The sequence below is a fragment of the Ochotona curzoniae genome, unplaced genomic scaffold, assembly GCF_017591425.1.
Source record: "Ochotona curzoniae isolate NIBS_2020 unplaced genomic scaffold, NIBS_Ocur_1.0 patch286, whole genome shotgun sequence".
Classification (NCBI taxonomy): domain Eukaryota; kingdom Metazoa; phylum Chordata; class Mammalia; order Lagomorpha; family Ochotonidae; genus Ochotona; species Ochotona curzoniae.
The window spans coordinates 1-61,732 of NW_024466846.1; the positions used below are offsets into that span (position 1 = coordinate 1).

The 61,732-nt window shown below is 46.9% G+C and overlaps 3 protein-coding genes and 1 long non-coding RNA gene across 9 annotated transcripts; 1 reads left to right on the forward strand and 3 right to left on the reverse strand.

Annotated features, from left to right (window-relative positions):
* Positions 1-16: 16 nt before the first annotated feature.
* Positions 17-5,545, reverse strand: LOC121167009. Its single transcript, XR_005885526.1, has 2 exons — positions 5,458-5,545; positions 17-997 (listed from the first exon to the last, which is right to left on the reverse strand). It is a non-coding gene; the product is annotated as an uncharacterized LOC121167009 (long non-coding RNA).
* Positions 5,546-9,984: 4,439 nt separating this feature from the next.
* Positions 9,985-27,663, reverse strand: LOC121167012 (zinc finger protein 84). Of its 3 annotated transcripts, XM_040996362.1 has the most exons (5): positions 27,585-27,663; positions 20,352-20,493; positions 14,919-15,045; positions 14,239-14,334; positions 9,985-13,177 (listed from the first exon to the last, which is right to left on the reverse strand). In XM_040996362.1, exons 2-5 carry the CDS (start codon positions 20,364-20,366, stop codon positions 11,202-11,204), a joined length of 2,214 nt encoding a protein of 737 aa, XP_040852296.1. In that variant the 5' UTR covers positions 20,367-20,493; positions 27,585-27,663; the 3' UTR covers positions 9,985-11,201. The 3 variants fall into 3 exon arrangements, with proteins under 3 accessions (XP_040852296.1, XP_040852295.1, XP_040852297.1); XM_040996361.1 differs by lacking the exon at positions 27,585-27,663 and having other exon boundaries at positions 20,352-20,801; XM_040996363.1 differs by lacking the exons at positions 20,352-20,493; positions 27,585-27,663 and having other exon boundaries at positions 14,919-15,434.
* Positions 27,664-29,037: 1,374 nt separating this feature from the next.
* Positions 29,038-45,030, reverse strand: LOC121167011 (zinc finger protein 26). 4 transcript variants are annotated; one of them, XM_040996360.1, is made up of 4 exons: positions 44,927-45,030; positions 35,117-35,243; positions 34,453-34,545; positions 29,038-31,501 (listed from the first exon to the last, which is right to left on the reverse strand). In XM_040996360.1, the coding sequence occupies exons 2-4, from the start codon at positions 35,214-35,216 to the stop codon at positions 30,159-30,161; spliced, it is 1,536 nt and encodes a 511-aa protein (XP_040852294.1). In that variant the 5' UTR covers positions 35,217-35,243; positions 44,927-45,030; the 3' UTR covers positions 29,038-30,158. The 4 variants fall into 4 exon arrangements, with proteins under 4 accessions (XP_040852294.1, XP_040852292.1, XP_040852293.1 ...); XM_040996358.1 differs by having other exon boundaries at positions 44,854-45,030; XM_040996359.1 differs by having other exon boundaries at positions 44,850-45,030.
* A 176-nt stretch (positions 45,031-45,206) lies between these two features.
* LOC121167010 (E3 ubiquitin-protein ligase CHFR-like) lies at positions 45,207-60,707 on the forward strand. Its single transcript, XM_040996355.1, has 10 exons — positions 45,207-45,297; positions 45,482-45,625; positions 47,651-47,750; positions 49,589-49,698; positions 50,600-50,659; positions 50,772-50,981; positions 54,902-55,072; positions 59,445-59,604; positions 60,263-60,417; positions 60,526-60,707. The coding sequence occupies exons 2-10, from the start codon at positions 45,493-45,495 to the stop codon at positions 60,690-60,692; spliced, it is 1,266 nt and encodes a 421-aa protein (XP_040852289.1). The 5' UTR covers positions 45,207-45,297; positions 45,482-45,492; the 3' UTR covers positions 60,693-60,707.
* The last annotated feature ends 1,025 nt before the right edge of the window (positions 60,708-61,732 follow it).

Here is a 61,732-nt window from a genome sequence, read left to right on the forward strand (position 1 = left end):
AGAAGACAGCAAAATCTGGTTGAAAGTCGTATGGATAAGCACTGCATATGTAGAAAAGTATGTCTCATGTAAAGACTGAGGGAACCTTCAAAGGTACAGGGAGAACAAGGTATGAGAGCCAGGAGGACAGCAGGCAACAGAAGGCAGGAGCACAGTGACATTGAGCCCCCAGAGGTTAGGATGCTGAGACAGGATAACCTTCCAGGTAACCTCAGTTCACTTAATGGTAACAGAAAAATGTAACTCTATACAGGAAAGTATTTCATATTTCAGATCTCTACCTAATGACGTCCAGCGTTCTTTCTTCCTGTGTTGACCACAGTGACATAATCAACCTTGACCTTTAGGGAACAGTGCCCTTTCCTGGGTCACAACGCAGAGCTCAGAGTCCATCTTCCTATTTGGGTTGCTGCTGTGTAGGAAACAAAACAAGAAAAGGCATTTCTGATGCTATCAAACCCAATAATCGTCCCAGGGGGACAAGGCACATTGAAGAAAGACAAGGACCAATCTGTGAGACACAAGAGCAAAGGCACTTAGGGTACAGGCGCTTGGCCTCATGCTTGAGACCACTGGAACCTCTTCATCCCACACCAGGGAGCCTGGCTCAAGTCCCAGCTATGCTCCCAAATTCCAGTTCCCTGTCAATGTGTACCCTGGGTGGCTGCAGATGATAGCTTAAATAACTGGGTTCCAACCACGTATGGGGGAGACTAAAGTTGAGTTCTCAGTTACTGACTTTGGGAATGTAGCAGTGGATGGGAGATGCCCCCACCTTCTCCCCACTCACCCCCACTTCCCACTCTAGGTCTCAAAGTAAACTAGGAAAAAAAAAGACATCCAAGTAGCAAACCAGGGTGACTGTCTCATGGAAATGCAAACAACACAAGGCCTAATTCAGGGCATCGGAAAGCACAACAAAAGCCATCCACGTCAAGACCTTTACCTGGCAAAGAGGGGATTTTTCTCCCATTATTTAAGCCTTCAAATCGAAAACCTAAAGGAGATAAACAGTAACTCAACATTGTGAATGAGAAGTCACATTTAGAGAGTGCACTGTCCCACTCGTAAGGCATTACTTTATCATCATTCTGTAATTCTACTGAGGTGAAAAAACACAAACACAAAGAGAGACCATCTTTACTTTGGTGAACTTTGGGTACGGAGAGACATACTGGCTTTCTATTTTTGTCATCAACACACATTTACCGCATGATAGCTCTGGAATTCCCAAGTACAACATGGGTCTCAGAGGACTAAAATCCAGGTATTGGCAGGGCTGCCTCTTTCTCCCCGAGTATCACCTTATGCTAAACCTAGTAGATAGGGCCTGGCACAATAGTGTAGTAGTTAAAGTCCTAGCCTTGAATGCGCCAGGATCCCATATGGGTGCCAGTTCTAATCCCGGTGTCCCACTTCCCATCCAGCTCCCTGCCTGTGGCCTGGGAATGTAGTCGAGGACAGTCCAAAGCGTTGGGACCCTGTACCCACGAGGGAGACCTGGAAGAGGCTCCTGGCTCCTGGCTTTGGATTGGCTCAGCACCAGCTGTTGTGGCCACTTGGGGAGTGAACCATCGGACGGAAGATCTTCCTCTGTCTCTCCTCCTCTCTGTAAATCTGCCTTTCCAATAAAAATGAATAAATCTTTAAAAAAAAAAAAAAACAACTTGGAGATAGTCCAAGGCAATTTCGTCCTACCTTAAAGTCCTCGGTAGAAGCATATCTGCAAATTCTGTCTTGCAAGAGAAGGTATGATAGTCACTGGTCCTGGGGATAATCTGTCTATTCCAAGGCACAGATGAGCTGAAAGCTTCCAGCTTCAGCAGGAAGGCACAGGCCTGATCATGCTAAGTATACAGGCTTCATGGCTTTCTGGATCCTAACAGCTTTTCAACTGAATTCCCACTGCCCTTGTTTCATCTCCTCTAAGACTTACTATTATCCCCCTTGGTCATGGTCCTTTGTGTTGTTCTTGCACCAATCAGTAGCTCTTTGCCAGGCCCTCTGTTCTGGCCCTTGAACATTTTCCTGACACTATCAGTAACTATTTGTCTCCTTTATAAGAAAACAAACCATTTGGGAATTAGGACCGATCTCTCCATCCTAGAATGATGCTAATCTGGTACTTGCTATTTCATATTCATTGGGATATCTGGCAACTGTCAATATTTACCTAACACCCACAATATTAACTTCTCTGCTTTCCAAGGAATCTGTTTCAACCAGTACTAAGGGTCAGGACCCACAACTGGACAAGACCTAGCCAAAGGATGTGTTTCTCTCAGACACATGGAACACTTTTTTTTTTTTTTTCTGACAGAAAAGTTTATTTTTGAAGGGACCAGGTGAGCAGGGAAGGGAGAGAGAAGTAGAAAGCACCTCCAGAAAGCCAGGAGGTGGGGTGCCTCTGGAAAGAGGAGGGAGAGACAGACACATGGAACACTTAATTTTTAATCAAAGAAAATGGGATCTCTTTAAATTCTAAGTTTAGCAGTTTTGCATCTGTAAAGAAAGGGCAAAAAAAAAAAATCAGTAAAAAGGATCCAGCAGCCAGGAAGTTAAAATTTTGGGGCCAGCAGAGATGGTCAAGACATATTTCAAGCTATGAAAGCCAAGAATGGTGTACTTCTGGGCCTGGCGCAATGGCCTAGTGGCTAAAGTTCTCGCCCTGAATGCGCCAGGATCACATATGGGCACCGGTTCTAATCCTGGTGGCTCCACTTCCCATCCAGCTCCCTGCTTGTGGCCTGGCAGGGCAGTCAAGGACAGCCCAAATCTTTGGGAACCTGCACCTGTGTGGGAACCCCGGAGGAGCTCCTTGCTCCTTGCTTCTGGCTCCGGATCGGCGTAGCTCTAGCCACTGTGGTACTTGGGGAGTGAATCATCAGACAGGAGGTCTTCCTCTCTGTCTCTCTTCCTCTCTGTATATCTGACTTTCCAATATTTTTTTTTTTTTAAAAGAATGATGTACTTCTTGGAGATAGTGTCATGGCATACCAGGCTAAGCCTCCATTTGTGGTGGCAGCATTGCATATGGGTGCCAGTTCAAGTACCCGATGCTCCCCTTCGGATCTGGATTCCTGCTTATGGCCTGGGAAAGCAGAGGAAGATGATCCAAGAGCTTCAGCCTCTGCTCCCATGTGGATCTTCAGCTGAACCCAAATGTGGCCATTTGGAGAGTAAACCAGGGGATGGAAGAAATCTGACCCTCTTTTTCTCTCTGAATCTGCCTTTCAATTAAAAGTAAATAATTCTTTGAAGAATGGTCCACTTCTCAGAACTTACCAAATTCATAGTTAAAATGCATGCATTTCACACAAATTTTACATCAAAGAAAAACCTAATTTTAGATAATATTTACACATTTTGAAGTTTTTAGGGAAAATGTATAGATGTTCACAATTTATTTGAAAAGTAATGGATGCAGATAGATAGATTATAATTAAGCATAGTGAAATATCAACAGTAGAGTCCAGATCAGAGGTTCATAAATATTCACCACATAGTTCTAATTTACCTACATACTCAAACTTCATGATAAAATGCTGTGTAAGACAAGGAAGAACACAGGTATTACGTGGGAAAAGGCAAAAATCATGTTTTTGGATGTTAGTCTTGAGTCAGAGAAACATATTTAGCGCAACGGAAATCCCTACCACACTAAGTACAAATCTAATGTCACAGAAGACTAAAGTGCTAGAAAGAGTACTGCAGCTGAAAGTAAAATACTGTAAGCAGTACAGCAATATTAACCAGTGTTCTTACAAAAAAACAAAGCTTTGGTGCTTAACTTGCTACTTGAAGAAAACCAAGGGAAGTCATCATTTCACGAGTTTGCCTTTAACAGAAACTTTCTCCCTCAACTCTGAACAAATGAATGATACTTTCAAATAACATGAAAGTTCCTAAGGGAAACAACAAGGAAAAAAAAAACAGGTTTGGATGTAGGCATCCGTTCTAGTAGATGAAACACCCACATGCCACACTGGAATAGAGTTCAGTTCAGCTCCACCGAGAGGTCCCGACATGCAGCACTGGCAGCTCTAGTAGTCAGGTTTCTGCCTCACACACACACCCTGCCTTTCTCATTCACACACACACACCCTAAGTCCCTTTCTCTCATACACACATACCTTGCCTTTCTCACACACTGTCTCCTTTTCTCTCTCTCACACACACACATACCCTAAATCCCTCGCTCTGATAAATCCCTTTTTCTTACACAAACCTTGTCTCCCTTTCTCTCACACACACACCCTGCCTCCGTCTCTCACACAGACACACACACACCCTGCCTTTCTCTCACTCTCACACAGACACACACACACCCTGCCTCTCTCTCACACACACACACATACACACACCCTGCCTCTCACTCTCACACAGACACACACACACCCTGCCTCCATCTCACACACACAGACACACACACACCCTGCCTCCCTCTCATACACACAGACACACACACACCCTGCCTCCCTCTCACACACACACACACACACACACACCCTGCCCTTCTCTCACTCTCACACACACACACACACACACCCTGCCTCCCTCTCATACACACAGACACACACCCTGCCTTTCTCTCACTCTCACACACACACACACACCCTGCCTCTCTCTCACTCTCACACACACACACACACACCCTGCCTCCCTCTCATACACACAGACACACACCCTGCCTTTCTCTCACTCTCACACACACACACACCCCCTACCTCCCTCTCACACACACAGACCCACACACACCCTGCCTCCCTCTCACACACACACACACACCCTGCCTCCCTCTCACACACACACACCCTGCCTCCCTCTTTCACACACACACACACCCTGCCTCCCTCTCACACACACACACACACACCCTGCCTTTCTCTCACTCTCTCTCACACACACACACCCCTTGCCTTTCTAACATGCACCCTGCCTCTCTCACAAACATAACACAACCTGCCAGCATTTTCAGATTAATCCAACAGAAATCCAGACGCGTTGGCACAGTGGCACAGCACATTAAACCGTGGCTGTTCCACCTGGGACCCAGCTCCCGCCTCAAGCCCTAGGAAAGCAGGGGCCGCACCGGGGCCCCGCGCCAAGCCGGCGGACGCCTCTCGCGGGGCGCCAACCGCTCAGTCCCTCAGTCAACAACCGCCAACAAGGTCCGCGATGGCGACGCGGCCAGCGGCCTTTCGGGAAGCCGTCACGGGGCAGCAGCCCGCCACGCGCGTCCTCTGCCCGGGTTTCCCTCAGTGGCGAGGCGCCCTCCCACTCGCCCTGACAGCCGCGGCCAGAGGGAAGGCAAAGCGACGCCGGACGCCGCGCCCCGACCCGCGCGGAAGGCGGACTGCGCCGCGGCCGATGCCACGGGCTCCCGAGGGGGTCACCGTCCTGGCCGGAGGACTGACACGGATCTCGCCGCGATGCACCGACACTCGCAGGACCCACCAGAAGGTTCGGTAGGCGAAGCGATCCCGGTTCGCGATCAGCCGGCCGGGACTCACCGCCCGCGGCCGAGCCCCACGCCCTGCGCCGGCGCTGCTCTGACGTCACGCGCGTCGCCGCCACTGCTGCGGCTCCACGCAGGAGCTGCGGCGTCCGAAGGCGCGTCTGCCGAAGGCCTCCTGGGAAGTGTAGTGCGGGCGCCCGGGGGACGCGCCAGGGACGCCCGGAAAGCAGCTCGGGGGTGCCCAGGGGGTTATTCCTATCTAAATTCATTGGTTCCTTGGGATTCGCTGCTGAGTCTCCTTGCAGTACCCCGCCCACCTGTTGTGGACGGCCTCAGGCCGGTTTCCTCTCATCTTTTAACAGCTCGTTCCCCTCCTGCCTTCCGGGATGTCCTAATGATGTAGACTGGTGGATAGTCACCCTTCTAGGGTGTAAATTGCTGAGTATTTCTCAGGCTTGCACCATCCTGGCTTGCAGGACCACCCTAACTTTCACCTATTTACTCTTCTGTGTTAACATCTCCCACTTCTTGGAAACCACAACTCCTTTTTTAGTGAATTGCAACTGTTTTGCTTTCTGTAAAAGTTTATATATGACAAAAAATTATTTTGTTCTCACATCTGTACCTTGTATAACAGCCCTAAGAAATTTTTTCCCATTATAATTTCTCATTTTTAAAAAATTTGTTGATGTTTACATAGGTAATTAGAGTGGGAGGAGTCTAGGATTAGGAAAAAGTGGGTGAGACCAGTGTTTCCAAATTTTTTCTTCTTCCTGTATCTGAGGGGGCGGGGGAAGAGAAGAAGAGAAGCCACATCCAGTATCCCAACCACATCAATACCCAGGGTCCTCGATGTGGAGCATGCTCTGAGGGTTCTGCTCAAGTGGTTTCAAAGCTGAGATGGTGTCAATCTCACAGCTCCAAGGATGAGAAAATCCTTCCAAGGTCCATTGGCTGACATTATCCATCTTAAGAGTCTTCATTCACCCACATATTTGCTGCAAATACTTGGCGTGGGTAGTTCACTATTTGTTCTGCCCTCCTTCCTTTGCTATGGTACCAGATGTCCTCTGTAGGCTCCAACAGACTGCCATATCCTCCATGTGCATCTGGGCATATCATCCACTGCTCCGTCTAAGCCACTGAGGAGGCCCAGTTCTGGCACATGCATTTCACAGTCAGTCCACTGATTCTGCAGTTCTCCTCATGGTTGGAGTTCTGAGTCCAGTGGTTCCATTGGAGATATGCCCAAAGAAACCTCATCTGAAGTGATCTCAGACCTGACTCCTGTGTGTGCTTGCCAGTACAGGGTCCAGCTCAGTCTCATCCACATCAACCTATGCACACATTGGTAGTTGCAATTACTGGGTCAGTTCTGTATCTAGCCCTGTCTTTTTCTTTTCTTTTCTTTTTTTAAGATTGGAAAGTCAGATTTACAGAGATGGAAAGACAGAAAGTAAGATTCTCCAGCTGTTGGCTCACTCCCAAGTGGCCACAACTGAGCTGATCTGACAGCAGGAGCCAAGAACCTCCTCCAGGTCTCCCATGTGGGTGCAAGGTCCCAAGGCCTTGGGCCCTCCTTGACTGCTTTCCTGAGCTACAAAGCAGGGAGCTGGATGGAAAGTGGAGCAGCTGGAACACTTCCCTTCCAGTTCCCTGCTTGTGGCCTGGGAAAGCAGCAGAGATGGCCCAAATTCTTGGGACCCTGCACCTGTCTGGGAGATCTGGCAGAAGCTCCTAGCTCCTGATCAGCTCAGCTCCAGTCATTGCAGTCCCTTGGGGAGTAAACCAGCAAATGAAAGATCTTTCTCTGTCTCTTCTCTCTGTATATGTGCCTTTCAAGAAAAACAAAACAAAAACTGTAAATAGATTTGCTCACCTTCCAGATCAAAGCAAATTTTCTCTGATGATGTCACTTTTGCCAGCTCTGCAGCTGATAATGCTAGAACAATATTTTTTTAAAAAAGATTTATTCATTTTTATTGGAAAGGCAGATGTACAGAGAGGAGGAGAGACAGAGAGGAAGATCTTCCATCTGATGGTTCACTCCCCATGTGGCTGCAATGGCTGGTGCTGAGCCAATCCAAAGCCAGGAACCAGGAGCTCTTCCAGGTCTCCCACATGGATGCAGGCTCCGAAGGCTTTGGGCTGTCCTTGACTGCATTCCCAGGCCACAGGCAGGGAGCTGGATGGGAAGCAGGTCCACTGGGATTAGAACTGGCACCCATATGGGATCCCAGCGTGTTCAAAGTGAGGACGTTAACCACTACTCTATGGTGCTGGGCCCAGAACAGTTTTTTGGTTTTTTTTTTTTTTAAGATTTATTTATTTGGGCCCAATGGCATGGCCTAGCGGCTAAAGTCCTCTCCTTGAACACACCAAGATCCCATATGGGTGCCAGTTCTAGTCCCAGCTGCTCCACTTCCCATCCATCTCCCTGCTTGTGGCCTGGGAAAGCAGTTGAGGATGGCCCAAAGCTTTGGGACCCTGCACCCATGTGGGAGACTCAGAAGAGGTTCCTGGTTCCCGGCTTCGGATTGGCGCAGTACCATCCATTGCGGCTCACTTGGGGAGAATCATCAGACAGAAGACCTTCCTCTCTGTATATCTAACTTTGTAATAAAATAAATCTTAAAAAATTTATTTATTTTTGGACCAGCATGGTGGCCTAGTGGCTAAATCCTTGCCTTAAATGCTCCTAGATCCTATATGGGCACCACTTCTAATCCCAGGATAGGAGGCAGGCCTGGTGGGGGTTATTGTGGGTCGCTCAGACTAGGCTGAAGCTCCCACTGGTTTATATGAGGGCTGAGAGTGTGCTGGGCAGAATCAGATTGGACTGCAACACCCATTAGTTCCAGTGGAAGGCAGGGCTAGAAACAGAACCGATCCAGCAATTACAACCACAAGCTGATTGGGCGATAGAGTATACCCGGCCCTGTACTTGCAAGTACACACAAGAACCTGGTCTGGGTTCCTCAAAGTTTCTTTAGGGATCCCCTCAATTGAACTGCTGCACTCAAATCCCTAACCAAGAAAAGACAGGACAGAACAAATCAACCAACAAACCCAGCCAAATGCTGGCAGTGAAAAACAGGGCAAATGGAGAATCTAAGATGAACTATGTCAAAAAGTGGATTCTGTAGTGATTTCTTCATGCTTGGAAAGGCAAGATGGGCAGCAACTGATAACTGTTGAACTATCAAAACCACTTGAGCAAGACCCTCGGAGCATGCCCCACATTGGGGACCTGGGATGGGTGGGAGACTAGGTGGGGCTTCTCCCTTTACCTCCCCCTTTACCCCAGATATAGAAAAAAAAATGTGGAAATGATAGTCTTACCCACTTTCCTGTAGCCCTTGAAACTTTGTGCCCTAATTAACTATGTAAAGATTGTAAAAAAAAAAAAAATCAATCTCTGGAGCTAGGAAAGGAACAAAATGGAAAAATCACACTGCAGAACATCTTGGGAGCTAGTGTTTTGGCAGAGCTAAAGCTGCCACCTGTAAAACCAGCATCCCATATGGACCCAGTTTGAGTCCTGGTTGCTTAACTTGTGATTCAGCTCCCTGATATTATGCCTGGGAAAGCAGCAAAATATAGCCCAAGTACTTGGGCCATGCACACACAGGGGAAGCCAGGAAAAAGTTCCTGTCTATGATTTGGCCTACTCTCAGCAATTGAGACCATCTGAGGAGTTAATCAGGGCATAGAATATCCTGCTGCTTCTCTTTCAAATAAATTTTCAAAACAAAACAAAACACCTCCCTATTGCTATTCATTCACTTAAAAAGCATATCTAAAAGAATCCAGTAAAATTACTTTGATACTAGAAATGGAGGCAGCCCATGAATCTGAGTATGAAAAAAGAACATTATATGATCAGATGGTCTCAAAATCACCATGAGCAAATACAGTTTTTTTTTTCTTTCTTGGCTACTGAAATGGCTGGCATAGAGAATTACTTTCATTGAAAGTCCCAATTCTTCAACAATGTCAGAAAACTGATAAAAACACTGCTAGAATGAATGGTGCAGCACATCATGACGACACAATCTGTGCAAAAAAAGAAGTCTTGTGTTTGGAATCAAGCTGTTGGACTTTTCTGAATTCAATTACTATACACATTACTTTTTTTCAGCCACCAATACAAAATTGTAAATTAGCCAAGTCAAACTGAATACATCCTAACAGTAAGATGATGGACTCTCTGACAATGTCCATGCCTACATTGTCGGGAAACACTTCAATAACAGCATGATGGACTTGTGACTGTTCATGAAGGACATCCATTGTAAAACTAGAGGGGAAATCAATGGGGCGGGGGAGGGACCTTGGGGAAGGGCATGGGCAACCCCAGAGCCTATGGAATTATATCATAAAACATAATATTCTTAAATGTAAATAAAATAAATTAGCCAAATCAGTTCATGCATGATTAAAGAAAAGCATACTTATATAATGCTGATTTACTAGTGGGAAGTTCTTTATATGAATAATACAACTGTTCAAAGAAAACACAAATATTTCAAGTAATAATGTCTTATTTAATATTTGTTCAGTATCACAGAAATTTCCAAGGCAAAATACACTTCCATGAATGTGTAAAGGGTATTTCCTCACCACAAAATCCTTTATATTTTATATCTTCTAAGCAATGATTATTAATGCAGCTTATCCATCTAACTTTCAAGATAGTGTATGAAACACCAAAAGTAACAGCAGCACAAAACACTCATATATCATAACATAAGTTGTACTTGGGCTACACGGCATTTAAGACAAATACACTTGGTTAACTGACGCTTCTCACTGAAGAAAACAGTCATTCACAGCACTACTACCATTCACTGAGTGCTGAGTGATTAAGTGGAGGTACTTTTCTTTTGATCACGCAGTATTATATACATTACTACTGCTATTCTGTGGTTCCTGTGCTTAGTGAAGCTACTACTAACAGCAGGTCTCTTATATGTGACAGCAAATTAGAAAAAAGTATGGTACTGTTACTTAACCCACTCATTCAGCAATAGCCAACTTGTATCAATTCCTCATTTTTATAGTAACAACACAGAAAAACTGGTATTATGACAGACATCAGAGGCACTGTAAAATGTATGTAGTTCATGCTCCCAAGTAAACTGGCAACTGTGATACCAAAAGGTTAAATGTGTGACAAAGGAAAACAGCCATAATGCAATTAAGTTTCTCAGATGATTCGGTGATTAAATCAGTCACATAGTTTTAACATTTCATATTTCAAAAGGAGTATCTGTCAAACAGAAGTGGCTATTTTTGGTCCCATCTATGAAAGTATATATCTTCCCTCTGAAGCATTATTTCTAGGGACACAGGTTTCTAGTGTCTTCAAGGTTTGTAACTTGAACCATCCAAAATAAAATGCAATTGGATTACTGGCTAATGTTTGTCCTATATTTAGTATTTCTTTACATGCAATTAACTGTCACTTCTTGATAAAAATACAGCCTCCCTTGCTGGATCTATAGAACTTTCCCTCGCCCCTTGTGGTAATATTTATAATAATTAGTGAAACATGACCTCTGGGAAGGTCTCAGATAAGAAGTATGAGGATTACTTCACTTTGATGTAATTTCCTCCTCTGTAAGGCTCGAGTAGGGTGTGAAAGGCTGAGATCCACTGCATGCTCAGCTCACTCCAGTCTGCACTGATGCTGAAAGCATGCCCTGCACAACCTCCTGCATGACCTCCATGAACTGCATCCCTAGGATTTCTTCCCTGTGTGAGTTCTCTGATGATTAATGAGCTGTGATTTCTGTGAGAAGGCTTTCCCACATTCATTGCATCGAAACGGCTTCTCCCCAGTATGAATTCTCTGATGATTGACAAGCTGTGATTTCTGAGAGAAGGCCTTCCGACACTCACTGCATCCGTAAGGTCTCTCACCTGTATGTGTCCTCTGATGAGGTATAAGATGCGACTTCCGAGAGAAGGCTTTACCACATTCACTGCATTCGAAGGGCTTCTCCCCTGTATGTATTCGCTGGTGATTAATGAGACTTGACTTTTCCCTAAAGGCTTTTCTACATTCATTACATTCAAATGGCTTTTCTCCCGTATGAGTTCTCTGATGTCTAATTAGCTCTGACTTCTCAAAAAAAGCTTTCCCACAAAAACATTCATAGGGTTTCTGCCCAGTGTGGATTCTCTGGTGAGTGTTCAATTGCGACTTCTGGGAGAAGGCCTTTTCACAGTCCCTGCATTCATAGGGCTTTTCTCCTGTGTGAGTTCGCTGATGTGTCGCAAGGCTTGATTTCTCACCAAAGGCTTTCCCACACTCAGTGCACTCGTAGGGTTTCTCCCCTGTGTGTGTCCGCTGATGTGATATGAGATGCGACTTCTGACAAAAAGCTCTCCCACACACACTGCACACATAGGGTTTTTCTCCTGTATGAATTCTCTGATGGTTAGTGAGACTTAGCTTTTCACTGAAAGCTTTCCCACATTCGCTGCATTCATAGGGCTTTTCTCCTGTATGAGTTCTCTGGTGCCTAACAAGCTGAGATTTCCTACTGAAAGCTTTCCCACATTTGCTGCATACATATGGCTTTTCCCCTGTGTGTGTCATCTGATGTGATATGAGATGGGACTTCTGAGAGAAGGCTTTCCCACACTGGATGCACCCATGCGGTTTCTCTCCTGTATGAGTTCTCTGATGATTAATGAGACTTGACCGCTCCCTAAATGCTTTCCTACATTCACTGCATTCGTAAGGTTTCTCTCCAGTATGGATAGTCTGATGCCTAATAAGCTCTGACTTCTCAAAGAAAGCTTTTCTGCAATCACTACATCCATAGGGCTTTGTTCCTGTGTGAGTCCTGTGATGTGTAACAAGTTGTGACTTCCTACTAAAGGCTTTCCCGCAATCCCTGCATTCAAAAGGTTTCTCTCCTGTGTGAATTCTCTGATGGTTAATCAGATTTGACTTTTCACTGAAGGCTCTCCCACATTCATTGCATCCATAGGGCTTTTCTCCTGTGTGTGTCCTCCAATGGGATATGAGATGAGACTTCCGGGAGAATGCTTTTCCACACTCTCCACATTCATAGGGTTTCTCGCCTGTATGTGTCCTCTGATGGGATGTGAGCTGGGACTTCTGAGAGAAGGCTTTCCCACACTGGCTACAATCATATGGTTTCTCTCCTGTATGAGTTCTGTGATGTGTCACAAACTGTGACTTCTGGAGAAAGGTTTTGCCACAGTTACCACAGCCATAGGCTATTTCTCTGACATGTCTGTTCTGATGTCTAATGAGACTTGATTTCTTACTAAAGCGTTTCCTACACTGACTGCATTCGTAGAGTTTCTCCCCTAATCGAGTTCTGTGATATATGACAATCTGGGACTTTTTGCAGCTTTCATGATTACATTTAGCAAATTCACAGTGTTTAAACCATCTATCAGCTTCCTCAGGCTTGCTAGGTCGAAACAATTTATCAAACACAGTAAAATCATCTGACTCTATTCTCCCATAATCTGGTTCTGGTATCAGCAAATCTAAATGATGCTTTAAAATCAATCCACTTAAGTCACTCTCACTGTTTGATTTCCTTAAAGTAACAGGGTTCATGCCCAAATTTCTTCCAAAAGCATCACATTCATAATCTTTTCTCATATTTTTAAGTTTGTCTTGGTTATCCTGGTGACACATCATGCGATGATCCACTTGCCAGACTTTTTCTAGAAGAGAAACAAAAACCTGGTTGGTTGTGTTTTGGGGAGGGGAGGGAGGGCTAAAATGCTATATAGTGAGGGAATGACTGTTTTCTAAGGCTTAGTTTCCTAGTACAAAGTAAGTACAAAAAAATAACATTTATCTTCTAGCTCCAAGAAAAGAAAAGAAATTCTGAAAACTGGAAAATGGTTGTAATAGGTCATCTTTGGCTACTGACAAATATATTTACCAAACAGAATGTAAAAGGTACACAAAGAAAAATGAGCAACAAAGAAACAAGGCTGGAAGAATCACTCATTAAATGATCTGAGAGGGCCCGGCGCGATGGCGCAAGTGGTTAAGGTCCTCGCCTTGCATGCCCGGGATCCCATATGGGCGCTGGTTCTATCCCGGCAGCCCCGCTTCCCTTCCAGCTCCCTGCCTGTGGCCCGGGAAAGCAGTCGAGGACGGTCCAAAGCTTTGGGACCCTGCACCCGCGTGGGAGACCCAGAAGAGGCTCCTGGCTTCAGATCGGCATAGCATCAGCTGTTGCGCTCACTTGGGGAGTGAATCATCAGACAGAAAATCTTCCTCTCTGTCTCTCCTCTCTGTATATCCGCCTTTCCAATAAAAATAAAATAAATCTTTAAAAAAAATACATAAATGAGCTGAGAAACAGGATCACTTGATACTTGACCCTGCTCCAACTTAAAGATGACATCAGGTTAGACCAGGTCCACCTAAACTAGTAAAATCCAAGTTTTCAGCGTACTAGCAGTGGCATCTCTGACTATGCAGGAAGGAGCAACAGAGCAGATCAAACAAGTCAGGACAAAGAAAACCAAACACCCAAGTCTCAGATGTGAAACATAGGGAACAATGTCAGGACTCACATAAGACAGACATATTTGGTTTTACGCTAACAAAACATCTAAATGTGACTTACTTGAGTAGCTAAAATCAACTGTTCTGAATTACCACTAAAGGCTTGAGGATTTTTAAGAAATCTCGCAGACTTTTTAAGACATACCACATCACTGATCAACAGAGGCTCAACTTCCTCCATACCTAGTTGTTACGCGCTTACCTGTATTATCTGAACAGGGAACTTCTCTATCTCCTATCCAAGGCTCTTCTCCCTGCTCCAACTTGAAGATAATATCTGGTTTCACAACCTTATACCCTGTTCAGGGAAAATCACAAAGGTTCAACTGCTGAAGCTTTAGGGCTTCTGAAGCATAAGTAAGTTCATACCACAGTCAGCCTTCAATTCGCAAGGTCAAGGTCTCTCACGACTATACTGCAGAGAACAGTCTCTATGTAGGACTGCTACAATTTGCTACAATTCAAGCCCAAGCCTTGAGCCACATCGGAGTTAAAATCGTGGTTTTCCATGTAGCTATCAGTCCTGGGAAACTTACTTAACCACTCCTGGCTTCTATTTTCTCATAATATACTTTCTACACAGGATTGTACTGAAGACTATAGGAATCAATATCTGTGCAAAGCAATCAATACAGCTGATACAGTATGAGGCTTACCACAATTACTACTTAGTTAATTTCAGAGATAAAAACAAACTTAAGATCTCATTATTAGAAAATGAAATACAAATGTTTTTGCATTTGTTATTGTTCAATAAATTTTAACCTAATTTAAGTACACAATTGGTAAAAATTTCAGAGCTCAAAGCATTCAGTAACTAAAAAAAGGGGAAAGCAATTTATTGGGCACAGTTCAAGGTACTTGAGGAAGCTTTTTTATTACCCAGCGACACTAGGCTGCTATAGTTCTCCAACATGACATCCCTGTATAATTTCTTCTGATGAGGATCCAGCAGCTGCCATTCCTTCCGGGTGAAGTCCACAGATAAATCTCCAAATGAAAATGAGTCCTATAAGAGCACAATTCTGGTAAATTTGAAGCAGTGATCACTGCATGTTGTGAGAAAACCTAACAGTTTATTTGGACATTGTTATCACAGCAGGTTACATAAACGCCTACTACATCCCTACCTTTACATTGTACATATTTTCCCCTTAATGGTTTGTTTATATATTTGAAAGGCAGAGTGGCAGAGTTACAGAGACAGGAAAGGACAGCTTCCATCCACTTCACAAAAAACTGTAACAGCCAGGCTAACAGCAAGGGACCAGGAACTTCCTAAAGGTCTTTCATATGCAAGGGCTCAGGTACTTGGGCCATCTGCTGCTGCTGCTTTCCAGAGAGCTCCACTGAACAGAACCAATGTCCATATGAAAGGCTGACATTGTAGGCACAACTTAACCTTCTACATGGTAATACTGGCCCCCCTTCATTATATTTTACATGATAAAATGCCACTTTGCACTCTTCTAGGACTTAGGGGGAAGAGTGCTTGACCTTCTGTTTGGGAGGCTGGGGTCCATACTAGAGTATAAAGCTCAAACCTGAGTTCTGGCCCGTTAACGCAGACCCTGTTAAGGCAGTGACACTGACTCATGAAGTCGGGTCTGGCCACATACATGGAAGACCTGAATGAGATCTGGGTTCCTAGCCCTGGCTTGGCCCAGTCCCGGTCATTGTATGCATGAGGTAAATGAACTAGTGAATGGAAACAATGTTGATGTCCCTCTCAAGTATATGGAGGAAAAATGCAGAGACAGTATCCTTATTTCTATGTTATGCTGGGCTCTGTAAAAAAGGTAAAGTTTCAGGATAGTTGTTAAAAATTAATAGTATTTCCAATGAAAATTGGCATGTAAAGGCATTCTTAGAAGCAGCACCTCAAGCAAGGGAAAAAACCCTAACAGGGCTGAGCAGGTATTAACACTGTTAATGACTAACAGAGGATATGGTGTTAATTAGAGTAAGTAACACAGCAGAGGGGGAGCAGGTAGAATGCCTTTAACACTCTCTTGTAACCATGAAACAATTTTATAGGAAGGGGAAGAACAGAAGAAAAGTTCAATTTTAGAAATCTAAATATTGGATCAAGAGGGGACTTTAGTCCCAAAATCTGAGATAACACAATGCCACATTTAAAAAACCTACTGCACCAGTCCGGCACAGTAGCCTCATGGCTAGTCTTACTGTGCACATGCTGTGATCCCATATGGGTGCCAGTTCTAACCCGGGCGGACCCACTTCCCATCCAGCTCCCAGTTTGTGGTGTGGAAAAGCAATCTAGTTTTGGGACCCTGCACCTGTGTGGAAGACCTGGAAGAAGCTCTTGGCTCCTGGCTTCAGATCAACTCAGCTCCGGCTGTTGCAGCCACTTGGGGAGTAAACTAGCAGACAGAAGATCTTTCTCTCTGTATCTCCTTCTCTCTGTATGTCTGCCTTTTCATACATCTTAAAAAAAAAAAATCAGCACTACCAGAAAAGTTAAAAAAAAAAAAAAAGCATACTCTACACCTAGAGAAGTCAATTATAAAAAACACACATTTGAACAACAAAGAGGAAAAAACTTCCAAATGGACAGAGCTGGAACACTGTCCCAGGCCAGTGCCTTAGCACAGCTGGCTAAGGTAATGTTGGGTGTGTGGTGCTGCCTTCCACATGAGTGCCAATTCGTGTCCTGTCTACTTCCCATCCAGCTTCCATTCTGTCCACCTAAGGAATAAACCAGCATATGTAAAATCTCTCTGTCCCTTCTTCACTCTGTAAAATCTACCTTTCCAATAAAATAAATAAATAAGTAGGAAAAAAAAAAAAGAAATAGCACCACTAGGCAACTTAGAAAAACGAGCGCAAATAACACAGTCTACTGTTCTCCTCTCAAGTTTATTTCATGGTTAAAAGCAAAAATTGCAACATCATCGGGCCCAGCGCAGTGGCGCAAGTGGTTAAAGGTCCTCGCCTTGCACGCCCGGGATCCCATATGGGCGCCGGTTCTAATCCCGGCAGCCCCGCTTCCCTTCCAGCTCCCTGCCTGTGGCCCGGGAAAGCAGTCGAGGACAGCCCAAAGCTTTGGGAACCTGCACCCGCGTGGGAGACCCGGAAGAGGCTCCTGGCTTCAGATCGGCATAGTATCGGCCCGTTGCGCTCACTTGGGGAGTGAATCATTGGACGGAAGATCTTCCTCTCTGTCTCTCCTGTCTGTATATCCGCCTTTCCAATGAAAAAATAATAAAAATAAATCTTTAAAAAAAAAAAATTGCAACATCATCTTATATGAGTGTTCAATACTCACACAGATGATATACAAGACAACTATAATAGGAGACAGAATAGCATTCTCAAGTGTAAAATAATATGTGAAGTGTTTACATTTTTAAACATGGCTCTATAGAAAGAAATGGCAAGAAACAGACTGAAAACAAATAATTGTAAATTATATCTGACAACATACCTAATTCAAAATATTAAAGCAACTCTTCCAAATCCATAGTCAAAAGACAACTCAAGTTAAAACCATGCAGAATACATTAATGCATTTCACCAGTGAAGATACAGGAATGGCTGAAAGTCCAAGGGAGTAGTGAAACCGCTGTCATCCTACCCCGGAGTCCTGAGTGCCGTTCCCACTCTCTCCTGACCCGAGCTTCTCACCAACCCCAACGCTGCCCAGCTGGTTCCTGCCACCTTGTGAGGAGCTGAATTAACTCAGGCTGATGATGCAGCACACATATTACTCAAAAAAATGAGTAAATAAGGCTATTACATTATATTCACTAGAACGCTATATCAGAAATGTAAGAACAAGTGTTGGGAAGGAAGTGGAGGAAACAAAACCCTATGCTAAGCAGGAATGCACCCATATGGGAGACTCAGATGAAGCTCTAAGTTCCAGCACTGGCCACTGCAGCCATTTGGGAAGTGAATTGGCAGATGGAAGATCTAAGTTGTTCATATAAATAAACCCTTACAAACAAACATGAAAAACAAATACAAACTTTTCCTCCCCTTCCCTATGTAAGTGGCAGGAGCCCAAGCACTTGGGCAACCCTTGGCTGCTTTGCCAGGCCATTAGCAGGGAGCTGCATCAGTTGTCAGCTGACCAACTGACACCTATGCAGTCAGACTCCACACGCAAGTGACGTCCTGGATGGTCAACACAGCAATCCGTCTAGCGTCATCACGGGTTCTTCTTACAAGAGACAGGCATGAAAGCTCTAACGTCAACACCCTCCAGACTCTGCCCTGTTTATCTTTTTCTTCAACTAAAGGGCCTTGACTTACATGCTAAGTACTAAAAGTGCAATCCCATGTAAATGCTTCCCTGAGTTGTTATGAGTTGTTCTAGTCAATTCTCAAATCAAATCAAATCAAAGGAATCTTACTGAATTTATAGTTGATCAGGTCTGGGTATCCCCAGACATACAGCTGGCAACAGAGGACTAACTCAGGGGGGCTGACATCAGAATCAGCATAAAACTGCCACAGGGCACCACCATTAGATCTTGCAAGCAGAGCCCACAACAAAGATACTCCCTAATAATGCACCACTCTACCCTGCCCTGAGGTTCCAGCCAGTGCAACACCAGGCAAAGAAAACAAACACTTATAAAAAAAAACCCTATGGGCCTGGTGTGGTGGCCTAGCAGCTAGGGTCCTCACCTTGAACGCACCAGGATCCCATATGGGTGCTGGTCCTAATCCCAGTGACCCCGCTTTCCATCTAGCTCTCTGCTTGTATCCTGGGAAAGCAGAAGAGGACGACCCAAGGCCTTGGGACCCTGCACCTACGTGGGAAATCCGGAAGAGGCTCCAGACTCCTGGTTTCAGATTAGGTTCAGCCGCAACCATCACAGCCGCTTGGGGAATAAATCAATGGACGAAAGATCTTCCTCTCTCCCTCTCCTCCTCTCTGTGTATCTGACTTTACAATTAAAAAAATACACATATATATATATTTTTATAAAAGACACAAATGAGTAGATATTACAGCAAATAAAATCAAAGAACTGCATTTAAAAATATAAAGAAAAGCAATGAAGTGACAGTCTTCATTCGCCTTGTCAGAAGAGGTTGTGACTGGGAGGGCTCAGGGAGTGCCTCCCAGCAGCTTGAATGTCCTCCTGCTGCCCTGAGCTGTGCTCTTATGTCATCAGCTGATGATAACTAACAAACTGTACTCTCTTTCATGTACATTTGGCATCCGAATTAGGCTTCACAACTTAGAAAAATAAATGAATTGTTACTAAGTCCTGCTTGACAGTCTACCCTTGTGTTATATCTGAGGAATACCACTTTAAGAAAAGCCGTAAGATCATACATTTATCCCAGTTCCTCCTAATGACATTTACTTATCTATATATTTATTTTCTGTACTTGATCTTAGCCAAAAGGTCGAGAGACGATATATATATTTATTTTCTAAAAGCAAGAGTTGAAAAGAAAGAGATCTTCCATAACCTGATCCACCCTGCAAACAGCACCAAAGGCTAAAGCCAAGAGCTTGACCAAGGTCTCCCAAAGTGGGTAACAAAGGCCCACCATCTGAGCCATTTTCCACTGTTATTTCCAGGCCACCAGCAGGGAGCTGGATTAGAAGAGGAGCAGCTGGATCTCAGAACTATTGAAATGACTCAGCAGTACCTTCAAACATCCTCCACAATGGGGACTCTGGGATAAAATCGGGCGGCCATCCCCCGTTCCTGGGTACTGATGCAGGCTATCTCTCACAGGAAAGACAAAGGAGATTGGAAGCAATTGTCTCATCCACTTTCTCCCATTCCTCAACCTTCCCCACCTTAATCAGTGGTCCACATGGGCATGCATCCCTCTCAACTATGTAAACATCATAAAAAATAAAATGAATTTATTATTAAAAAAAAAAAAAAGAAATGGAGCAGCTTAGACTAGAATCAGGAACCATATGGAATGCTGACATTGCAGGCTGTGGACTTAACCATATGACACAATGCTGACATTTTTTATCATATATTCACCAATTTCACCAAGGAAAAATGAGTAACACATGATCAAATGATACTTCCTGTGAGGAATCAGTTTATTTTTTAAATTATGAAACTTACATAAACATCCATATTTCTTCGTTACAACTGCCACAAACCTGAAGGCCAAGTTCCCAATTCAAACTCAGTAATTACATAGGATACTATGGCTAGTAAGTGTTCTCAGGGACATATGACAAACATCTCAGTGCTGCATTTCTGATCCATCCTAATCTGCTGTGAGGTCCTTCACCTCTGCTTTCTTAGCCAGTTTAGATTCTCTTCAAGTCTTCTGATGAGGAACAAGCAACCTACTCACCTGTAGCACGGCCATCTTACTCTATGTCAGATGACTTTATTCCTGGCTCTTCTGTCTGCCCCAAGGCTCTGCCCGGAGGTGTTGGCAACAACTTTCTTGTTGCAGGTTCTTTTCACATCTCAGAGAAGCAGGCTTATTTGAACTGTGGACACAAGAACAAACATACTACAGCTACAACATTCTCATTCTGCCTGGAATCTCTTCTCTGGTTAGGAAACAGGAATTCATGATCATCTAAGGCTTGGCCAGAAAGATGTTTCCTTTTTAAGCCCCTGTAAGATAGAAACAGGTTATAGGAATGTCCATAAAGAGATACATATATAGCAAATGAAACACTTGGGAGAATCTTTCTGGGCTCACTGTGGACATTGAAATATTGTAAAGAAAAAGTTCTTTGGGCCCAGTGTGATGCCTCAGTGGCTAAATGCTTGCCTTGCATCAGCCAGAATCCCACATGGGCACCTGTTTGTCTCCCTGCTGCTCCACTTCCCATCCAGCACCCTGCCTGTGCTCTGGGAAAGTAGTAGACGATTGCCAAGTACTTGGCATCCTACACTTACAAGGGAGACCTGGAAGAAGCTCCTGGCTCCTGTTGTTGGATTGGCTCAGCTCCAGCCATTATGGCCACTTCCATCCTCTGAATCTCTCATCCACTAGCTCATTCCCCAAGTGGCCTCAGCAGCTGGAGCTGAGCTGATCCGAACCCAGGAGCCTGAAGCTTCTTCTGGGTCTTCCATGTGGGTGCAGGGTCCCAAGGCTTTGGGCTGTCCTTGGCTGCTTTCCCAGGCCACAGGCAGGGAGCTGAATGGGAAGTGGAATAGCCAGGACATAAATTGGTACATCCAAGGCACTGACTTAACAACTAGGCTACTGTGCCAGGCAATTTAGTTAAGTACAATTGTAATCTGAAAAACTGCTTATTTAATAAGCAATCCTAAATTCTCATTGCAGGGTGAAGATGCCTTAATCCCACACCAGAACACCTGAGTCTAATACTCAAGTCCTAGCTCCTGATCCCCCTCTTCTCCTCACAGACTCTGGGAGGAAGCAGTAGTGGCTTGAGCAATTGGGAATCTGTCAGACATGTGGATCAAATGCCCATTTCTGTCTTCTAGCTTTGGTTCTTGCCCACTCTCAGCCACCCAGTGAACAAGCAAATCAACACTCTTATTTTATTTAAAGATTTATTTATATTGGAAAGTCAGATTTACAGAGGAGAGACAGAAAGATCTTTCATTTACTGGTTACTCCCCAAGTAGTCACAATGGCTGGAGCTGAGCTGATACAAAACCAGGAGCCAGGACTCTCTTCTGGGTCTCCCATGTGCGTGCAGGTCTCAACGCTTTGGGCCATTATCTACTGCTTTCTCAGGCCACAAGCAGGGAACTGGATGGGATGTAGAGCAATCAGGACACTGGAGTTCTGGGTTGAGCTTGTTAGCATGGGATATGGCTGACCACCACATGCCAGTGCACATGTAAGCTATGGCTGGGGGCCTGTCTGGCAGGGCTAGATCCCAGTACCTGACAGTGAGTGTTGGATCAGGGGATGGGTCACATTAGACTGGGTTATGACACCAACCAGCACACAAGAGAACCAGGTCTAGGGGTGGATTCTGTGGAGATATGTGGGCCCAATCCTATGAACTACAAGTCCTGCTGGTTAGCTTGAGAGTTGGGATGGTGATGGGCTGAGCTAGACATGACCATGGAACTCACTGATGCTCACTAGTACTGGGGCTGGGAACAAGTGGGGCAGGTCCAGGCTGCAGCACCCGCATGAGCACCCTAAAACAGGGTATGGGGCAGGCCAAGCCACACCAGCTCATACAAAGGCCAGGACAGATGGGGCAGGCCATGTTGGGTAAGGGCCAAGTTCCCACTGACATGTGTGAGATCTGGGTTTGGGAGTATCCCAAATTGGGGAACCTGGGAAACTCCTCCTAGTGGGTCATAGCTCCCACTGATGAGCACGTGGTGCAGGCCTTGGTGTTGGGCAGGCTGGGCAGGATAGTTTCATCCATTGGCAAGTATGTTGCAGGCCAGGCAGAGCCAAGCAAATCATAGTTCACTGGCAAGTGCAGAAACCAGAATGGAATGCAGGTCATGCCAGGCTAGGCTGTCATACCTACTGGTTTGCATGAGCCAGGGATAAGAGCAGACTGAGCAGGGTCAGGTTGCAGCACCCACCAGTAAGAGGACTGGAGGCAGGCTGGGCCAGGCCAGGCTGCAGCATTCAAAGGCAAAGGCCAAGACAGGGAAGGGACTATGCCAAGCTAGATCAGAGCAACCACTGGCATGCACAAGATCTGTGGTAGAGATCAGGCCTGATTGGGGAGCTAAGGGGATGTTCTGGCTGGGTTGTGGGTCCCACTGGTGAGTGTAGGGGTGGGGCCGGAGTGGGGGCTGCGGGCTGCAGTCTGGTCTGGACATGGCTGCAGTGTCCCTTGGCATAGATGTGGACTGGGTCTGGGGTGTGCCAGACTGGGCTAGACTCCAGCACCCACTGGTGCTCGTGAGAACCAGGGTAGATGTAGGACAGGCTAGGCTAGGTCTCTGTCCCTGTTGAGACAAGCATGAACTGTGCCTGGGTATGGACTAGGCTTGGCTGGGATGTAGCACCCAACGGTAAGAACCAAAATGCATAAGGACCAGTCAGGATCAGCTAGGACAGGAGGTAGACTAAATAGGGCTGGTCCATGGACTCACCAGTGTGCACATCTGGCATTCAAAGAAATTCTGATGGAGGAGCTTGGGGAATTCCTCTGTTGGGACACAGTCCCTGTGGGTGAGCATAAGAACCAAGAAAGGGAGCAGCCCAGACCAGGCCAGGTTATGGCACCAGGTTCACCTTTCGCTCAGGTCTGGGATGAGCTAGCCTGGACCAGTTCATATCACCCACTGGCAAATCTAAGAGCCAGAATGGTGTGTGGGTCACACCAGGTCAGGCTGCAATACCAGCCAGTTCACATTAGGGCCAGGACGGGGGCTAGCTGAGCTCGCTAGATTGTAGTCCCCACCAGTGTTAGCTGGAACCGGGGACAGGCCAGGCCATGCCAGGATACAGCACCCACTGGCAAATGCTGAGGTGAGGTGGGCCATGCCAGTCCAGGTCTCAGTGCCTAACCAGCACACGTGAGACACAGGGGAGAGTGGGCAAACCCAGTAGGAGATCTGCAAGGAGCTGCAGTGACTGTACTGGTGAGTGTGAGAGTTGGGATGGGGGTAGTCCAGGCAAAGCAGGGCTACAACAACTGCTGGCCTGCATGTAAATGGACTGGAGACAAGCCAGGCTGGGCAGACTGTACCTACTGATACATGCATAAGCCAGAGTGGGTGAGGGTTGGTTGGGCTTTGCCGCAGCATCAGCTAGCAGATGCTGGCACAGGGGAAAACTCTGTCAAGCTAAACTGCAGTACCACCTGGAGAGTGCAAGATCCGAGAGTGGGAGTGGACCCAGTAGGGAAACAATGGACACCTCCCTCTTGGGTTGCCACTCTGACTAGTAAGCATGAGAACCAGAACTGGGACAGGCATGGCTAGACAGAGTGGTACCCGTTGGCAGGTGTGTGGGCTGGATTATGAGGCTGGTCAAGTTGAACTAGGCTTCAGTGCCCACTGACACATATGAGAGTTGAATGGGATGTTGGACAGACAGGGCTATGCTGTACATACTGGCAAGCACAGGAACCATGCTGATCTGGGCGAAAGACAGTACCAGACCCTGTAATGGCATGCACATACAAGAATCAGGTCTGGGATCAGCTCAGATGAAGTTTATTTGGGAATTCCACCAACTGAACACTGGACTCAGATTTCCAACCATGGAGATAATCTCAGGATCCATGGTCTGACTGTGGAATGCATGTGTTAGAACTGGGCCTCCTCAGTGGCTTAGACAGAGCAGTGGACAGCATATCCAGATGCATGTGGAGGATATGGCAGTACACTGGAGCCTGCAGAGGATACCTGGTACCATAACAGAAGACGAAGGACAGAACAAATCCATCAACTACCCCAGCCAAGAGTTGGCACTGAATACCTGGGCAAACAGAGAATCTAAGGTGAACTATATCAGCCAGTGGAGTCTGGAGAGGTTTTATCGAGATTGGAGTGTCAAGATCAGCAGTAATACAGAACTGTTGAACTATCAAAACCACTTGAGCAGGACCCTTGGAGCACGCCTGACATTGGGGAACCTGGGGTGATTGGGAGGCCGGGTGTGGCTTCTCCCCTTATTTTTCCCCTCCCCCTAGATACAGGAAGGAAAAAACCAGAATGTGAAAACAATGATCTCACCCACTTTCCTGTAGCCCTTGACCCTTTGCACCCTAATCAAATATGTAAAAAGTATCAAAAATAAAATTTATACAATTAAAAAAAAGAATTTAACAGAGACAGCATTGTGGCATAATGACCTAAATCAGTGTTCAACATCAGCAATCCGCGGTGGGATGAGAGTTGGAATCCCGGCTGCTCCACTTTGGATTCAGCTCGGTGCTAATTTGCCTGGCAAAGCAGCAGAAGACACCCAAGTACTTGGGCCAGCCACCCACAGAAAAGACCTGAATAGAGTCTCTTTAACTCCTGGCTTCAGCCTAGCCCAGCTCTAGCCATTATGGCCATTTGAGGAGTAAACCAGGGAATGAAAAATCTGTCTCTCCTTTTCTCTTTAAATACATTCCCAATGAAAATAAATAAATCATTATTAAAAAGGAAGGGCCTGGGGCCCGGCGCAGTGGTGCAGTGGTTAGGGTCCTCACCTTGCACGCCCGGGATCCCATATGGTCACCGGTTCTATCCCGGCGGCCCCACTTCCCTTCCAGCTCCCTGCCTGTGGCCCGGGAAAGCAGTCGAGGACGGCCCAAAGCTTTGGGACCCTGCACCCATGTGGGAGACCCGAAGAGTCTCCTGGCTTCGGATCGGCATAGTATCGGCTGTTGCACTCACTTGGGGAGTGAATCATTGGACGGAAGATCTTCCTCTCTGTCTATCCGCCTTTCCAATAAAAACATAATAAAAAATAAATCTTAAAAAAAAAAAAGGAAGGGCCTGGCACGATAGCCTAGTAACTAACATCCTCAGGATAGATGCACCAGAATCCCATAATCCGCTTCTGGATCAAAAGTGGAGCCACTAGGACTGAAACAGATACCACACAGGATGCCAGTGCTATAGGCGGGGGATAAGCCTGCCACACCACCATCTCATGACAACCCCCAAATTCACAAAAAACAAACATGTCATTGTGAGACCTGGTTCATGTAACTCCAGCAGTATGTATATTACCTTGCAGTATGTATATTACCCTAAAACCTCTCAACTGATCATCAGGAGAGCAGACAACCTTTATGATCTCCCAAAGCTCTAAGGAAATTCCAACACATACCTGATAGCTGCTGTAGGAGGGGGCCGGGGCCTACTCCAGACCTCAGCCTCTAACCAGACAGGTCACTTAGATTCAGGTGGATATTCTGACCTCATTTGGACTTAAACAGAGCCCATGCTAGCTTGCCGTTTCCACTCCCTTCCCTCTTTCTTCCTTGCTCCATGGACAGTGCCTGAGAGCAACTCCCATAAAGTCTTTTTTGTAACTTTTACAACCTGTTGATATTTTTCTTCTCAAGGGTGGTCAGCAACCTAACAGTACCATATTTCCACTGTTTTACCCATCATCCTGTCTTTTCAACATACAAGTACCCAGGACAGAGTAACACACAGCATACAGAGGTTCAGCAACTTGCCCCAAAACTGTAACTAAATTAAAAAGCGGCATCGGTACACCTCAAGTGTAGAATTCACCCCGGTACCTGGGACCACAGCCCCTTTTCAAGATGGCAAGGTGGGGAGGACAGAGGTGCCAAATGTCACCAGCACGTTAGGAATGAACACAAGGGACAGGTGTTTGGTTTAGCAGTGGAGACGCCTGCATCCAACATGTCAGAATGCATGGATGGGATGCTCAGGCCTGGCTCCAGGTTCCAGCTTACTGCCAGTACAGAACCTCAGAGGAAGCAGTTGACTCCCCATCACTATAGACAAGATTTGCCCAGAGAGCCTGGCTCCTGGCTCTGAGGAGTAAAGCAACCACGGGAGCTCTGCAACAGTGTCTGCCCCGTACCCCGGAGAAAGAGAGATAGACCCAACAGGAGGAGCAGCTATGCTTTCAAGGGTCAGTTGACAGAACTTTAAGTACATCTACATTTTACACTTAGAACAAAAATTAATGTTGGGCCCGGCGTGGCCTAGCAGCTAAAGTCCTCGCCTTGAACGCACCAGGATCCCATATGGGCGCTGGTTCTAATCCCGGCAGCTCTACTTCCCATCCAGCTTCCTGCTTGTGGCCTGGGAAAGCAGTTGAGGATGGCCCAAAGCCTTGGGACTCTGCACCTGCATGAGAGGCCCGGAAAAGGATCTTCCATCTGCTAGTTCACTCCACAAATGTCCCCCATGACATGAGCTGAGCCCACGCGAAGGCAGAAACCAGAAGTTTCTTCCAGGTCTTCCACCCAGGCGCAGGGTCCCAAGGACTCCGGTCATCTGATGCAATGACTGCAGCCCATACAGGTGGCACTCGAGCCCTGGCTGCTCCACTTTGGATCCAGTTCCCTACTGATGTGCCTGGGAAAGCAGCGGAGGATGGCTCACGTCCTTGAGACCCTGCACCCGCATGGGAGACCTGGAAGAAGCTGCTAGCTCCCGGCTTCAGATTGGTTCAGTATATGCCATTGGGAGACATTGCGAACCAGAGGATGGAAGATCTCCTCCCCACCTCTACCTTGCAAGTAAATGCACACACCTAACCGTTGAAGAAAAAATATATATATACTAAGGCAGAGAAAAAGGAAGCCCACAGGCCAAAGAAAGCTGCAGGGCTGGTTCCAAAATCAGAAAAGACCAAAGCTACGCTTCCCCCACTCCACACACGCCTCCACAGAAGGCTCCCGCAGCCTGGGGCAGCCGGGTTCCCGGATCGGCTGTCCATCCTGCAAGCCCTCCGACCTGGGGGCTGGTCCGGCAGCTTCGCGCCCACCGAGTCCCGGGAGGCCTGGGTCACCGTCCTGAGGGGCGCCGCCCCGGATGATGCGGGGAGGCCTCCGCAGAACGCAAGACCCGCACAACCCACCCGCTGTCCCTGAAGAGCAGCCGCCCCACACCACCCGGTAGGCCCGAGAACCGGGGGCCGGTCGCCAGGGCTCTCCCGTCAGTGCCCCCCACCCGGCACCGCACTCACCCTCCGCTCCCGACTGTACTCGGCTCCCCCGCACCGGCCACGGCCGCTCCCGCGGCGTGACTGAAGCGACGGCCGCGGCCGGCCCCCAGTCACGTGACGCCGCACCACGCCTCGCGCGGCCGCGAGCTTTTGTGCGCTCCCGAGCGGGCGGGACTCCGTGGGCGCGCGCGTACTCGGGCCTCGCGGGCGGCGAGACGCGAGACGGCGTGAGCCCACCGCGCGGGGAACCAGAACTACATTTCCCAGAGTGCTCCGCTGCGCCCGGAAGTGCGTGAGCCACGGCGGGCGGCACGAACAGAGTTCAGGTTTGAATTTGCATTGATTTGTTTCCGACACGCAGCTTCTCCCGCTGGCCCACTTACTCGGAGCCGGCATGGCCAGAGCCTAGTCTTGAACTTCGAGCCAGGATCAGCCCAGGTCTTCCTCAGACGGTGGGAGCCGTCACTGATGTCCCCCAAGTGTCCACTGCAGGGGTACCCGCTTCTATCAGAAGTTTTTTAAAATTTGTTTTATTTTTATTAGAAAGGCAGATATACAAAGAGGAGAGAGAGGAAGATCTTCCGTCCACTGATTCACTCCCCAAGTGACCGCAACGGCTGGAGCTGAGCCGATCTGAAGCCAGGAGCCAGGAGCCTCTTCCGGGTCTCCCATGTGGGTGCAGGGTCCCAAGGCTTTGGGCTGTCCTCGATTGCTTTCCCAGGCCACAAGCAGGGAGCTGGATGGGAAGTGGGGCTGCTGGGATTAGAACCGGTGCCCATATGGGATCCCAGTGTGTGCAAGGCGAGGACTTCAGCCACTAGGCTACTGCATCAGCACCCCCATCAGTTTTAATAAGTTACAGCAAGTGCGGAAGAAACAGATGGAGATGGGAGCTACACGGGAGGCCGAGTGGAAGTCGTCCCTAGGTTAACAAGAAATTCTTGGAAACATAAATGACTCTTCAGAAACAGGTGCCAGTAGCAAGCAGCTAGATGGATTTGTAAGCAGTTATCTTTGGTTCCCTGCTCAAATGAGGAAGGGAGGGGCACTTTAACAGTGAGCAGGACATTTGCTTCTGCCAACGCACATTTTGGCCCACAGTGCCAACATCTTGTAGACGCTGGTTCACTCCACTTCCCACCCAGCTCCCTGCTAGTGGCCTGGGAATGACTGGAGGATGGCCCAAGTGTTTGGGGTCTTGCACGCAAGTGGGAGACCAGGAAGAGAGTCTCCTGGCTTTGGATGTGCATAGCATCGGCCGTTGCAGCTGCTTGGGAAGTGAATCATCGGACAGAAGCCCTTCCTCTCTGTCTCTCCTCTCTGTATATCTGACCTTCCAATAAAAATCAATAAATCTTAAAAAAAAAAATCCTAACGCACATATCCTACTTTTCTCTAAAAGTGAGTTATCTATATGCTACTCTGGCCTAACAACAGTTGTTTAAAAAAAAAAAACAAAACAAAAAACCTTCAGTTAAGCCAAAAATAAAAACATTTTATTGAGAAAATACAAAGAAGTGCACAGCCCAGAAAACCAAGTTAAAATAAAGTAATACTCAACGTTATTCTGGGACTCAATTCAGCAGAAAGAATTGATGGTTTTAACAGAAATACGGAACAAGAATAAATTTCCAATTTCCCTCTGGGATCATGTAAGATTGAATTACAGACTCAAAATCTTCATAAAGAGGTTACCAAATCTAACAATGAGCTAGTGGGAAGGACACCCTGTAAGACACTGCCATCAAGAAGCACACAAGAGGTGGGATCTCAGCTAAAAGGTGGCTTGCATGCACGGGCAGCAAACTGTGAAAATATCCAGAATGCTCATTGCTTTCAAGCAGCAACCAAGTCCTTACAGAAACAAGACTCCTGGAAAAGTCAACTTCAGTGACCCGAGTCCTTCCATTTACTGTAAGTCACATGATTTTAGTGATATTATTGAAAAATGGAGATAATGCATATATTTAGCATATAGTAAGAATACTGGGAGATGTTACGCCACAAACTATCAAATATATACAGTAACAAAGCACATTTAAGAATAAAACATCAACGTTCCAAAAAATGCTATTTAGTGTTAACCCAGGAAAGCTTAAATATCCTTTAACTTTTTAAATATGAGGGTTTCAAAAAGTTAATGGAAAGGGGAATTTAAAAACTCTGCTTCCATGTACTTTTTTTTTTCGAAGGCTCTTGTACATTCCTTATGGTTTTCTTGACAACTGTTATTTATTATAAAACAAAACAGAAAACAATCTTATACTCAGTCTTCTTTGTCACTGAAATTTATTTTATAAACAGCTTCAAACCTGAAATGTGACTTTCCACATTACATACTTGCTATAGGGAAATGCTTTCCTAATTTACTTAACCTGTTAGGTGTCTTCAGCATGAATTCTCCAAATCATCATGATACAACTGTACTTGGTTATTGCCCCTCATTCCTTCAAATACTTCTTCTCCACAAAGGCATCCACATTCCAAATATGACCAGTCTTACATGATTTGTTTAGTATGAGCAAATGTCCAGAAATCCTGGTATGGCCTGAAATATCCTGAGACCAGCTTGTAACAGTCAATAATTTGGACTTTTCATTTATGAGTTTTCCGATGTATGCGAAGTCCTGAGTTCCAACAGAACGACTTCCCACAGTCAGAGCATCTCCATGGTTTTTCTCCTGTGTGAACTCTCTGATGTTCGCTCAAAGATGACTTCTGAGTGAACGCTTTCCCACATTCTCCACACTTGAAAGGCTTCTCTCCTGAGTGGGTTTTCTGGTGTATCTGAAGTGATGCCTTCCTGGGATAGGCTTTCTCACACTCACTACATTCATAGGGTTTCTCAGTAGAATGGGTTCGCTGATGGATAATTAGCTGTGATTTCCCACAGAAGGCTCTCTCACACACGTCACATTCATAGGGTCTCTCTCCTGTGTGTGTCCTTCTGTGTATGACAAGATAGGACTTGCTGCTGAAGGCCTTCCCACATTCACCGCATCCGTAGGGCTTCTCTCCTGCATGAGCTCTCAGGTGAGCAGTGAGCTGCTCCCTCCTACCAAAGGCCTTACCACACTCGGTGCACTGGTGAGGGTTCTTTCCTGTGTGGACGCCCTGATGAACAACAAGTTGGGTCTTCATGTTGAAAGCTTTTCCACAGTCACTGCATTGATAGGGCTTCTCTCCTGTGTGCATTCGGATGTGAACAAGGAGGTATGATCTACTCCGAAAGGCTTTCCCACACTCACTGCATCTGTGGGGTTTCACTCCTGTGTGAGTTCTCTGATGTACAATGAACGGGGACTTCAAACTGAAGGCCTTCCCACACTCACCACATTCGTAGGGTTTTACCCCAGTGTGACTTCTCTGATGTAAAATAAGCTGTGATTTCCAACTGTACGCTTTCCCACATTCACTGCAACCGTAAGGTTTTCCTCCTGTATGAACTTCCTGATGGACAATAAGCTGTGACCTGAAGGAGAAGACTTTCCCACACTCAACGCACGCATAGGGCTTTTCCCCAGTGTGAACTCTCTGATGAGCATTGAGGTTTGACTTGGCACTGAAGGCTCTTTCACATTTAGTGCACTCATAAGGTCTCTCTCCAGTGTGGATTCTGAGATGTACAACAAGTTGTGATTTACAACGAAAAGCTTTCCCACATTCACTACACACACAGTTTTTTCCTAGGCTGTGACCTCTTTTGGGCTTAAGGAAGTACGATTCCTCATAACCAGGAAACCTGCCAAGGTTCTTTCTCCCATAACTTATGCTTGAATCTGATTTTTGTATCAAGTTTTTCCCATTTGTGTTACAGAGTCTTTGTTTTGAAAAAGCACACGTTTTGCTCAAATGTTTTCCAAACATGTTACAAGCAAAGCTTCTCTCAACATTTTCAAGCTCATCTTGATTTTTCTGGTACCATTCCTCCCAGACTCCTAGAAAGAAAACAAAACACACTTTGAAAATTTTGTTATACAATGCTCCACAATAGGGACCCTGGGATGACATTGGGTGGCTTCTCCCCTTTTCTTCCCACTTCCTCCAGATATAGGAAGAAGATAAGGAAGGTGTGGAAATAGTGGTCTCACCCACTTTCCCCTAGTCCTCAACACTTCTCACCCTAATCAACTGTGTAAACACGATCCAAAATAAAATTAAAATTTCAGTAGACAGTTAAAGAGCTTTAGAATGGACTGCTGTGTTGTGACTCCTTTCTGTTGGTAAAAGGCTATTACCACTGATTCAAAAGAGATATTACTAGTCAAGCAGGAATGCCTGCATCCCTTCAGGGAAACTGGTAGTGAATTAACAGTAATCAAAATTGGTTTAGAGGCCAATATTGCTGCCCAGTGTGTTAAGCTGCTCCTTACAATGCTTGCATCCCCTATCAGAGTGCTTCAGATCCAACTTCCTGCTAGCATGCCGGAGAAGGGAGTGTGGGACAGTCTCAATCTTTGGGTGCTAGCACCCATGATGGAAGCTAGGATGGAGTTCTTGGTTCCTGGATTTGACCAGGCTGCTGTTGCTATCTGAAGAGATAAAAATCTCTTTTTGGAAGAAAAAAAAAGTTTTTAGGGACCAGCATTGTGGTACTGCAGGTGAAGCCACTGCCTACAGTACTGGCATCGCATTTGGGCACTGGTTCATGTCAGTTGTTCCACTTTTGATCCAGCTCCCAGATAATGACCTGGGAAAAGCAAAACACAATGACCCAAGTGTTTGGGCCAGCTCCTAGCTTCCAGTTTTGGTTTTAGTCTGGCCCAGCTCTAGTCACTGCCAACATCTGAGGAGTGAACCACCAATGGATGACTTCTCTCTCCCTCTGTGTAACTCTGCCTTTCAAAGAAATGAATTTTGAAAAAAAAAAAATGTTTAGCCTGTGCATAGGAGCAACTTGTCAATTATTTTATAGCACTGTTTTATATTACAAGATTTTTTTGCTTTCTATTCTTTTCTTTTTCAGTCGTTTAGAAGCATGTGAACTTAGATGGGCAGAAATAGATAATACCTACTTCATTAAACTTTATTTTTATAAAAGATATTTATTTAAAAGGCAAGAGTTTCAATAAAAAAAACAAATCTTCAAAAATGGAAATCCTGGACTTAAAACTAGATTTCAGTTCAGGATGAGACACACACTATCTTTTGGAAAGTGACAATCATATTTTATGTTAACATGAGAATTTTTAAAGACAATGGGTTAGCCAGAGGACACACTGAATTAACCATCCAAGGATGGGGCTATAGCCAGCTGCCTCCCCAGGGCTATGTCCATCCCTGCCCCCACAAGTGGCGAGGCTATCCACCTTCTCCTGTTTGTGTGTAACAGGCAGAGGGACAGGGTGCAAGACCTGGAGCCCTTCATGCTGCACACTCTGTCTTGTTCAAACCTGTTAGGGGCACGGCAGGATGGCCTAGCGGCTAAAGTCCTCTCCTTGAACATACCAGGATCCCATATGGGCGCCAGTTCTAATCCCAGCAACCCTGCTTCCCATCCAGCTCCCTGCTTGTGGCCTGGGAAAGCAGTCGAGGATGGCCCAAAGCCTTGGGACCCTAAACCCACATGGGAGACCCAGAAGAGCTCCTGGCTCCTGGCTTCGGATTGGCACAGCACCGGTCACTGTGATCACTTGGGGAGTGAATCACTGAAGGAAGATCTTCCTCTCTGTCTTTCCTCCTCTCTGTATATCTGACTTTGCAATAAAAGCAAATTAATCTTTTACAAAAAATCCTTTAAAAAAAAAGGAAAACCTGTTGGAAGGCCTTCAGAAAGGCTCTAACCACTAATCAAAGTCTGGTTTTTTTTTTTTTTTCCTTAGAAAGAAATTTGATTCAGTGGTTTCTGCATGTGACATCTGGCACTGAGGAATCATTCTTATTAGGTAGAAAGGGGTTGGTAGGGGAAAGATGGCAAAAGGAAGACAGATGGAAGCTTAACTCCTGGCCACATCAAGTTTCTGACTTAAGCCACGGTGCAGTTGCTCTATGACAGACAACTTTTTATTTGAAACCTTAAATTCTTTATTGTTTTATTCTGATTGAATCACAGCTTTAAGAAATATCTATTTATTTTCATAAAATTCTTATTTAGGGCCCAGTGTGGTAGCCTAGTGGCTAAAGTCCTCACCTTAATTGTGTTTAATTCCTCAGACTGCTGACAGAATGTTTATGGAAAAAATTTAGCAGCAATCACTGGGGAAAAGACAAGTGCTTTCAGATATGGTTATGCAATTTGAGCTATAAACTATGAAACAACAGTGATCTAGTCAGGGTGACAACTGAAGACGTAAATGACAATGTGGGTAGGACAGAGACAGAATCAGCAGCAAGTCAGTGAAGAAGAGTGGCCAGAGTCCAGCACACAGGAAAAGCATGGCAATTGTGGGGTTCCTGCCCACTCCTACTAAATCTAGTGACACATGGAAGGCACAGAGCAGACTCCTGAAGGACTGAGACAAGGCGGCTGTCGATGCTGGGACTGGGGAAAACTTCAGTCTTCAGAATGGGAGTCTTTCAATAGTTACAACTTAGGCAACGACAGAATTGGTATACCAAACTCAAAAGGGAAATGCTAAAGCCCATCAGGTATTGGGATTAAACTGTAGGTAGACTCTAACTGTGGAAGGCAAAGGAGAAAATAAAGGGATACTGAGGGATAAGAGTCCTCGCATGCAGTGAGAGGACAGGTTTCAATGCCTGATAATGAGAAGAAAGAAGGGAATTCAGACAACACACTTAGCACAGTTCAAACAGGGGCAAACCTACCTCTCAAAGCCAAGGTGAAGGAAAGTCCCCGGGGCAAGGAATCTGAGGAGTCAGGTTTCAGTGCAGTTTCTCTTGAGTTCCTCTAGGAACAACCAAGTCACTTTTACACCTCCCAACTCACCTGAACAATGCTGACCAGAAATCTTGGCACTTGTCCAAGGCTCTTCTCCTTGCTCCAGCTTGAAAATTAAATCAGGTTTGGTACCATGGTACCCTGTTAAAGAAAAATCAAAACCATTATACACCAAACTGACAAGGATCAAGAGCTACAAAATCAAACCTTTGGGGTTGGGGCTCTGTAGGAATAGCCACCCACTGAGATGCCAGTATTCCCTTATCAGTCCTGGCTGCCCTGATACTGATCCAGGTCCCTGCTAATGCACCTGGGAACGTGGTAGAAAAGCCCAGCTCCTTGGATGTCCTTGGGTCACAGCCACTCACATGCGAGACCAGGATGCAGTTCTGGACTCCTGGTTTCGCCCATATCAGCTCCAGCTGCTGTGGCCAGTCGGGGAGTGAACCAATGAATAAAAGATTCATTCATTCTCTCTCGCTCTGCCTTTCAAAACAAGTAAATAAATGTTTTGTTTTGCTTTTTAAAAAAACTGGCCATTTGAAGGAAGATTACTACGCAGTGAGAGTCAAATAAGGACTCAGAAGATAGGTCTCGAAAGCTCCAGTTCATAATCATTAAGCACTGCAGAGGTTCCCAAGTCAATGAACAAAAGAAAAAGAGATGCCCATTATGAGTCACCAACTGAGTTAAGCTGAGAAGCAGTTCTTACCCACTGAGACCAAGTTGCTGTAATTTTCCAGTATCACGTCCCGGTATAGGTACTTCTGTGTGGAATCCAGGAGCTGCCACTCCTCCCAGGTGAACTCCATAGATATATCCTTGAATGACAATAATCCCTGAAATAACACATGCCCCATTCAACTGGTGCAATGCATTAGGTGACAGAGAAAAGATGTAGAGGAACTGTTGGAAATGCAGACATGTTCTGGCATGCCATCTCCTCTGATAGGTTCAGCATTTACTGTGAGAAACACGTTAAATCAACCAACCACTAAGCGTTTCTGTGTGGAATACTAATTTTTTCTAGGGAGGCAAATACATGCTACACACATAAACAAAATGAGCTGTTCTAAATCTGATAAATATTTGCAGGTATGCTTTGCACAGAAATACAGACAATACTTATAACCTTGGTTCCACTGAGGGCCAGCTGGACAGTACTAAAGATTCATGATGACTCCCAGCTGTAGGCAACTGCCTAGGTTGTACTGCACCTAGGCAAGGGTTAACACCAGTGGAAGAAAAGCAGCTAAATGTCCTCAGGTTTATTAGCCTGCAGCTAATAGCTGGACCTGGTTCAAGCTAAGTGTGCCAGCATAGTTACCTCTATCTTTTTGAGAGTAAGTAGGGGGAGGGGGCAGATGCCTGCACACCATCAAACAGGGCCTGGGGACCTAGTGCCAGTGTGTGTGGGTTTTGGGCAGGTAAGCAACGTCCCAGGCTGGTGGGAACACCATCCGAGAACCGGGCTTGGGAATCTGCATGCTCGCAAGAATAGGGTACTGTGGATTGCTGAGGGATGTGGATCTGGAGATGTGTGCAAGGGAGGACTGCTGAGGAACATAATAGGTGAGAAGTAACTTCTGGGGAACACCTACCAGCCAGGCTGCTACACTTGCAGGTAAATGAGGAGGCCAAGACTGGAAAACCTGAGGACATTTTGAGGCCAAACCAATGTACCCGCCCACGTGGGAGCCCTGAGCTGGGCTCGATGCTATCCTCAACCACTACCTGGTAGGCACACATGAAAGCCATGGCTGGGGGGCCTGCCTGGTAGGGCTCAAACACAGTACCCACCAGTGTCAGGGCAGGGTGTGGACCATGTTAGGCTAGGCTATGACACTAATCAGCTCATGAGAGAACTGGGTCTGAGAGCAGATTCTGTGGGGGATCATGGGCTCACCCCTGTGGGACTACCATAGCAGCTGGTTTGTTCAAGGGCAGGGGGTGGTAATGGGCTAAACTAGGCACAATCACGGAACTCACCAACACTGGGGCTGGGAATGGACCAGGCTGGTGCACCAAAAAATTAGATGCAGAGTAGGCCAGGTCACAACATCCACCAGCACACAAATGCTGACACTGGGGGGCAGACTATGCCACTAACCCACTGGCATATGTGAGATATGGGTTTGGGAGTGGGCCTGGGGGGTAGAACTTGGGGAACTCTCCTGGTAGGCCATCAGTCCCACTGGTGAATCAGGGCTGGGTGTTGGTCAGGGCTGCTTCACTTGTCGGCAAATGTGTGGGCTGATTCTTGCGGAGGCAGTGGGGCCAGGAAGGTGGACCAGGCAGGGCCAAGCCAAACCACAGCACACTGGCATGTGTGGTAGCCAGGACAGGGTTTGGGCCATGCCAGGTTGCGTTAGGCTATCATACCCACCAGAGATCTGAGACTGGGGGCGGGCCGGGCCAGAGCAACACTGCATGTGCAAGATCTGTGTAGCAGCCTGGCTGGTAGGCTGGGAAGCTAAGGGGATGTCCCAACTACGCTCTAGTTCCCACTGGTGAGCATGAGAGCCAGAATGGAGGCAATAAACTGAGCAGGACATGGCTACAGTATCCCTCAGCAGGGGTGTAGTCTGGGTCTGGGTGTGCCAGACTAAGCTAACTTCCAGAATCAGCTGGTGATCTCAAGAGCTGGAGTGGGTGTAGGACAGGCTGGAATAGGTCTTAGAGCAAGAGCGGGGTCTGGGGATGGACCAGATAGAACTGGACTGTAGCATCCAACAATAAGAGTCAGAATGGGTGCAGGCTGGTTGGGCAAGGTCGCTGCACCTGCCAGGAAAGAACCCACCAGTGTACATGAGATCTGTCACTGGGAAGTAACCTGATAGAGGAGCTTGGGGAACTCCTCTGTCAGGACATAATCCCTGCAGGTGAGCGTAGAACCAAGGCTGGGAGCAGCCCAGACCAAGCCAGGTTACAGTAACCTGCTAGTATTTGCGTGGGTCAGGTCCGGGAGCAGTCCCGACTGGGCCAGTTTGCAGAACCCACTGGCACAAGTGAGAACCAGGACAGGCCGGGTTGGGCCACAACACCAGCCAGTTCACATTAGGGTTGGGACTGGGGGCTGGCTGGGCTGGGATATGCTACAACATCGGCCAGCATGAACTGGAACTGGGGCAGGCCAGGCTGAGCCAGGCTACAGCACCCACTGGTAAATGCCGAGGTGAGGTGAGCCATGCCAGGCTTGGCCACAGCTCCCACCAGTACATGTAAGACTCAGGATATCAGGAAAGCCCAGTAGGGGAGCTGCAGGGGTTCCCCTGCTGGACCACTGCTCCTGCTGGTCAATGTGAGAACTAGGACTCCGGGCAGGTTGGGAAAAGCCACAAAGCCCACTGGCCTGCATGTGAGCTGGTTTAGGGGAAGACCCAGGCTGGCCTAAGCAATCATATCCACTAGTGCATGCATCAGCCAGAATAAACGCAGGCTGGTTGCGCTTTATCAGAGCCATCAGATAGCAGGTGCTGGAACTGAGGGAAAGCCCTATCCGGCTAGACCATAGAACCACCTGGAAAGTGCAAGATCTAGGGCAAGGTGTGGACCCAGTAGGGAAACTGTGAGCTGCAACTCGCACTGGTGAGCATAAGAGGCTCATGGAGGACATGACAATCAGCTTATCCTACAGAGGACATCTAGTACCATGAAGATACAACAGCTCAGACAGCTCTCCCAGCCAAGCTTTGACGAGTATCTGAGTGAATCGACACTCTAATGGAAAGATTTCCTCAACCTTGGAGTAAGGAAATCACCAGTATCTCAGAACTATTGGAACCACTTAAGTGGTACACTGAGAACACACTCTGTATCAGCAATCCTGAGATGACATCGGGTGGCCATCCCTGGGAGTGGCCCTCTCCCCTTCTTCCCCTGGCCAACTTTCCCCAAACAGGGAAAAAAAAAGGAGATTGGAGGCAGTTGTTGCATCAATTCTCCCACATTCCTTGAGTCTTCCCACCCTAGTCCGTGAGCCACATGACCATGCATCCCTCTAAACTATGTAAACATCATCAAAAATAAAATGTATTATTAAAATAAAATTTAAAATGAAATCAAAAGATTCATGATGTCCCCAAGAAGAAATGAGGGTCATTAGAATGGGGTTGCCTGGGAACAAGTGAACAAAAAACAAGAGAATACTTGAACAGAGCATCTTGCTTCTACTTGCGGGAGTCTGAGGTAAACGGCTCTGGGGCAGGAAAGAACACATGGCTCAGGCACCCTGTCACCTCCCGTCTTTTGGTTGGCCTTACGTGCTCCACTCCTAGGGAACCAAGCTCTAAGGAGACTCTAATTTTGTTTGCATTCTAAGCAGTATCAGAAGGCCACAGCACAAACAGCAGAGACACCTGGAAATGTGATCTGCTTCCTTATCTGCTCAAATGAGAAACTGGTAAATCTATATGGAAGAAAGAAAATCTAGAGGCAACTCACAGACCCTTACAAGTAGCAAGTAACATACAACTCCTGGCAGAGCCTGGTAAATTCAAGACACTAGCACTGTATCAGAAATAGAGAAAGCAGTTCTGACGGACGAATAGGGAAGGGCCAGGCTGCAAAGCAAACTGGGAATATTTGTCCTGCAGAGAACAGCCAACATAGGGTTACATGATGGAACCAATTAGGTAATATCTGATGATTCACAAATTGACAATTCCCAGAAGTAAGACAAGCATGGGAGTTCACGTAAGAAAACAAGTGAAAAGATCAAATTTAAATACATAGTAATAAAGTATAGAAAATAAAGCATAAAGAGAACATATGATGGGCCCGGCGCAGTGGTGCAGTGGTTAAGGTCCTCGCCTTGCACGCCCGGGATCCCATATGGGCGCCGGTTCTAATCCCGGCTGCTCCACTTCCCATCCAGCTCCCTGCCTGTGGCCTGGGAAAGCAGTCGAGGACAGCCCAAAGCTTTGGGACCCTGCACCCGCGTGGGAGATCCAGAAGAGGCTCCTGGCTTCGGATCGGCATAGCATCGGCCGTTGCACTCACTTGGGGAGTGAATCATCAGACAGAAAATCTTCCTCTCTGTATATCTGCCTTTCCAATAAAAATAAAATAAATCTTAAAAAAAAAAAAGAGAGAGAGAACATATGATAACCAAGGGGAAAGGAAAATTTAATGAAAAGTGAGAAAAATAATGTGTTAAAGAAAAATAACTTGGATTCTGGTTCCTTCGGATCAATCAGCCCCAGATGTTGAGGCCAATTGGGGAATTGCTGCAGTGGAGGGAAGGTCTTTCTTTTCTTTTTTCGCTCTGTAAATCTGCCTTTTTTTTTTTTTTTTAATATTTATTTTTACTGGAAAGGCAGATTTACAGAGAGAAGGAGAAAAAGAGAAAAGATCTTCCATTCACTGGTTCACTCCCCAAGTAGCCACAATGGCTGGAGTTGAGCCAATCTAGCTGAGCTAATCTAAAGCCAGGAGACAGGAACTTCTTCCAGATCTCCCACACAGATGCAGGGTTCCAAGGCACTGGACCATCCTCGACTGCTTTCCCAGGCCACAAGCAGGGAGCTGGATGGGAAGTGGAGTTGCCGGGATTAGAACTGGCACCCATATGGGATTCCGGAGTGTTCAAGGCGAGGACTTTAACGGCTATGCTATTGCATCAGGCCCCAAGAAAAAAAATTTTTTAATGACTTCTAAAATACCTGAAAACAGTTAAAAATATTTATCTATTTGAAAAAGAGGGAGAGCAGGGAAGAGACATCTCTCTCTGTTAGTTCTCTTGCAAAGTGCTCCATCAGCCAGGGCTGCACCAGGCCAAAGCGGGCAGCTTCATCTCCCACATGGGTCACAGGGCCCAAACACCTGGGCCACTGCTGTTGCTTTTCCCAAGCCACCAGAAGAGCTTGCTTGGAAGTGGAGCACCCAGACACCAATTGGAACAAAAGAAAGGAAACTGAGAAAACAGGAACTTGGTGGGACCAACATCTGCACAGCAGCGAAGACATTCCACACCACAGCGCTGGAGTTCAATGCCAGCTCAACTCTAAACTCCAACCTCCTGCGAATGCAGGCCTTGCGAGGCAATAGGTGAGGTGGGACCGAAACCGAGGTCCAAGTGGGAACAAACTGAATGGAAAGTCTCTAGCAAAGTTTTTTTTTTTTTTTAACATTTATTTTAAAATTTTTTAATTTACTTTTATTTGAAAGGCAGATTTACAAGGAGCAACAGGTTTTCCATTTACTGTTTCACTCCCCAAACACCCACAATGGCTGGAGCTGAGCTGGTCCAAAGCTGGAAGCCAGGAGTTTCTTCCAGGTCTCCCAGGCAGATGAAGAGCCCAAGGACTTGGGTCATCCTGTTACTTTCTGAGGCACATTAACAGGAAGCAAGAACATAAATGGAACACCTGGGACTCAAACCTGCAGCTATATCGGATGCAGGCACTACAGGCAGAGACTTAACCTACTAGGTCATAGCACTACCCTCTCTGACATCCCCTCACTACCTTCTTTTTTTAAATTTACTCATTTTTTATGATTTATTCATTTGTTTTTTTAAAGTGAGATTTACAGAGAGAACGAGACAGAAAGATCTTCCATCCACTACTTTACTCCCCAAATGGCTGCAACAGCCAAAGCTAAGCAAATCTGAAGCTAGGAGCCAGGAGCTTCCTCCCACGTGGGTGCAGGGTCCCAAGAACTTGGGCCGTCCCGGACTGCCTTCCCAGGCTACAAGCAGGGAGCTGCATGGGAAGTGGGGCAGACAAGATTTGTTGTGCCAGATTTTGATATCCCCAGAAAATCATCAAGTCTGAAGTCGGTGCTAAGGCATGAAGGTGGTTTATTCAAGTTAACCTAGGTCTCCCAGCCACCTCCCTGAGGCTGGGAGGGGCAGCCACAGCCAAGGCTGCTGCAGGATCCTCAGGGAGGACAAAAAGGAACAAGCGAGCCAGAGAACAGAACAAGAGCCTCTGGTTGAACAGCCCAGAAGTTCTTATACATTTCAGGCTATTAATTATACAGTCATGATTTAGCAGGCTTCTATTGGTGGATTTGAAGCAAGCAACTTTCAAAAAGTACAAATCGATGAGCTATAGGGCATTGAATCTTATCAAACACCAGGTACCTCCTTCCTGAGGAGTGGTCTGCCTACATGACCTGCCGGGTGTCCTGCCGGGTGTCAGGCCTAAAGTTCACACAGCCCCCAGCCAAGCCATTAAGGCAGGAATTACAAAAGGCAGAAAACACCTAGGTTCTTCAGACTCAAAGTGGCGCCAACATCCAATGCAGGCACCACTGGCAGATGAGCCTGCTGCACCAAGGTACTGGCCCACGAGAGGTACTTTCTTTAGGGAACCACACCATTACACCGTCTTCCTCAAGAAGGTGATCTCTGAAGAGCTCCACTGAGCCTGGCCATCTGGCAACAACCCAAGCAAACACCAGTTGCTTTCAGGTCTTTAAAGGGGCAGGAAGAACCTAAACTTCGGGTCAAGTGTTTGGTACACAATGTTTGGTGGTCACCTGGGATGCCCACATCTCAGACTAGAGTGCCTGGTTTGAGTCTCAGTAACTCCTCTTGGAACCTGCTAGCGCACACTCTGGGAAGCAGCAGTGACTCCACCCCACTCCCTTGGGCGACACAGGATCCACAGTGGAGCAACCATTTCTGCTCTTCCATCTTCCGACAAAGTGAATCTAGATAAAGCACATTTAGAATGAAGCAAACGGGCACGGAGTGATAGCGTAGTGGTTAAAGTCCTCGCCATGCACGCGCCTGGATCCCATATGGGCGCCGGTTCTAATCCTGACAGTCCCGCTTCCTATTCAGCTCCCTGCTTGTGACCTGGGAAAGCAATCGAGGACGGTGGCCTAAAGCCTTGGGACCCTTCACCCACGTGGGAGACCTCCTGGATCCTGGCTTCGGATTGGCTCAGCTCAGGCCATTGCGGCCGCTTGAGGAGTGAAACATCCATCTTCCTCTGTCTCTCCTCTTCTCTGTATATCTGACTTTCCAATAAAATTTTTAAAAAGTCTTAAAAAAAAAAAAAGAAGAAGAAGAAGAAGCAGCAAACATGCGTGAGACCCTGGCCGGGCAAGCAGCGGGGATCAGGGCAGGCTCTCAGCTCCCTCCCCGCGGGCTCTGTGCACCCGCTCGCCTCCTGGCCAGCACAGCCAAGGACAGAGCAGGAGCGGCCAGCACTGGGCGGCTCCTTCCACGGCAGACCCGGGGAGCTGACGGTGCCGTTTCTGCCGCCCTCGCTTACCCGACACGAAGCCGTTTGTAACCCGGTGGCCATCCCCACGCGTCACCGGTCACTCGTGGGCACGCCGGGAGCTGGTGCCCTGCCGCGCGGCACGCACGGAGGCCCGCGAGGCCGGCAGGTCCGTCCGCGTCCCGGGCTGGCAGGGCGCGCCGGTCAAGCTCCTGTCCTCCCGGGGCCCATGGACTGGGGACAAGGACTCCGACCGGACGCTCGGGCGCACCACAGCTGACCCGGGCCCAGCCGGAAACAGCGCCACACGCGGCGCACACGGAAATGTGTCATGAGGCGGTGGCCAGGGAGGCGACTACAACTCCCGAGAGGCTAAGCGCAAGGTCGGGTCACAAGCCCGGCGCGCGCCGAGGGGCGGGTCTGGGGTTGGAGATGGAGCCAACGAGGTTTGAGATTCGGAGCCCCAACTCCGATCCAGCTTCCTGCTACTGGCCCGGGAGAAAAAACGGAGATGGTGCAAGCGCTGGGCCATTGTACCCACGTGGGAGACCCGGAAGAAGCGTCTGGTTTGGGTCTGGCCCTGCCCCGACAGTTGTGGCCATTTAGACGTGTGAACCTGTAGCTTGAAGACCTGTCTCTCTGTAACTCTACCTTTCAGTTATTAACTCCGTGGCCAACATGATGGCTCAACTGACTGATCCTCCGCCTACAAGCACTAGCATCCTATGTGTAACAGAGCCCCAGCTGCCCCACTTCCCATCCAGCTCCCTGCTTGTGGCCTGGGAAAGCAGTCGAGGACCGCCCAAAGCCTTTGGACCCTGCACCCACATGGGAGACCCAGAAACAAGTTTCCTGGCTCCTGGCTTCAGATTGGCTTAGCTCCAGCTGTTGAGGTCACTTAGGGAGTGAACGATTGGGTGGAAGATTTTCCTCTCTGTCTCTCCTCTCTGTATATTTGCCTTTCCAATAAAAATTAAATAAATCTCCGTTCTTTTGTTTCATTTTTTTCTTTAGTTTTGACAATCTTTAAAAATAAAAATAATAATAAAAAGAAGTGTCAGGACACTGAAGCTTAACAAAATCCAATGGGTCCATGAGAGCAGAAGCAGACGCATCTGGCGGAGGCTGGTGGAATCTGCGACAAGGCCCTGCAGAAGGGACTCTTCCTGCTGCTCAAACACTACCTCTCCTCATGATGCCTCCATAAATTCTTTCCTACTTCAGCTGCCTTCTTCGAACAGTAAAATCTTAAAACCAGTGATGGAAGCTTAGTTTCTCCTCTTTTTCTTTGACGCTCTGACTTTCAAATAAACCATTATGGATATGATTTGGAAAGCTGAAAAGCTCCCGACCAGCTGTCTCTCCGCAGGGCTTGGTGAAATCTTGAACATTCTTTGGTGGGCACACAGGAGTGCTGCTAGAGTCCAGGAGGTGGAAACGCCAAGTCGTGGGAAATATGTTTAAACAGATTTGGGGGCCAGGGTTGCGCTGCAGGGCATAAAGATGCCAAATGTGGTTAGTTCTAGATCAGGTTGCTCTCAGGAACCTTAGGATCAAAATCCCAACCATTTGTTCATGGCTCATTGCTACTAAGAAACTGTGTGAGCTTGCAGGCCAATGGCCTATGTGACCTTTAGCACCGATGGGCTCCAATTCTCATGAATCAAGGCCCACTCAAGTCTGGTTATCTCACAGGTGGCTCCAAGTAATTAGGTGGTTACCTTAAAGGCCAGGCATGAACTACCCATCTGAGATAGGTAGGGCATGTGTGGTATTTCCCCTCACCTTGCAGGCTATTGTGAATGGGCCCTTTTCAAGCTATTGTGGACTGCCCCTATAAAAACACTGTGAATGTGCTGTTTGGGGCTGCACTCCAGTAAGGGGCGTTGGTCAGCTGGCTGCCTGCTCTCAGCCAAGAATCAAACTCTAACCTGCAGAGCTTGAGTAAACCATCCTTGTGCATTTGCACTGACGTCAGACTCCTGGTGATTGCTGGGGATCTCAAAATCTGGGCACAACAGCTCCGCTTCCGACCCAGCTCCTTGTTGCTGCGCCCAGTGCGGATCCTGCTCCCATGTGGGACACCAAGTGCGGCCAAGTCTACCAGTGGCCTTTGCGGCCATCTCCGGGAGTCAAGCAGCAGATGGAAGGACCCTTCCCCACATCCTCTCTCTCTCTGTTAACTCTGCCTTTCAAATAAATAATATACAAGGTGACGATTCTGCCAGAGCCTGACTCCAATTCTGCCTAGGACTCGCAAGTACTCACTCACTTGCCAGGGGCTTCCTCATGCTATCAATCTTTGCAGATTCTGTGATCCGAAGCTGGCTTCCACCTACACCCACCTGGTCAAAGACAGGGCGCCTGGCGCTTCAGGGTATAGCCGTGGACACCTCTGTTTGAAAGGATTCGAGAGTACGAACGCCCGTTCTCTCTGCCCCAACTTAACATGGCGCGATCCCGGGCGGGGAAGTCTTTCCGGCCAACATCAACGATGACGGACCGGCCCACGGCCTGGCGAGGGCGCACGTTCCGCTCCGCACGCACGCCTCCGCTTGGTGGCTGCTCTAGCCGCCGCTCTCGGTGGGCGCCAAGGACAGCCAATCGCAGGCCGGGGATGCTGGCTGGCCCCGCCCGCGGATCAGCTGAGGGACCCGCAATGTCTGTTGACAGCCGCGGCGGTGCCGCCGGTTCCGGGTTCGGCGCGGGCCGGGGGGTAAGCGGGGCTGCCGAGAGGGCCGGGAAGCCGGCGGGAGGACACAGCCGCGGCCGTGGAGGGGAGAGCCGGCTGGGGCGTGGGCGGCCCGAGGCCTGGAGGCGCGCGCGGGAGGAGCGGCGGCCCCGAGCCTCGGTCTGTGCGGCCGCAGGGTCCTCAGCGGATGCTTCCGGGCTCTCGTCAGATGTGACTTCGATGGAGCGGCCCGAGGAAGGCGAGCAGCCGTCGCCGCAGAAGCCCTGGGGGAGGCTCCGCCGGCTGGGCGCAGACGAGGGCGAGCCGCACGTTCTGCTATGGAAGCGGGAGTGGACCATCGGGCGGAGGAAAGGTGCGGGGCGGCGGTGCCAAGGGAGCGGGCCGGGGCGGGTATGCGCACGGCCTGGGCACCGAGGGACCGGGTGGGCCGGGGCGGGTGTGCGCACGGCCTGGGCACCGAGAGATCAGGTGGATCGGGATGGGCCGTGCGCACGGCCTGGGCACCGAGGGACCGGGCTGAGACGGGTGTGCGCACGGCCTGGGCACCGAGGGACCGGGCTGAGACGGGTGTGCGCACGGCCTGGGCACCGAGGGACCGGATGGGCCGGGACGGGCCTTGCGCACGGCCTGGGCACCGAGGGACCGGGCTGAGGCGGGTGTGCGCACGGCCTGGGCACCGAGGGACCGGATGGGCCGGGACGGGCCTTGCGCACGGCCTGGGCACCGAGGGACCGGGCTGAGGCGGGTGTGCGCACGGCCTGGGCACCGAGGGACCAGGTGGATCGGGGGTGCGCGGCTGGGGAGCAGGAGTGCAGGACGTGTTGTGCCTGCTGGTTTTTTTCCGTGAGGTGGGCTCCCAGAGGAGCCACTGCTTATTCCCTGGCCTAATGCTTGGGGGTGCTCTTCTGCTCTCATCGTGACTTCATAAAGTAGTTGCAGAAGCATCTCTAGCTTGCAGACTTTTCAGATTTGCTACCATACTAGCTAGCTTCTCTGGCTATTAAGGGAGCAGCAATGGAGAACTGGAAAAATGCACGGCTTTGTGGAAGTTAAGCAACAGAGCCTGAAACAATTCGTCAGGTCAGTCACAAGGATGTTCTGGCACACCTTGAGACGAATGGAAGTGGCGCTGGCATACACAGACAGGGCCAGCCTGGTGGCCTAGGGCATTAAGCCACCTCATGTCCCAGCTGCTCCAGTGCCAATCCAGCTCCCAGCGAGTGGCCTGGGAAAGTGGCAAGGTGGCCTAGTCCTTGGTGCTGTGCCCACCTGGGAGACCTGGCTCCAGGTTTCTGCTTGGTCCAGCCCTGGCCTTTGCTGCCATTTGGGGAGTGAACCAGTGAATGAAATCTCTCTCTATGCGCTCCCACCCTGGGTTTCTGTGACTTTGCCGTTGAAATAAATCTGAAAATATGTAGAGAAAGTACCAGAACTCATGCGATGGAGTTTAAATGTGCTCAGAGGCAAATTTATACCTGTTAGTGCCAGGGTGAAGGGAATTCTCAAGCTGTGACTGCTAGAAACATTTACTGACTCTGTGGATCTGGGAAGCTAACATGGGAGAAAGTTCCTTCACTCACTCACAGGTGATTTTGGTTAGTTTTACCACTCTGTGTATATGACCCTAGGGCTTTTGTTTTTGTTTTTTGGTTTTTCTTTGCACTTATATCCCAATATCATGTTAAATCATTTTTACAACTGTACGAATATTTACATTTCCTTAGAATCTTTGGGAAAATGTGTTGTCTTTAATTGGTAGAGGGTGAAACCCTGCAGACAAGGTGCTGTCACCACAGCCTGTGCTGCTGCACATGTGTAGAGGTGCCATGAGGACTGTGGCTGCCCTACGTGAGCGACCTAGAAGGGTTAGGGAAGGGATAGCCTTGTTAGGATAATAGCAGCGCATTCTGCTGTGGCTTACGGTTTTGGGTCCTGGGGGATGTTGGTGGTCTAACCTGCTATGCCACATTGCCAGGCCCTACCCTTCTGTTTACATCTTATTCATGCATGCACATGTACCTATAATGATGCACTCATGTTCTGTCTCTGCCATTGCTTTAATTTGGGGCTGACTTATGAAATCTAAAATTGCACAGAGAAAAAAAAATAAGAACTAGGTTGAGATACTGAAGGATTACGTAAGCTCCTTTTTTATTAATTTCTAACATGTATTAGTCTGGCTGTCTGTGTGCATATTATGGCATTGTCTTTAAGAAGTTGCTTCTGGGCTCAGAACAGTTTGTGCTTTATGAGTTTCTGTTCTTGTTTCCTTAAGCATGTATGGTAGAACCCTAGTTTCACATCTAACAGTGAAACAAAAGGCAAAAAGAGTTACACTGTGATACATCCCTGCTGTCCTCTCGCCCTCTTTGTTTAGGTTGTGACCTTTCATTCCCCAGCAACAAACTGGTTTCTGGAGATCACTGTAAACTTGTAGTGGATGAAAAATCTGGTCAGGTGACACTGGAGGACACCAGGTGAGCTCTTTGCAAACATCATCTCTATTACCTCATGGCAGCTTCAGAAGTGTCATTTCCAACATGGGTGTATTGTGTGTCACTGCTGGGGGAAACTGAAATTTTCAGCTCATTTTCCATAATATAGTAGCTAACTTAGGCTCTGAGAGTATTTGAGGATGTATTTTTGTGGTTTCCAGTGAGGGACACTCTGACTCTTTGGTACCTCAAATCTCACATTCAAATTAAAACAAACATATTTCAGAAATAAGACCTAAAAGACATGAGTTAATTTTTGTGGTAAAATGTATTCAAGTTTTACTTCTTTTCCACTAGCCAAAAAAATCTTGAAGAATTAGTAAGTTTTCACATAACCCAGAGGTTTCCTGGAGCTGTTGGGAAAATTACCAATTACCAATTGAGACAGCACAAATTGGTGGACAAGATGCCTCATCTCAGATATGAGGGCATCGTTTGAGTTCTGGCTCCTCCACTGCTACTTCAACTTTCTGCTGATGCACACCGGAAGATAGCAGGTGATGGCCACATGGGAGACTCAGATGAGGTTCCAGGCTCCTAGCTTCCAGCTGGCTCAGTTCTAGCTGTTACAGGCATTTGGGAAATGAACCAGAGGATGGACGATTCCTCTTTCTTTGTCTGACTGTCTCTTTCCCTCTCAGTCTTGTAAATGAAATTAATTAAAGTTTTAAAGCATGCACAAATTAACTGTCTTGTAGCAGTCCAAAGTGAAGGTCTAAGGAGGGCTAGCTCATCCTGGAAGCCCCAGTGGGAAAGTCAGCTTCCTGCTTTTCTATTTCCAAAGATGCTGTGTTGCTTGACTGAGGTAGGCTAGGGGAAGGAGGAGATTCACTCAAAAGGAGTCCTATGTTTGGAGGCGCATAGGCATTAAGCAAGTAGTAAGTGACAAAGCCGTGCTGGGAAGTCTGGACTTTTACCCTAATAGCAGTGAAAAGACATGGAGGAAAGGTAAGTGGAGATTGTAATAATAATGTTTTTTTGTTTGTTCAGTAAGAGTGAGGATGGATAGTTAGGCAAAGCAGGACTCCTACTCTGTGTGTTAATTGAGACTGAGATCACATAGTGGCTTCTGCCCCTTTAATACATCTTCCTGGGACACAGCCATGGCCGCTCATTTACACACTGTCTTGTCTGCTCGCAGATTGCGATGGCAAAACCAAAGCTGTTTACTGTATAACCCTGTACAGAAAGAGATATGACTTTTTGAATGTCTGATGTGTTTGTTGCATGTCCCTTGTCTCAATTCCATCCTCACCCAGCTAACTCCTCGTTTCCTACCAGGTGTCCTCTCACCCCTCCTGGGGAAGTGCTTCTTGTTTGTCCCAGTGACCCTTTGTGCCTAGCACTCCTGCCCTGGTCTCTCCAATCTGACTCTACCTGGATCACGTGTTCTTAGTATGGCCCCCTGTTCTTTTAGCCCAGCATTTATTCTGCTTCATCTTAGAATTCATCTCTTAGGAGAGGTTGTATATTTAGGAATGGACTGGTATAGGTTTGACTGTTGGAGAGGAGGGAATGAACCCCAAAAAGTTGGAAATGAAAATGTCGTGCTGTTGGTGAGGCTTCGGGTCCACCAAGAAGCAGGGGGAAGGAACCTGACATTGGAACAGCAGAAATGTTAGGACACATGGTTGTTAGTAAAGAAGTAATGGGCAAGTTTTTCTTGGGGAATTGTAAGTGTACCATTTAATACTTTGTCATTTTTTGTGTATGTTAAAAATGGTGATATTGAGTTAACTTTCCTAATTATTTAGAAGATTTTTTTTCTTAATTCTAAAATATTGTAGTTAGAACAACTTGTATTTTTGTTTTCTTTACAGCACAAATGGAACAGTAATTAATAAACTGAAGGTTGTTAACAAGCAGACTTGTCCTTTACAGACTGGGGATGTCATCTACTTGGTGTACAGGAAGAATGAGCCAGAACACAGTAAGAAAGAGGAACAGTTACTGGTCTTAGACACACGCCCGGGGTACCATGGGAAGTCCAGCTGGCCCAGGGAAGCCTGTTTCCCCTGTTCCCCCAATTGTTGATGTAGATAGTACTGCTTGTTGGAGAGGGACCATGCTGACTTTACATTTGGAGTCAGGCTTCAAGAACATGGCAGTACGTCTCCAAATAGCAGCCACAGAGCGATAACATGGAATGGGTTAGGGTCAGGAGCGATGCACAAAATGGGTTAAGGTCAGGAGTGATGTGTGGGACGGGTTAGGGTCAGGAGCGATGTGTGGAAGGGGTTAAAGTCAGTAGCAATAATGCGTGGGATGGGTTAGGGTCAGAGCTTTGACACAATGGTTCTACTTTTGCAGACTTTCCCAGAGATCGCAAAGGTTCGGTTAGGTTTGATTGGGTTCCTAGAGAACCTTCCCACCTCCGGGAGTCTGGGCTTATGGAGAAATAATGTAGAACAGTGAGCAGGGAGTCTTTTTAAGGGCACCCATAATTAGTTAAATGCTGTTGTTGGAGGTGAGGAAGAGGAGGAAGGGAGATACTATCTTTTAGGTCATCTGCAAAATAATCAAAACCAGCCCTCTCCCACATAGAAGGATCTGTGTCTGTTCCTTTCAGAAGTTTGAATGGACCCTTCAGCTCTGTTTACCTCCACATGCAGACATTTTCACTACAGGTCTTTTTTTTTTTTTTAAGTTGATAAAACTATTTTGAATCCCTTGTTTTGGAAATTCTTAAATCAGTAAATGTTATTACTAGCTGCTAATCCCAGATAATCAACAGAGACAAGTAGACTGTGCAGTGCCTGGAGGGAGCAAGAGAAAAATGAGTTCTCCACCTGACCACCACTACTTCTCTCATTTGATGAATCTCCTTTTAGATGTGGCATACCTGTACGAATCTTTAAGTGAAAAGCAAAGCCTGACACAGGAATCCTTTGGTAAGTGTGATTAAGGCAAGGGTACAGATGCATATGCAAGAACCCTTCTCTGAAAATTGGTGCCCACCTGAGCCCTGAATGTGTGCTCCCTGTGCTCCTTTTGTGGTTACAGAAGCGAATAAAGAAAACGTGTTCCACACGACCAAAGATACCTCAGGTACAGTACGAGGTGATGATGCCCAAGCCCTGCCATCGTCACCCCTAACTCAGGCGTGCTTTGAGGAACCACAGCCATCAACGTCGACATCGGACCTCTTCCCTACGGCCTCTACCTCTTCCACAGAGCCTACTTCTGCAGGGCAGGAGCATTCCTCCAGTTCTGGTAAGCTCGTAGTGGTAGCTGCATAGTTTCTAGTTCGCTGCTGCTTATCTGTGTTGGTGCAGTAGAGTAGTGAAATTTCTGTTTTAGTAAATGCTGATCTGTTTAGGAGAAGTGCTGCAGGTCAGGTACTGTAGTGCTGCACTGTATGCATCTCACAGTTTTATCAAGAAAAACTGTGTACACCAGAAAAATCACCCAACTGAAGAGTTCATTTTGATTGTTTTAGTGCATCTGCGGGGCTGTACAGGAATTACCACTACTTCTGGAACATTGTGTTCCATGAAAGAAAATCCATACTCAGTGGCAGTCATGCACATCTCCCTCCCTCCATCCCTGGACACTCTTGCTTTCTCTCTGTCATGGACTTTTCATAAACATGGAATCTTATTGTTTGTATGGTTTGGGGGACTGGCTGCTTTTACTGAGCGTAATGTTTTCTTTTTTAAGATTTATTTTTTTAATTGGGAAGTCAGATATACAGAGAGGAGGAGAGACAGAGAGGAAGATCTTCTGTTCAGTGATTCACTCCCTCAGTGGCTGCAACAGCTGGTGCTGCGCCGATCCGAAGCCAGAAGCCAAGAGCCTCTTCCGGGTCTCCCATGTGGGTTCAGGGTCCCAAGGCTTTGGGCCGGCTTCAGCTGCTTTCCCAGGCCACAAACAGGGAGCTAGATGGGAAGCAGAACTTCTGCGACACAAACTGGCACCCATATGGGATTCTGGAGTGTCCAAGGTGAGGATTTTAGCCACTAGGTTACCGCGCAGGGCCTCTGAGCGTAATGTTTTCAAAGGTCATCCAAAACAATACATGATTTAAAGCCAGTTTTATGTATTCCTTTCCTTACCGCCTTATCCTTTTCCTTATATCACTGGAAAAATTCAGACCATCTTGGTATACTGTGATGCATTTCCTCATAGGCATTGGGTAGAATGTCTATACATATATATTCTTGAGGTTGGATTGCATTATATATACTAACTTTTAAAAAATGTTCTGCCTTAGCTATTATTTTTGTCTCATATTTGCTTATTAATTATCTTTTAAAATTCTCAAGTTGGAAAGAATGAGGTTTTTACAGTGCTCTTAAAAATGATATTTCTTCCTGTTTATCAAGCTCACTGATACTGTCGATTAAGTTTTATAGTTTTCTTCACTGCAATTTAGAGATGGGCCTTATTTATTTCTAGAATGGTTGGCTTCCTGTCTCACACTGAATGGTAGTCTGTAGATTTATTTATTTATTTTAAATATTCATTTATTTTTATTGGAAAGGCAGATTTACAGAGAAATCCACAAAGAGACAGATCTTCTTCCGTCCATTGGTTCACTCCACAAATGGCCGCAATGTCTGCAGCTGAGCTGATCTGAAGCCAGGAACCAGAAATTTCTTCCAGGTCTCCCTGCAGGGTGCTGGGTCCCAACACCTTGGGCCATCATCCACTGTTTTCCCGGGCAACAAACAGGGAGCTGGAAGGGAAGTGGACCAGCTGGGACACAAACCAACACCCATATTGGATTCCAGCACGTGCAAGGCCAAGACTTAGCCACTAGGCTACCACTCAGGGCCCAGTTTGCAGATGTCCAGTTCGAGGGAAGACCTCCTCAGATCCTCATTAGGACTTTCCATTGTGTTCTGTTCTGCCATTCTGTCTTGAGCTTTCCAGCCAGGTGGGAAAGCTTTGGATATCACAAGCACACTGTGTGGTGAGAGCCAGAACCAGGAAAAGGACTGTGACTCCAGGTGACCCTGTCACGTGGTCAGCACAGTAAGAGAAGTCAGCTCCCTCGCCTTGTTGATCAGCTACTTCTCTGCCACTCCTCCTATGTCTAGAATGGGCTTTGAGAACAGAAGCAGCAGGCACTGGCCCTGCCCACCTTCTCAGAATTAGTCTTTCCAATGCTACCAGAACCAATTTCCATTTTTGTTCCTAATACTCTTCTGAAACACTGCACCCACCTTATGTGTTTTCTTCCTTGAGGCTGTATTGCATCTGTCCTCTGGAGAAGCCTTGACTGCTTGGCAGTACAGTTTTCACACAGTGCAGCCATCTGAAGAGTATATCTCAGATGTGTCAATGTGGCTTCCAGGGGCCCATGAAAGGGCTTCCCGTATGCCCATAGGTTTACACAAAGGCCCATGCATGTTAGCTCTGAGCAGCCTTTACCCACCATTCCTAGTGATAAGATGAGCCACTTGGACCAGACCAGAACAGTGACAACAAGGGTTTGTACCAAATCATGCTGAATTTCTTTTAGGCCCTTTGAGTTCACCTCTGTTTTAGAATCACTACAGATTCACAAGGGAAAGAAAACACTAATACTTTCCACAATGAAAATGTGGTATACTAAATTTTAGCAACTCCTTGGGTGATTGAAGTTGTACTGTTCTCTAGACCTCTGTGCCCATCATGGCATTGGCCAGCTTCCTTAAAGCAGACATGAGAACAGCTGGGTTGTTGTTGACTATACATAGCAGTTCCAATACCTGGCACACTGCTCATGTGTGATAACCCCAAAGAAGTAGAAGTTCTGAGTATGCAATGTGTCCTGACAGCACAAGGGAGGAGTCCAAGTATCCAACTTATCTGCCATGTCTGTATTCCCTGGTGTGTGCTTCGTGGATGTGGTCAGAAGCTCGTTAGAAAGAAGCACAGACAGCTCTGACTGTAAAGAAAGCCTTCCTGACCAGTAAAACTGTTTTCTGATTCATCCCATTTTTATGTGTAGCATGCTGTGTATTCTGAGTGAAAACGTTTTACTAATTTTCTGATAATGCTCTAATGTCTTAGAAGAGTAATGCATTCATAAATTATTTCTTTAAATATGTATTTGTTTTTATTGAAAAGGCAGATCTACAGAGAGAAGGAGAGACAGATCTTTAATCTGCTGATTCAGTCTCCTAGCGGGTACAATGACCAGAGCTGAGCCAATCCGAAACCAGGAACCAGGAGCTTCTTCCAGGTCTCCCACAAGGGCACAGGGTCCCAAGGCCTTGGGCTGTCCTCACCTGCTTTCCCAGGCCACAAGCAGGGAGCTGACTGGAAAATGGAGCAGGCAGAACATAAATTGGCACCTGTTTGGGATCCTGGCGCTTATAAAGGGAGGATTAGCCAATTGAGCCATTGTGCCAGGTCCATAAATTGTGTATTTTATAAGATAGCAATCTTAGGTGTTGCTAAGTGTAAACATACTCACAAAATAATTTACAGTTAATGCTGACAGAGCACCTATAAACATGAAGTAGTGTCCCAGTAGTGTCCCACGGGGTCTGTTAGATGAGGTGAGAAGCCTTGCTGGGATAGGGACTGTGGTACAAACAAGTACCAGGACCAAAGCCAACCTGGAGATCTCTTTGTTTTCATGAAACACAAGGTAACTAGGTCTTAAGATCAGGGCTATTGGAAAGTACCTTTCTTTCTGCTGAGGTCTGGGCAATTGTTCCTGTGTTTCTTGCTGACAGAAAACAGATCTTTATCTATAATGCCCTGCCCTTCCTTCTTCCTTGATCCCACTTTTTGGGCACTGGTTCATACCTGCTCCTGCCAGGAGCCTCTGCAGCCCTCCATTGAAATGTCGAATTATGACATACTGGGTGTTCTGTGGATCTGCCTTGTGTGTTCTGTAGCCAACCCGAGTTACGGGGTGGGTGGGTGGGTGTGTGTGGTGTGTGTGTGTGTGGTGTGTGTGTTCTTTGCCTGGGAATGTGCTCCTTGCTTCTGGCTCCTCCAGCGCAGCAATAACGTTAGTGCATTTCAGTTGTGTGAGCTAAGTAGTCAATGTTTCTAGTAGCCATGTGTTACTCTTCACCTAGGACACCGTAAGTTTCAAACTGCACACAGTTTAAACCAGGGACACTTTACCTGGCATGCTTTCCTTCTGACATGACTGAGTGACAGCCTGTCTGTCTTCTTGTCCTCTCCAGGGGCCGGGAGTACAGACATCTCCCTGAAAGGATGTGGTTCATTTGCAGCAAATGATGAAGACTTCTCCAGCGAGGCCTCAGTCTTCCCAGACAGAGAAGGAACAGTCTTTGGTGTGCCGGAACCCCAGGATCGCGAGGAGTTCGAGCCCATTAAAAAGAAAATGAAAGGAGGTTAGGATCCTGCCATCGGTATGCATGCTCTCAGGAGACAGGAGCACCCACAACCCTGGCTGACCATACTCTGTGCTGTGGTGGCTGCTGCCCTTAATAAGGGCCTTGTTTCCTGCAGAAGAAATGGCCCTATCTCAGATTGATAGCTGGGATATTTGAGCATTCCCTGTTGTTGTTTTTTTTTTTTTTTTTTTTTTTTAAGATATATTTGTTTTTATTGGAAAGGCCGATATACAGAGAAGAGAAAAGACGAGCATTTCCTTTTTAAATTATTCTCATGGATAATTTCATGGTACTTTTGTTTGCTTATTTGTTTATTTCAGAGGCAGGAACAAGATGGAAAAGCAGAGTGCTGTCCCATTGCTTCACTCCCCAGAAGCCCACAATAACTCTGGCTTGGGGGGCCTTTGCTGCAGCCAGAAACTCAGTCCAGGTCATCAGTAGAGATGGCACGCATCTGAGTCGTCAAGCTGCCTCCCAGGGTCTGCATGACTGGAAGCAGGAGTGAGGAATGGAACTGTTGCTTGAACCCGAGCATTCCAGGATAGTGCATGGGTCTCTGCCAGCACCCTCCCAACGCTAGACCACTCCTCTGTTCTGTTAACATTCTCTGAATGTTTGTGTAGTCCACATAAAACTGTTGACCTGTGCCCTGCTCAGTGGCTAAATCTTCTGCTTACAAACACTAGCATCAGATATATCCACTGGTTTGTGTCCTGGCTGCTTCACTTCCCTTCCGGCTTCTTGCTTATGGCCTGAGAAAGCAGTTAAAGATGGCTGAATGTCTTGGGACCCTGCACCCATGTAGGATATACCAGGAGGAAACTCCTGGCTCTGGCTTTGGATTACCTCAGCTCTAGTCGTTGAAATCATTTGGAGAGTAAACCAGTGGAGCGGAGATCTGTCTCTCCTTCTCTCCATAAATCTGATCTGCCTTTCCAATGTAAATCAATAAATTAAAAAAAAAAAAAACCTGTTGACTACCAAGTTAATGTTGTTAGTTGGGGAAACTAAATTCCCAGTCTTAGAGCTGATATCAATTAAAATACCTTTGCCTGATAGTGGCTTTTAAAAATGTTACTGTTAAGGAAAAATAAGTTTTATATATTTATCTGACAGTTACAAGAAACAGAGATCTTCATCTGCTTGCTCGTTCCTCAAAGGGCTAGAGTGGCCAGGAACCAGGAGCTTGGGTGCATGGGCCCAGGACTTGGACCTTCCTCTGCTACTTTCTCAGGTGTGTCAGCAAGAAGCTGAATTTAAAGTGGAGCAGCCAGGATACACAGGCCCTTTTATATGCCATGTCTCAGGTGGTGGCTTAACTCACTATGCCACAACACTGCTCCCCTCCCCCACCTGTTTTTAAAAAGAAAATAATTTATTACTTATTTATCTGAACGAGTTACAGAGAGAGTGTGTGCGCTTCCATCTCTGCTTTACTTCCTAAAGGCCACACCAGCTCAGACTGGGCCAGACCAGAGCTAGGAGTCTGGAAGTCCATTTGTATTTCTCATGGGGATGCAACAGCCCAAATGCTGGTACCACCTTCCGCTACTTTTCCAGGCATGCCATCCAGAAGCTGAATCACTTTGGAGAGTGCTAAGAGGAGCATGCTGGACTCGAACTGGCATACATGTGGAGTAGATGCTGGGCTTGCAGCTTAATCTGTGCCACAATGCTGGTGAAAGTATTACCTTTAAACAGGTTTTTGATCATTTTAATTTCATTTTAAAAAAAAGGAAGACAAAGAAGCCTAAAACAGCTAGGGTGGGGCCACAATGAAACCTACACACACTATAATTCAGTCTGGGTCTCTCATGAGGGTAACAAAGACCCAAGAGTGCCTGGCGGTCATCTGCTGCTTCCCCTGCTACCTTCCAGGATGCCAACTGGGACGAAGTTCAGTTGGAAGTAGATTTGCTAACACTTGAACCAGGCATTCTGAAAATGACTGTGATTACACCTTAACCACTATGTCAGATGCCCACCCCAAAATATGTTGTTAAGTGACCATCTGAAATTTACCTTGAAGATGATTTAGAGACAGATGTGCTCTTTAAGAACTAAAGTATAACAGATCATGAGACGTCTCCATTCCATGTGGGATGATAGCTGCATGTGCAGTTGCTGTGGCAGAAGACAGCCGTGTGCAGGCTCAAAGCATGGCCAGCACAGCAGCGGTGCTTTAAGAAGCCCCCGGCAAAGACCATTCAGGAAGAAAGTGGAGTCTGTGCTTCTGTCTGCAGGAAGTTGAGGAAATAGCTGGAGGAGAGTGCAAAGAGTCAAAAGCAGTTACCTGGAATAAGCCAGTGTGAAACATGAGACAGTTTTCCAGGACCAGCTCTGTGAAATAATAAACCAAGGCTCCTCCTGTGACACTAGCGTGTGTGCATAGTTAACCCCTTGGCTGCTCCACTTTGGATCCTGTCCCCTTTCTAATGTACCAGGGAAGGCAGCAGAGGCTGGCTCAAGTACTTGGGAGCCTGCACCTATGTGGGAGACCTGCACCCATGTGAGAAAACTGGAAGAAGCCATTTATTCCTGACTTCAAGTTAGCTCAACTCTGGCTGTTATGGCCATTTGGAGGGTGAAGCAGTGGATAAAAGATTCTCTCTTAATAATTCTGCTTTTCAAATAAAAATAAATATATTTAAAAAAGGCAGAGGCAGTTTTAATGTCAAAAATTTAAAAATAATTCAAGAAAACTCAATTTTAGTATACTAGCTAGCTCAGCAAAAAATAGTATGTAATCATTCTTTTATAAATACAATATAATGAGCCAAGAGTTATGTTTAATATCGGGAAGGGGGATCAAAATCCTTCTGTACTATCACAGATATTGAAAGATGATATCTAAAGTTGATTTAAGCATGTTACTGTAGTTCAGAAACATGGAGGCAGATACCGGGGGGGGGAAATACAGCTAAAAAACTCACAATGCGGTTTACTCAGAAGAGTTTGAGGAGAGACTGGGCCAGAGGATGATGGATGGTTGCCGTTTTTTTGTGTTTTTTTTTTCAACTAAATATTTGCTGTTTTAAATGGTGTGTAAATATTCCTTTAGTTGAAAACAAAATTTGAGGGACAAGCTTTGTGATGCAGAGGGACACCTGCCTCCCATGTGAAGTACCTAGCATCGAGTCCCACTTCAACTCCCCAGCTAGCTTCCTGCCAAAGCACCCAAGAGGTGATGGTCATGCCACACTCATAGGAGATCCAATGGAGTCCCTGGTTCCTGGCTTTTGCAGGCATATGGAGAGTGAGCCAGTGGATCAAAGATTACTTTCTCTGATGCTCTATGTCATTTTGCTTTCCAAAGAAACAAATAAGTGTTTAAAAATTAATTAATATTGATCCATGATGACCAACATGTGAGCATTGCACAGAAGACTATAGCAGAACAAATACATGTAATACTCCTCCTCCTTCTCTTTCCCCTTGTAAGGTGCCATTTCTGCATGTCTTCTCTTGACTCTGCCACCGGAAAAAGGAGAATTAATTCTGAGTACCACTTGTAGTTGCCTTGGCAGGGCACAGACCAAGTGATTTCTTCAGACTTACTCATCCCACAGGCTTCCCTACCCCTGATGATGCCATATGCAAATACTGTTTGATGGCTGCTTAGCCATATGTCCTGAATGTTTTTAAGGATTTATTTTTGTTTGAAAACAGGTTTTAAAGAGGTCTTTCATCTGCCAGTTCACTGCCTAAGTGAGTGTAATGGCTTTCCCAGGCCATAAGCACAGAGTCAGACTGCAAGTGGAGTGGCTTGGATTCATACTGGTGCTCATATGGGATGCCAGCACCACAGGGCACAGGCTTAGCAGTACCACAGCTTTGGCCCCAAGAATGTTGTTTTAAAAACAAAACTTAGGCCCAGCACAATGGCCTAGTGGCTAAAGTCTTTGCCTTGCATGCCCAGGATATGCACGCCGGTTCTAATCTTGGCTACTCCACTTTCCATCCAGCTCCTTGCCCATGGCCTGGGAAAGCAATCAAGGGTAGCCCAAAGCCTTGGGACCTTGCACCCAGATGGGAGACCCAGAAGAAGTTCCTGGCTCCTGGCTTTGGATTGGTTCAACTCCAGCTGCTGTGGTCATTTGGGGAGTGAACCAGCAGGTGGAAGATCTTTCTGTCTCTCCTCTGTATATCACCTTTCCAATAAAAATAATAAATCTTATAAAAGTAAAAACAAAACTTACAAGTGCTGAAATATCAGATCTATTCTGGTTCTTTTGAACAAGACTGTAAATAGCTGCAGCTGGACCAGGCTTCTGAGGACCGTGTCCACAGGTTAGAATTGTCGTCAGACAGATTCTCCCTTTATTTCTTCCTTGGTATGGTAGTCAAAACCTGTCTCTTTCTCTTACAGATGAGGAGCTTGACCTGAAGCTGCAGTTGCTGGCCACAGACCAGCACAAAAGCACTCCAGCCACCTATGAGGATGTGAGAGCCACAGCCATGAAGCCAGACAAGATGGAAGAAACGCTCACATGCATCATCTGCCAGGACCTGCTGCATGACTGTGTGAGGTACGTCTCCAGGAGCAACCCGGATGACACCCCGCTCGCTTTGTTCAGTGTGGAGAGAGGGACTGCAGTGAAATGGACCTCTAAGGCTAAGCTGTTCACTTTATCTGCGTGAGCAGCGAGGAGACAGCCTGGAGCCCAGACACGAGGGTGTAAAGCTAACTAGGTTTTGGCGGCATCAATTTTTACTGACGTGGGGGAACCCTATTCCTGACTTGCAGCAGACAGGTGTACTATACTGAAGCTTAAGCATTTCCTAGTGAAAGAAATATAATATTTACCATAGCAGGAGTACCCCACGAGTAAATTAGGAAGAACCTTACCCTGGCTTTTCTCTGAGAACTGAAGGATTGGAGCTAATTCAACTTTCATCTAAAAATGCACAATTACCCCTCTTGCTTCTGTTCTGAAGTGTTATTCCACTCTCCTCTATGCCTCCAGAAAACACAGTAAGCCATGGTGCCAGCCAAGTTAGAGTTAGGGTGTTTTTTTGGGTGAGTTATTGGGAGCCTACTCTTGCTCTTTGCCAGGCACTCAGGTAGCCACTACGCTTAGGTGGGCCTGGCGTGGGCCTTGACTCAAGGGTCACTAGCAAGTCTGTAGATGCTTCTGAGCTTCCTTGGAGAACTCTTCCCTGAGACGTGTCTTCCATGTACCTCAGTTTGCAGCCCTGCATGCACACGTTCTGCGCAGCTTGCTACTCCGGCTGGATGGAGCGCTCATCCCTATGTCCCACTTGCCGTTGTCCGGTGGAGAGAATCTGTAAAAACCACATCCTGAACAACCTTGTGGAGGCATACCTTATCCAGCACCCAGGCAAGTGGGGCTTGAGGCACTGGGAGTGTGAGCTCAGCTGAGCGTATAGGTTGTGTTTTACTGAGCATCTAACTGCCAGTGACGGGTGTTATCTCCTTTGACTTCTAGATAAGAGTCGCAGTGAAGAAGACGTGCGAAGTATGGATGCCAGGAATAAAATCACTCAAGACATGCTGCAACCCAAAGTCAGGAGGTCCTTTTCTGATGAAGAAGGGAGTTCAGAGGACCTGCTGGAGCTGTCAGATGTTGACAGTGAATCCTCAGACATCAGGTAAGCTCCACCAGGCTCATGGTAGTCCTAGGACCAGACATGTGCTTGATACTTGATGCACAGTTCTGTGTTCTCGAGGTCTGATTCGTTCCTCAGCAGCTAGGCTTCTAAATGGCTTCATACTGTCTTCTGATGTCGGGTGGGTGAGCTCTTCAATGTGATGGGCAAGGCCTGGCTGACTCCTTGGGTGGCAGCTAGTGAAATGAGCCCTCAGTGCTATGACAGGTGCCAGATTCTCTTCCACATACTCTCTTGCTTGGACTCCTGTTCATGAGTCTTTTTTTGTTTTTTAAGGAAAGACAGATTACACAGAGAATGAGAGTCAGATATTCCGTCCACTGTTTCTTCCCCTCAAATGGTCACAAACAATGGCCAGAGCTGAGATGATCCAAAGCCAGGAGCCAGGAATTTTTCTGGGTTTCACATGGTGCAGGGTCCCAAGCTTTCGACTATCCTTTGATGCTTTCCCAGGTTAAAAGCAGGGACCTGGGTGGGAAGTGGAGTAGCTGGGACACAAACTGATACCCATATGAGATCCTGGCACTTGGAGGTGAAGGATTTGTCAATTGAGCCAGTGCTCCAGACCCTGGCCATGACATATGACCATAAAATTACTTTTGTCATTATCTAAGCACACTTATTCTTTGTGGGTTGTCTAGGAACCACAAAATATGACAGCATGAATATTTATCATTTATCAAGTTGTTGTTATTGAAAAGATAGAGCCTTTGGAAGCCTTATTTTATCTGCTGATATGTTAATTTTTTTTTTAAAGATGTATTTATTTTTCTTGGAAAGGCAGATTTACAGAAAGAAGGAGAAACAGAAAGAAAAATCTTTTGTTTGCTGGCCCACTCCCCAAGTGGCCACAATGGGTAGAGCTAGGAACCAGGAACTTCCTCCAGGTCTCCCACACGGGTTCAGGGTTCCAAGGCTTTGGGCCATCCTCAGCTGCTTTCCCAGGCCACAAGCAGGGAGCTGGATGGGAAGTGGAGCAGCCAGGACACAAACCGGCACCTATTTGGGCTGCTGCACTTGGATATG

Bases quoted from the DNA above. Each gene is read 5' to 3' on its own strand.
- LOC121167012 (XM_040996362.1), bottom strand. The intron at 14,335-14,918 runs GTAATAAAAAAG...TTCCCTGAACAG, and splicing joins TAGCAGCCTAGTGTCGCTGG to GGTATAAGGTTGTGAAACCA. The intron at 13,178-14,238 runs GTAAGCGCGTAA...TTTCTCTTCTAG, and splicing joins TCCCTGTTCAGATAATACAG to AAAAAGTCTGGCAAGTGGAT.
- LOC121167010 (XM_040996355.1), top strand. From the start codon at position 45,493: ATGGAGCGGCCCGAGGAAGGCGAGCAGCCGTCGCCGCAGAAGCCCTGG. The intron at 50,660-50,771 runs GTAAGTGTGATT...TTGTGGTTACAG, and splicing joins CCTGACACAGGAATCCTTTG to AAGCGAATAAAGAAAACGTG. The intron at 60,418-60,525 runs GCAAGTGGGGCT...TTTGACTTCTAG, and splicing joins ATACCTTATCCAGCACCCAG to ATAAGAGTCGCAGTGAAGAA.
- LOC121167011 (XM_040996357.1), bottom strand. From the start codon at position 42,665: ATGGCCACCGGGTTACAAACGGCTTCGTGTCGG. The intron at 35,244-42,632 runs GTAAGCGAGGGC...GTGTTATTTCAG, and splicing joins TACAAACGGCTTCGTGTCGG to GGATTATTGTCATTCAAGGA. The intron at 34,546-35,116 runs GTAAGAACTGCT...TTTCTTTAACAG, and splicing joins CAGCAACTTGGTCTCAGTGG to GGTACCATGGTACCAAACCT.